At 38.6% G+C, this 57,577-nt stretch overlaps 1 protein-coding gene across 1 annotated transcript; it reads right to left on the bottom strand.

Moving 5' to 3' along the window:
• Nucleotides 1-7,708: 7,708 nt before the first annotated feature.
• LOC139728490 (mitogen-activated protein kinase kinase kinase 5-like) lies at nt 7,709-53,493 on the bottom strand. Its single transcript, XM_071639428.1, has 37 exons — nt 53,433-53,493; nt 50,952-51,088; nt 49,620-49,823; nt 47,516-47,715; nt 46,690-46,765; nt 46,136-46,228; nt 43,971-44,077; nt 43,519-43,567; nt 42,886-43,007; nt 42,556-42,668; nt 40,347-40,506; nt 39,284-39,437; nt 38,662-38,781; nt 37,663-37,709; nt 37,064-37,159; nt 35,557-35,644; nt 34,863-34,996; nt 32,918-33,045; nt 31,855-31,958; nt 31,226-31,364; nt 30,846-30,907; nt 27,558-27,623; nt 25,304-25,404; nt 22,980-23,110; nt 21,890-21,983; nt 20,757-20,801; nt 17,442-17,571; nt 16,886-16,951; nt 15,536-15,614; nt 13,906-13,985; nt 13,294-13,405; nt 12,460-12,736; nt 11,800-11,892; nt 10,823-10,875; nt 9,364-9,440; nt 8,513-8,589; nt 7,709-7,775 (listed from the first exon to the last, which is right to left on the bottom strand). Exons 2-37 carry the CDS (start codon nt 51,078-51,080, stop codon nt 7,709-7,711), a joined length of 3,873 nt encoding a protein of 1,290 aa, XP_071495529.1. The 5' UTR covers nt 51,081-51,088; nt 53,433-53,493.
• Nucleotides 53,494-57,577: the final 4,084 nt, after the last annotated feature.

Genomic DNA, 57,577 nt, shown 5'->3' on the forward strand with positions numbered 1-57,577 from the left:
CACACACACACACACACACACACATGTATACATTTTAATCATCATTATTGTCAGCCGTTGCGGAAATGACATCATTTCCGTAACCATTGTAATGACCGTCTGTGGGTAGGCGCCTTATAGTAAGGTCATAGAGGTTGAATACTAAAATTACAATCACTATAGGGTCAAGTTTCCCTCTCAAAAGTGGGACAAGTTCAGGCACATCGTAGCATCACGTGACTCAGGAGTGACCTGTATATGCGCACTCGCGTATTTTTGTGAATAATAGTTTCTCTGCAGCCCCCCCCCCCCCCCTACACACACATGCACTTTTTTACGACATAAACAATGCTGTATCATTGTGGGCCTGTTTAGCGGAGAAAATTAGGCAATTGTTATGAAACAAAATCGTTATTGTCCGACAATGTCGTTTGCTCGTTTGTTAGGAATATCACCAGGGAATATTACTCAACAACAACAACAACAACAACAAAAACACTCCAGTTATAGGATAGGACCGTAAGGGTGAAAGGAAGAGGTAATTATTTTAAAAGGGTGCGTGCATGCAGAGTTTTTGTTTGTTTGTTTGTTTGTCTGTCTGTTTGTCTGTTTGTCTGTTTGTGACCCTATGGCGATGGCGAAGGCTTGGGATCTTCGAGCGCTTGTAGTTATTGTGTTGTTGTTGTTGTTGTTGTTGTCGTCGTCGTCGTCGTCGTTGTAGCTGAAATAAAAAGGACCAGCATTATCATAATCCTATGAATAACATGCTATTTTTCAAAATGTTATTGCAATCTACAGTGCCACTTTCTTTGTTCATTTACTCAAATTATGATTTTCGAATCATCAATACACTGTACACATACAACTGTATCTTAACAATCTAGAGGGTTACCCGGGACCACACATTTTGCACACGACGATATTTCTCAAACATTACAAAATGCATTTTACAAATACTCCTACCATTTCTAAATTCACCGTCACATATCTGGAGTACATTCTCCTATAACCGACACTCAAGATCACAACCACGTTGTCCAAGTAACAAGATAAACTCCCCGGACAAACACATGGATACGACTAATTCCGTGATGTTCGAGGTAAACGATATTGAAAGATGAATGGACCACGGGTAGCGGAACGTTTGTTAATGAGAAGAATGTTGATGTGGGACCCATGAAAAGTCATGTTGTTTGTATTTCAATATTTCATTTACTTATCTATTTGTAAGAGCCATAAGTGTGTTTGTGTGTGTGTGTGTGTGTGTTGGGGGGGGGGGGGGGGGGGGGGCAGGGGGCTGGACCAGCAACTCACAAAGTTCAAAAATGCACAAATGTATTACATAAAGAGTCTTGGCTGCAGTTACACAAAGAGAGAATGAAATACGAGGAAGACAGACCGAGTGAAAAGTTCCAGATTCGTTGATTTTTATTGATGACTTTACCAGAGCCTCTCCTCTCACTGCTCTGGAGGGTACCCGCTTGTAAACACAGTTAGTAAATTAGTACCTATAGAACATAGAATAATCATACATTTAGGTCTGACATTAGTACATGACAGAGATATGAAGAGTTGGGAGGAGCATATATGTAAAATAATATTTTTAAGCAATGGAGACAATAAGCATTGATTGATAGTATTCCATATTTCTTTTTCATTTTAGGAATACTTCAGATATGTTGTCCGTTTATCAAAAAGAAAAAAAAAGGCTTGTTCAGGTGTAGCTTACAAGAATCATGTACATGACATGAACGAGACCGTTTTACCAGTACAATTGTATATTCAAATCTGATACATATCTCTATGACCAATGGTTGCTCCTAACAACATGAAAGCTGAGCGGGGGCTTGCCCAACATAGCAACACCAATTGCATGCAAAACTGTACTTGAATGCTTTCAGTGATTACACATGTTGAAGAGCTCGTTTCCAGATTTGTGGGAGGGGATTCATGCATAAATTTGAATACATGCTGATATAAGAGATTGGTAATGTTCGGTAATATCATGAACTACAATGTATTTATATGTCAATTGCGTCATTTCTTCAGTTATAGTGACAAAGATGCAAGAATCGGTTTACTGACATATTCAAAGCTTTACTGCACATTAACAAAAAGGGGGCCTTCAATTTGTTGACTGTTGTTTTGTTTTGGCAGCCATTTAGGAAGAAATAAAACAATCATAGGCAAGTAACCATGGCAACAATGATGATATAAGTCCCTTTCTGAGGCTAGGACTGGTCACATGGACAAAATGCCTTGCCCATAGGCCATCCCACTACCAACTGTAATCTTGGACAGGGAACCTACTGATTGAGAGCCCTTGGCCTTACCAACGAGCCATGTAACAACTCCAGACCTTTACAATCAATAAAAAACAAAACTAAAGTGTCAAAGACTTGCCTGATAAAGCTAGGGGACTTGAATATTGGATGTATTGTACATATACTAGCATCTAGTAGGAACAGTTCAATCGAAAAGGTCGTTACTAAACCCTTGGAAGAGAAAAGTATCCTTAAATTTGAACATGTCAGTAAACTGACCCATTAGTCCAATGTATGATAGCACATTGTCAATTCTTCAAACACAAAGAAAATCAGTTGCTAAACACGATCAAATCTGCAAAGCAGAATTTCAAACAAAAAAGGTGCTCATTATGAAATACATCACGGTAGTAGCACAGACAGCTGGTATAGAAAGACATAATTGAAAATGAGCAGAATATCTCGATCTGTGACAAAAGGTAACACGGGTTTCCATGAAGCAGGTTGGTAATCAGCCTTTGTGAAGATTGTACTGAATATGTTTGCTAGAACGAACAAGCAAAAATAACAGCAGAGCAAAAAAAATAAACAAATCAACAAATGAATCATGTGGTTATACTTATAACCTTGCAGCACATTTGAATACATGCGTCTTCATTTTTTTCTAGTCTACACGATGATTCGGAGTTCATTTCTTCATCTGTAAGTACCTGAACATCTGAGAAAACCCTTGTATATGGAGTAATGGAGTACATGAAAGTACATGCAAGTACAGAAATATGTCAGATGGTGGATTCATATTCCTGAAATAATTCATCAATTCATTTTATCAATTTACACAGGACATTACATTGTTTTCAAACCGGTTTTCTGAAAGATTTGTATCAAAAGAAGCACCTTTTTTGTTGTTGTAGTTTAAATAGTTACTTAAACATTATTATCACCAAGTGTAAAACATCAAATTTAAGTGCTGGTCATGAACATGCTAAAAAAAGGGAGATCTGGCAGAATTTAACAGATACAGTACACAGATGCTGAAACATTTGCTTGGGCAGGGTTCTTAGAGAAATCTAGTAGTAGTACAACATGATGCGTAAGTATGTGGAGATACTTGAAAGGCAGCCCTGAACATTTTGTGGTACTGAGGGTTTCTCTCGCAGGGTGTAGAAATATTACAATGTTTGGAGGTATCCGTGTTCGGTATATCATTTCACATCGTTCTATCATGTCTTGCTACGACCATCTCACAATTCAGCAGTGTGTAAAGTTAACTGGTTTGCAAACCATATCTGAAAACTGGAAGAAAAGCTGGCGAGCAGTTTTGACTTACACTGATTTAAACAAAAATATTTTTGATGGTTTATTATTGTCCAATTTGTAGTAGCAGCCATTTTTCATGTGCTGGGAATATCATTTATAAACTGACAGATTTTTTTTTGTGCTCTCATACAGCAGCTGCTGTGGTCACGTTCAATTCCGGTCGATTCGTTACAGGCCACCTAATGTTTGAATCACATTCATGAATATGGAATGGGCAGGGGGTGAGTATAATGGCAGGGTTTGTAGCTATTCTACATCATACATACATTGTGAAATAATTAATATCTGCCTTGTCCAAATCGACATGAATGACATTTAGCACATGAATACTGTACAGCTGAGCTCAGCTATGCTTAACAAGTCTGGGGCTTTCGTTGAACTCTAAGTACTACTTGTTACCCTGTTTGTCTTCGATGATCTTTCATGATATGATTTCCTCAACTAGTCACTGTTTAAAGACCTCTCGCACAATCTTATTAAAATCATGATTTTAAATGTTAAAATGATGGCAATATGACTTTATACTATGAACACACCATAAAATGTGGCATGATTATTTTACACAAAAGTGGCAAGTAAAATGGGAAATATGTTACAATTTTACTCAAATACATGTCGAATTACACAAATCAGTAATATCTGTATAATGCCAATATAACTCCTCTTCAATGTTAGTAGTCTCAGATTGGGTATATCAAACAAACAACACACATACTAACAGACCTTCATGGAGTATTACACAAAATTCATTATATAAACTTCAACTGTTGGTTATGCAAGGGTGATTGTATTGTAATTATTTGAGGCATACATGTGTGAATTACAGGACTTTTAAATATTCGCAGACATAGTCATCATGTAAGTCATTGTCAGTTTGACAAGACATCCTATACATAATCCGGGATAGATCAGATTGCTCGCAGTGTTTAAGCATACCACATACAATGTAGGTCTTATCTGAATGTAGCAGTTCATTAATACTTCAGTCATTGTACAATTGAGTACTGATTGCTCTGTCCATAATCACAGGGAAAAATTCCAACATTGTGATATTCACCACCATATGAGCAGCTAGCGCTGCTTATTACATCTTAAATGGGATAAAGAAAAAGCAACAACACACAAACAATAACAAATACCACAGCAGGACCAACCCACTATTTACGCTGCTCCCAAACACCTGCAAATACAAAAATGTAATGCATGGAGAAGATGCTGCACAGAGGAGGCCAGCGAATCACTATAACACACTGTCCACTGCCTCCTCAACCTTTTTCCATAAATTTGTGCGTATCAAGTGCGGCGACATGACATTTGCTACTGCGACAATTGCTCCGGTCTTATTTTCTCCAAGGATTTAGGGTTAGAGCTAGGGTTGTGAAAGGGTTTTAGGTTCATTTTGATGTGAGGATTAGGATTAAGTATAGGGTAGTATGTTTCTTGGTAGAATTTATGTTTGGGTTTATAGTGTACACATATATTTCACGGGAGCAATTGTCGCAGGAGCAAATATCATGGAACCATCAAGTACAACAAGCTCAACAGCTTCACTCTCAATCTATTGCATCTGATTGTCCAGTGAGAGCAATTAACACAGGGATGAATGGAAGTCATTTTAACCACTTAAAGGGAATTAGTCTGCTCTTATGACAAGAAACACAGGTAAAAATCAAAGTAAAAAAATTCTCGGATACTTCCAATGTACAATGTACATACTGTACAGGGTATTGAGATCTTGGGTGTTGTTCCCCCCTCGCATATAAAAGGTAAATACGGATAAAAAAAGGAGATATTGACAAAGAGCAATTTGGGAGTAAGTGTTTCTTTTCTCTTGTTTTTTTTTTCCTCCTCATGTGCCTTGATGGGTGCTTGGATGGGTGGGACAGACGTGGTGGATGAGTAAAATTTCACAGAAATAGAATATCTACAAGTTTAAAAAAAAAAAAAGAATTATGAAAGACCTCATCCAGACTCAGTTTATACATTTATACAACCCGAGATTTGCTCGTAGGTTAAAAGAAAAGAAGAACAACAAAAAGAGAAAACTATAAACTTTTGTCAAAAATGTTTGGAATGTACTAACTCATACACTGTAGGCATGTGGGACATCTTTGACAGGGTATGAAGCCTGCGGGAATTCTAGTCATGTTTGAGCAAAGAGTGTGTTTCCTTTTTGTTGACCAGAATAGCCAGGTGTTGGCTAATGAACTTGCCCTTCCATTCAAAATATCTTTCCTTTATTTTTCCCATTTTTGAAGAACCCTTACTTCACGGAACACAACCAATCCACACTTTCTACACTTGCAAGTCTGTGTTATGAACAACCCTTCAAAAACAAAGGTTTCCCGGCTGTACGACAACCACTTCTAGCACTTGTTCTTCAACCACCGCAGTCGACAGCCCCAAAATACATTTTAACACACTTTAAGACCTGTCCTTTAAGACACTAGCTTCAAGAAGCAGCTAAAAACTTAGGTGAAGAGTACTCAAGGGATTAGTAAAAGGAGAAATGGATCATACACGGCCATAGCAAACACACCGAATTGGAAGTTTTATATAGTTATATGAAGACAGCACCCTACACTCTAACACTGAGTTCTCATCTACATGTATGTGTGTGCATTCAACAGACCACTGGCAAGCTTGTGTGTAATAGACTCCTACTTCTCTACACGAGCCACACTAGTGCATACACTATACATACACAGAGCCAGACGGTGCAAGGCCTACGGGGAAATGTGCGCTTCTCTCTCTATTCACATCATTGCAATGCTATCATGTACATGTCGCATAAACAGCGCCCTCAACCGAGAAAGAAACTTTAAAGAGTCATTGGCATATCAGCTGTGTCAACTATAACCGTCACGGCTAACATGCTTGTTAGAGCAGCACATCCACCAAACATGAGCCATGTGGCTGAGGAAGAACTACACAGCCTTATCTCTGCTATTTACTTACTTATTTATTATCTTTTTTTTTAGTCCTGTTGTTTTTACCTTTGGCACAGTGAGTAATGTTCCTAGACTATTGCTTTATTTTGCTTTTGGTTCTACTTTGACCAGATGCATGTGGCGAAAAAAAAATTTGCGATTAGTGACGCATTTCACGCATGACTTGTTGGTCATGCCATCTGTGTTGAAGTACTAGAGTACACTTACATGTATGATGTTTTCACATCTGTGCCCCATCCCCCCCCCAAAAAAAAAATAAATAAATAAATAAAATACCGAAAAGTGTAAAAGTTTGGCGTTCCCAGAAGTACTACATCCAAACAGCACTGCTGATCAGGCTTTTATTTCAAGCTGCAGCAAGACTTTTGATTGTCATCCAAGACCTTCATGAGCTATGGTCACCTTTACACTTGAAGACGGGTAATGCATGACTGTATAGCACACTTCAGGCACACATCCTACACCACAGTACATGCTTTCGCAATTTGTCTATAACAATGCAGTTTGTTTTAGTGACCAGACATTTGAGCACTTTGTAATTCAGCTCCCTGGATGCTAGTGCTGGAAATCGCCGTATACTTTTAGATGCAGATATCGAGCACACATAATACAGCCTTTCACAATCAGTGCATCAAATCCTTATCCCTACCCACCTTATTCTTTTATATTACCATTTAATCGTAGCAATGGCATTATGGCTTCACTTTGTAGTAGCACGTAACTCTCACAAGTATGTTTTGTATTCTTGGGGTTTTTTTTTTTTTTTTTGGTTTTTGGGGGGGTTTTTTGCTGAAGGGTGGGGATGTACCAGGTACACCAGTTGTACTGCTTTTTACATTGATCCTAGCAAATTTCAAAATCCCTTTTCTCACAATTCACATGCTGCACTGCAACACTCCGCTGCACACTGCTCACAAATGCAGTTTCAAACACCCAAATATATCGAGTGCCCCTCACGTTTCTGCTACATCTCGGAACTTTGTGGGAGGCGCATCTACGCTACAACGTCCTAACACTACTGGGGTGTTGTCCACGACAGTTTCAGTCATGGTACACGATTGCACTTACAAAAAATTTTTACATGTATAAGATAATACAGTAGTACAGAGTGGCAATACGCTTGTTAGTAACGCACTAGAGTTGGAGGAAGGGGTTGATATCAGAGAGACGGAGAGAAGACCACTTTTTGTTTTTTCACCTCTCCTGGTTTGGCATTCGGTACCTCATGATGGCGTCCCACACACGGCACTGGGCGCCCACCCTGGAAGGACGGGAAAAGTGACAACGAAGAACGGAAAATTCGTGAGAAATCTACAGCACAGTTATGAATACCTGAATATAAAAACGACCCAAGTCCATTCCAGAAAATTTAGAAAAAAAAATAGAAATCATTAAATAATTTTCTAATGTTTTCAATTTTTTTCAGTTAGAGGAATGTTATTTATTCAAATTTCAATATAAAATATTAATTTGACTGATTATCTACCTTTGCATGACTTTGTAAAAGGTCTCAAAAGACGATAGCCAAATTTGGACTTGGGACTTCTTATATTCAGGTATTTGTTTCTCTGCAGGCTTTACATTGAGTATGCCATATATTTTGTAGGGTTTTTATTTTTGCAAATCTTGAGAGTTGGGTGCTCTTTACAAATTTAACAACACATGAAAATATCAAGTCTAATCCTGACATGAATGCTACGTGCACACATACATTTCTACATGTACAGTACGTGCATTACCGTACTCCACTATCACGAGGTTGAGATGTTGATTGATGATTTGAAATATGAGATGTTAATTGACGCTCACACACAATAGATATGAAGCCACCCAAGCCGAATGTCTGTAAATCATGGTATGATATGGAACAACATTGCGATGATTCCGATGAATAGCCTCAACACAAAGTAGCTTCTTCTTCCAAACAAATAATGTTAGAAAACGGAGAAACAAAGAAATCACATTTTTGACAGAAAATGACCTCAGAATTTCACCCACCTGATTCTAAGGTCCCTAAGGTCATCCCGGGTCATGACATTCAGGACAAGCGGCAGGGTGAAGTCCTCCTCGATAAACTGGACACAGATGTAAGAATGACCAAAAAAGACGCAAGTCACTTGTCGTTGACCGGTGCAATGTAAACACATTTCTGTCATCATCATCACGGATGCTTCGTCTTTTATTTTTAATGAACATTATTATAGCTTCATACCATTATAAACAACTGTATTTCTGTCCAACATTATAGATGGCAATAGTAATTCACTAGTGCTTCCAATTACTCATCAATGACCTTTTAATACTCTAAAGACAATAACTATTATTAGCATCATCACTTATTGTGAGTGATACAAATTGATAATGCATGTACAGTAATAAGATGCGCTTATAGAAATCAAAAGCTGCCTTACTACAAAGAAAATATTAACAATTTAGAGCATTAAAACAAGTTTAAACGTTGATGAATTCAGAGAGCATTGAATTTTCTGGCTGTAAAATCAGAGTCTCTGGACTCTAAGCTTGCCAAGACTACATGATTTCTCGAGTTATATTTCCAATATTTCAATATGGTAATTTTTTTTCCCCCTCATTGAATCGTAGAAAGGACGTACTGGCAGTTACAATTTCAAACTTTCATTTCAGAGCAGAAAACCATTTCAGATTATTTCAACAGAAAATTTTGTTTTTTTGATCTTCACAGCAAGAATTCTAGCACACATTGTGGACCTTGGTCACAAATGTCTTGCTACTATAGGAAGTGCTCATTTGGTGGAAATACAGCTCACTAATATTCACATCAGTGACTCTAAGCTCATGGAAGATAACAATCAATAGAGGGCACCACTCACCCTCTGGATGCTGTCCTCATCAACTCCTTGTCTTCTGAGCCACTTTTCCAACTCCCCTCGGTCATTTTCAACTGAACCTGACAAGAAAAAAAAATGAAAATGACATCAATAATAACAAGTAATTAGAATGATGATAGAAATAATACATTGCAGTAGTAATAACATGATAATTAAAATAAACTAATATTATCATTAATCAACTAGAGAAGCACTCTGAGAGCGCAGACCTCCGCCAAGCATGCAGCTCATATCCACCCGCACTGATCTTGTTCTTCCACACAGATCAGTGATTTCCACCCATACGTACTGCATTGTGTGCTGAAAGCCGGCCAATTTCCCAATATAGAAGCCTTTGTTACGTCATAAACCCTCAGCTGCATCGCGCGCCTCACCCTGGCAGAAACTAGAGCACGCACTTTAGTGCAAGCATGCAAACCTCAAATACGCGCAGCCTAAACTCCCAAGTTCATTGACCCTACCTGCCAAAATATCAAAAATCCTTCATAAATTCCCCCAAAATTCTTGGATCACTGCCAAAAGTTAATCGTTTGTTACTTGTGTCATTCTAAACCTTTCCTGCAAGTTTCATCTCAATCCGTTCACTACTTTTTGAGTTATTTTGCACACGGACAAACAAACGAACGATCGAACTAACTAACTAACTAACAAACAAACCAACGGTAACGAAAACATAACCTCCCCCCTTGGCGGAGGTAATAATGTCATAACTGGGATTTCCATATGCAAGGCACAAGTAAATCTTATCTGTTCAAAAGTTAAGTAAATATGCTCTTCATCTAATTAGCAACACTTTGATGATTGTGCATTTCCCTTTGTTGATTCTTAATTTTGTTGAATTTCGTCCAGTATAGAATTCATTTTGAATTTCACGTAGCCTCATTCAACTTTTTTTAAAAAGTATTGTTTACAGTATATGATATCGGCAAAAATGAGAAACTTATATGATACAGAAGTGCATGCATTAGTACAATAGAAAGCAAACACAACAAAATACACCAATAATCACAAGTTATGATGATTTCCTGATCGAAAAGATGGTGAAACATTCAAATGAAAACTACTACTGTAAAAGTGGATATTTTCGCGTGACTAATTTTTCAGGCTTGGCTGGGTGAGAAGAGTTTCGCATGTTTTTAATTCCGCGGAATCAAGACATCAACAGTAAACATATGGCAAGCAAAAATATTCGCGTGCTTTTATTTTCACGCTAGTTTCTGGTTGCGCGAAATGCGCAAAAATTTCAACACCGCGAAAATTTCCACTTTTACAGTACTCATGACATTGCAAGTCTCCCAAATAAAACACTGTAAACAGAGATGCAATGGTCATGCACATGTTTTGGAGACATTATTAACTATGCAATATGAATGACATTTGTTTGTATGTGTAGGTTATATATTTTCTCAACACTTCAGACTAAATTCCACGTTTGTCTCACCTCTGTCCTGTACTCCAGAGTCCACTGATCTTGCACCATTTGAAGCAGAACTTCTGAAGGTGATAAGTAGAAGAATACTTTGATTTACACAGACAAGGCATCACTCAAAAAAAAAACTAACTAAATAGATAAAAAATGAGGGCATCCTGTTATTTCTTCCTAACTAGAAGAGCAACAGGGCTGAAATAACTGTACTCTTTCTTCCTTATTGCTCTAACTTTTAATCATCACTAGTTTTTTGTTGTTGTTTTTTTTGGGGGGGGGTTTCAATTTGTAGCATTGAGAAACAATGTATGTGATAAGTTGGTAGAAAATCATTCTTTCATCATAGGCAAGATAACATTAACAAAATAGGTACAAGCTTGTAGTGGTAGATATAAAGGCAACGTAATGCTGCTGCTTTTGGCAATACACCTAATTTTTCTATAATTGACGTAAACGTTTGACAAATTCACATACGTGACAATTTTTGATAATTACCTATTTTAACGACGCACAAACAAAACAGGAAATCAAAAATGTGATGACTTTGGAGTCCTGAAGTCAAAATCAAAATCATTATCATTACAATGCTTATTATCATCATGAGTAGCAAACTTAAGTATGACAATTATTACGAAACATACCACATGATTACCTCAAATTTTGTTGTGGATTTTTCGATAACAATTTTGTTTCATGATTATGTTCAAGGGAAGGTGTAAATTCATAGCCTACTTATTCTGGGTGGCACACTAATGACATGAAGATAAATTTTGTTGCCCATGTATTACGATCAAATTGTTGTGCATGTGACTTTATTTCTGACTTCTTTACACCACATACTTCCTGTTAAATAAGACAAGGCTTTTACTCCGAAGTCCTCATATTCAAGTCATGGTGACTGCAGAGAATTGTAACAGTTGCACCACACACACTCACACACACACACACACACACACACACACATACAAAGATATTGATAATAGGAGACTCACCCAATGTTGTCCACCACTGACTGGCTGACACACAACTGAGTCTGAAGGACACTGTTTAAGGCTCTCTGGACATCCACCAGCTCCTGGAGTAACCTGATACACGACAATGAGGGCAGCATTAGCATTTCCTTCCTTCATATAAAACTTGAACAAACATTTCACTATTAGAATGAAGGGAATGGAGAAAGAGGAACAAGAGAAGGAGGAAGAGAAGCAAGAAGAGGAGGAGAGGATAACAAGATGGCTGAAGAGGAGGAAGAGGGGGTGATGAAGGAGGGGGTGATGAAGGAGGGTGTGAAGAACTAGAAGGAGGAGGAGGAGGGGATAAAGGGGAGGTAGAAGATGATGAAAATGTGGAGAAGGATTAGGAAGAGAAGGAGAAGGAAGAGGAGCATGAGGAGAGGATGAAGAGGAGGTGGAAAACGATGAAAAAAGAGAGGAGATGAAGAAGGAGAAAGAGGTGGTGGAGGAGGAAGAAGAAGATATGGAGAAGGAGGAAGAGAAGGAGGAGGAAGAGGATGGAGAGGGAGGGAAGATGAAGGAGGACAAGCAGAATGAGGAGGAGGAGGAGGAGTTGGAGGTTGAGGAGGAGGATGAGAAGGAGGAGGGATGAGGAGGGATGAGGAAGAAGGGGAAGGAAGAAATAGGGAACCAACCCACCTGCCCTGCTCCTGGACCAGTCTCTGATGGTCCCCCTGCAGCTGTGCCATGGTGCTGCGGTCCAGGGCGTAGCCCTCGTTGGATTTACTGGAGCTGTCGAAGGTGGACACGCCCGACGTGTTGCCCGCCTCCTCTTCCAGTCGGGCGGGGATGGGGAGGAAGTGATGGGAGGTGGTCAGTCCCCCCGGTGGGTGGGTGTCCATGCCATGGGAGTGGGCGGGGCCGGGGCCATGGTCATCCTGGTCTTTGCTGCCCGGAGCGATGTTCTCACCAAGATCTGTCAAGAGAATAGAAATGCAATAACAACAGTTGCAACCAGCTTCTTTTATTTTTTAGTATTTATCAGGTATGAAACAGAACAATGCATCTTTCATCCCTAAATACATACTATGATGTATAAAAAATTCAACACAAATTCTTCTCTTTTTTTATGTAAGGTACACTTTCCCTCAACTTTTTACTAAAATATGTAAAGGGTAGTATTAATCCTCTTGCCTTCTGAAGGAGTTAAATTGAGTGCAATTTAATTATGTAGAAATATAAAAATATGTCAAATTTGCTTCATATTAAATGCTATTTTACACTCCTGTGACATAACAAATTGCTGTTGCTTTCTTATCCAGCAATGACCACACATGGTTTCAAACAAAACTTCTGTCCAATGCCCTAAACTTCACTGAATGCATGTACATGCATAATTATTATGCGCATATTTATTTAGGGGTACATTTCCCTTTGAGACCATACAATTTTTGCCTTCTATGAATACTGTGCATCACTGCTCTGACTGAGCGCATGATGTGACCCTCAAAGTGTTCCTCCTCTTAAACTCACCGGGGCTGAGGATGGTGATGGTGACCTGCACGGCATCCCGAATCAGGTTGTCAAGGGCAAACATCCAGTGGGGCTTGATGTTGTGCATGTGTTGCCGCAACACCTGGTTCACCTGCAACATGCACACATGAAAACAATTTCTTAAATTTTTCTGTTTCCACCTCATACATGTACAGTATTTCATGCCACATTGTTACAATTGCAATAAAAATCAATTTTCTCCACATTAGCATCATGTACTAATGATACACAAACTGATACAATATTATTATAATATAGAATCTAATTATCATTATGTATTCTGATACGTACACAAAATGACATATCTTCTTCCAAATGTGGGACTTTGTTTTATTTGGGTTTTTTTTTTTTTTTTGGGGGGGGGGGGGTTGGTTTTTGTTTGTTTGTTTGTATGTTTTTGTTTTTTTGTTGTTGTTTTTTTTGGGGGGAGGTATTTTCTTTACTGCAGCGCATACTTTTAATAAAAGTACCAGGTAATGTAATGATGACAGTAATTTATGTTTCTGAATATGGATTAAAAAAGCACTGTCTCTCGTGTTGTTTTGCCCTTTAAGTCTAAAAGTCATCACACACTCATTCAGTTTGACTCACTGAGTCTTGAAAGACGTAGAGGGCCGTCTGGAGTTCACTTAGTGCTCCAGGGTCGTAGTCCAACTCATCTCGCAGCCTTTCTGTGATTGGATGGAATGTAGGAAAGGAAAACAAAATCATATTCGTTACAGAGCACAGACCAAATCGCACCAAAATAATTCACATGAAGAGTAAAGTTCACACTGCCAGCAACATTCAATAAACTGCTGATTATCTAAATCGCTCGTGCTTAATTAAAACATTTGAAGAATTTATCTTTGTCCTGGTTCTGTAGCTGGGCAAACTTAACCAGTTGAGGACGATCTGATTTTGATACAACACACATTTCCCATAGACATTTGCCCGAGTATACTCAGGACTAGTACTCAATGGGTTAAAGATCGAGAAGTGTGAGGATGCCATTGAGTGGGAAGGCTGGCTTGGTTCGGATACTGTATACGCTACAATTTTCGCGTACATAAATTTTCGCGAATTGCTGCTGTCACACATTTTCGCGAGTGGTTAAATTCGCGATTGGGGGACCAGATAAAATATGAAGTGGCAAAGAAAGTTTGAATTTTCAACTTACTAGCAAATAAGAATGATACTAGTTATACACTGCATGAAAAAAACTTACCAAATTCTGCGAACTAGTAAGTTAGAATTCAACATTTTTGAAGTGGTTAAGTCTATCGCGCTAGATTTCTGAGAAGTGGTCCCTTTGCGATAATGGATTGGCCCTCTGCAGTATTCGTAAGTAGACGTGGACGTGCTATATGTACGTACACAAGCTTAGCCAGTATGGTCTGTTCGGTAAGCCGTGACATTATAAACTGGTACTGAAATGTTCATATCATCAAGGCAAGGGATTCACTTTGGAAGGTAATATTTTCGCGTGTTGTTAATTTCGCGAATAGCTCCCGACTCGCGAAATTCGCGAAAATAAAACCCCCGCGAAATATATAGCGTATACAGTATATTCCAGAATACCTGTAATGAATTGTGTACACCTTTACCACTGATCTCTATGTAAGCACACACACAGCCATAGAGTATTGACTAGAGTCAACTTGACTGGTACCGATGAGCACATGGCTTCAATGCCCATATTCGCTGATGGGCACTATTCCTAGTTTTTATTTTCAATATATGTACCCTGGTGGGCAGCGAATGAATAAAGATTGATTCAGCTGGACAACTCATGTTTCTCCACGCTACCAGGGGCCCCGTTTCATAAAACTTATTATCAGTGACAACTGCCACATTTCTATGACAAATTTTCTTTCAGCCAATCAGATGCAGGGATTTCAGTAGCTTGTCACATCTATGACAACTTGTCACTGATGACAAGTTTTATGAAACGGGCCCCAGGTCTTTACACTTTTTAACCCGTTGAGGACGAGCTGATTTTGCTACAACACGCATTTCCCATAGACACTTGCCCGAGTATACTCGGGACTCGTCATCAACGGGTAAAAGCATGGACTGCACCAGGCTAAGATGAGCCCATATAGATTTTGACAAATAATCATTTCACCAACATGGCACATAAGAGTTTATGCTACACTCGGACATCATGGGATTTGTTTTTCTTACATGACACACACCCCATGTGGACGACATGCGAACAAAGGTTGGGCTTGGGACTTACCTATGGTACCAGCCAGAGATTTCCGCTCCCTCTGCTTAATGAACAGCGCTATCCCGTGGTTCAGCTCAGTCAGGTGTTCCTGATTGAAAAAAAAAAAGAAAGAAATAATAATCATAATCAATTTTTTTTTTATTTGTACAAAAATAACCCAAGAGGTGCGCCTAAAATTTCTATAATAGGAAATACTTATCAGATTTTTAGTAGTAATTCGTTGATAGGAACATTGTGTATAATGTACACATACAGTGAACATCAACTATTCATGACTCTGTATTAAGAAATATGGTTTGTTTCAAACCAATACCAATATTAACTCTGTTTCATCTTCACCACAGGTTTACCAATAACTCGGTTTACAAAGTTTGTGCAGCACGCTACAATTAATACTTTAAAACATCAGTTATCACTTCGGTAAGATGATCATGAACACTGATTTTTTTTTCTCCCATAAACAATATCACAAATACTCACTAGACCTCACAGAATTCAAACTTATCACAAAATGTGTGTGACATAAAACTGCTGCTTATTTCATCAGATTGCAAATCTGCAGTAATCTTTCTGCGATTTTCCTGCGATTTCAGTATTTACATGAGACCACACACATGTGATGTAGTTGATCGGCAATGATTTTCTTCAAAACTCTTTAAAGATTCACTGATTTTGAGGCTGACATGTGCCTTCCAAATACCAGAGACTCCAACTCTCCCATTTTCGACGGGAGATCTCCCGCCAAAAACCAACTTTTGCAAAATATCCCATTCTCCCGTTTGAGATTTAATTCCTCCCGCCCTGGCTCAATGTCTCCCGTTGGAAAGGATTTCTTACTTATTGCTATCGTATGTTGCAAAAATAAGCCTTAGATAGCACCCAGAGAGCACCTATAACCTAGGAACTTCGCGCTTCGCACACATAAACTTGGAGTCTCCAGTTTGCTAGGGGTTTCAGGCGGGAGAATCTCCAGATCAGAAGGTGCTTGGGGTTGGAGTCTCTGAAATACACTACATAAAGCAAGGCTTATGAAAGCTTTCAAAGTAGAATGGAGACACACACATACACGGTTGTATATATGGGGAACTCTCACTGACAATAAAAAAACAGAAAAGTGAATTAATTATGACTAATTAATTATGAATTTTGACAGGGATTTAATTTCATTCTCACAAAACTCGGATGTAAAGTTCCTGGCTGAACATTACACAAGAGCAAAATTAAATTCACAAACTGCTGGACAGCTCCACAGATTTCAAGTGACCTCCCCCCCCCCCCCCCCAAAAAAAAAAAAAGAAGAAGAAGAAGAAAGAAAGAAAGAAAGAAAGACACTTCAAAAAGAACATCTAGTATTCATACCTTGCTAATCTTCATTGGTGGTGTGTCAGAACTCAGCTGTAGTTTTCTCATCCAGGCATTCACAATCTGCGTAGAAAAACAAAGAAACACACTCAATGGAGAACATGTTAAGATGCTGTAACAACATGCCCTATAAAAACCTATTAGCATAATTTGACACAAAAATCTTTAATCATTGTCCACAGGGCTGTCACATTCATACATTCATACTAAGTAAACCATGAACAGATAGATGAACAAATAAATGAATAACTACATATCAAACTTGCTTTGTAATTAGCTTAACAAAAAAATAAATGAATATTTACAGTTACAACTTAAAGAATATCTTTAAAAAAGCATTTCAAAATGAGTTTGAGAAGATAACATTAGACAACTATTTCCCTGTTCTTTTACCACTACAGAGTTAGGGGTCACAGGTCGTCTGACATTTGCTCGACAGAAAGTAGACATATCTAATCTAACCCGCTGCATTTTGGATTTCATAAGACTCCACAGATTACAAATTTGGCACAACTGATTCCAGTAAGTGATGATGTTAATAGTTCCTTCCCACCTTGTCACAGTCGCCCTCGATGATGGTGAGCAGTGTCTGTCTCCTCTCGCTGTCCTTGCGCAGCATGTAGAAGCCGCCCAGATCCCTGGGGTCAGGGGTTATGGGTGTCTCCAGTCCATCCTCACTGGAGCTAGAAATATTTCAGACCCCCCAGGAAGAACACACACACACACACACAAAAGGAAGAAGAAGAAGAACTTGATAATACTAAGTTCACAAGAGGCTGACATCTTAGATGCTTGTTAACCCGCTGAGGACAAGTCCCGAGTATACTCGGGAAGGTGTCTATGGGAAATGCGTGTTGTAGCAAAATCAGTCGGTCCTCAACGGGTTAAAATAACAAACACTTGAACACAGACTACCCTCTTCGCACATGCACATGTAAAAGCCAGATTAGCCAGGCTAACATGAAGTTAGTAAATGGAGCCTCTGCTCATGGCTTATGGCTCTAAAGAAAGCACCCAAAAAATAAACAACAAGGCAGCTTAAAGGGAACGTACAGTTTTGGTCGAGATGAGAATTAGGCTTTTAAAATGTTGCAAGATACCAAGAAAACACTTATGATATTGTACAGAGCCTACCATTTCAAGAGGAATTCAAAGTTTATTTGATGAAAATCGGGTTTGGAATAACTGAAACATCCAAAAACAAAGTAAGACATAGTGATCGTTACAAAGTGTGGGTCCCACACTTTACTAAAATTGTTCTTTTTTGGATATCTCAGCCATTTCAAAACCAATTTTTATCAAATAAACGTTGAATTCCTCATAAAATGCCATGCTCTTTCATATTTCATATGAGATTTCTCATTATCTCAGCTAAAAATGTTAGAAACCTGAAATTAGGTCTCAATCAGAACTGTACGATCCCTTTAAAGTGAGGCTAGCACTGATCACGGCAAGCAAAGCTGAAGCCGAACATTGAAGTATCCTGAAATATGCTATGTCCACTTCAAGGTTGAGTCTGTACATATGACAGTGGACCAACAGTGATGAACAAGCAGCCTCAGCATAGAAAATACAGTTGAACCTCTTGTATCCGGACAAGTCAGGACCGGGGCTCATCCGGATAAGGGATTTGGCCGGATACGGGAGACTCAATGCTTTATACATGTACATATATACATACACATGTACTGATGTAGCCCATTGTAGTACCACATGTAGTAATGTGTATACTGCAACCTTTTCATTGTTACACTCAGTAACAGACCCCAAAATAGAGGTTCGTGTTTGCAAGAATGAAATCATTTTCTTTTATGAATTCTTGGGATGATTTACCTAAATAATACATTAAGAAATGTATCAAGTATATGTAATTCATGTGTGTTTGTGTAGGAGATCTCAAGGAGTTGGGAATCCCCCTTTCCTCCCATAATTATTTAAAAAAAATCATGGCGAGATTGCGTCCGTATAATAGAGAGATCCGGATAAAGGGAGGCCGGATAAGAGAGGTTCAACTGTACTGTAAAGTCGCTTATCTGACACTTTCCAGCAGTCATTCTGTCAAACACAGTTTATAAAGAGTGAAAGGTTCTGACAACAATGGTAACGTACATGTATTTCTGACTTAAAGGGACTGTACAGTACTGGTTGAGGTAGGGATTCATGTTTTGAACATTCCTAAGTGAGATAATGAAAAGCCTCTTATGAAATATGAAAGAGCACGTAATTTTAAGAAGGATTCAACATTTATTTGATGAAAATTGGTTTTCAAATGGCTGAGATATCCAAAAAAAAAGTGCTAATAATAAAAGGCAACATGCCCCAACTTTATTAGTGTCTCTTTGTTTCATCTTGATTTTGGATATCTCAGCCATTTCAAAACCGATTTTCATCAAATAAACTTTTGATACCCTTTAGAATTGCATGCTCTTTGACATCTCATAGAGTGGATTCTGAATATCTCACAAAACGTTAAAAGCTAAATCTTCACCTTGACCAGAACTGTACACATCCTTTAACAAGGATTGTTACGGAAAAGAATGAAAACTTTGCAAAGACATGCTTGTTTGAAGACTATTATGACTGTACAGTCAAGGAGACTCTGCATTTTTTGTCCGAATGTTACCTCAACCACACTCCACAATATCAGGAAAACGAGGAAAACTTGTAAACTCTTAATAATCGTAATATTTAGTAGAATCTCTATTCAATAAAATGAATGGAAGTTATTCACAGCTTGGCCAGTACTCATTAAACAAGATCCAATCCACAACCATCTGCAAAACACACAAGTGCACTCTGGGGTAAGTTTGAAGAGCGGTGCTGCAGGGGTGGTTTTTGTGGTATCAGCAAAACTCATTTAACTACAATGCTGTCAGCACACAGACAAAAATGTATCAATAGCTAGGTTCATGCACTAACTTATGTAATTGCATTAACAATATCCACAAGTATAAGCCACCGAAACCTGTGATTACCCCTCATACTGTAATTCTCCCTATCGCATTTTTTTTAAATGTAAAAAATCGTCGCTGATTGTTGGGTAGGTACACTGGCAGTACGCTATATGCAAATGAACGAGGTGATCTTAGGTACCGTGTGCAACACGCAGAGCCAGGTCTAGTGGGGTCACACTTTTGGGATTGACTTGTGCGCTTCCGGGGTAATGCAGAGTTACTGTGCAGCAGTCAGGTGCACAGCGTATATGCGATAATCACATCTAATTTTTCCCCTATCATGACTAAAACAATGTCACTTCAAAACAGAAGGAATTTTCAGAGTTCACAATTCGATATTTCTTTTCCCAACACATAACAATTGCTGAGAAAAATCCTCCAAAGTAGCTTGGAGATAGAGATAGTGGTCCATGTTTTTTTTTGTGTGTGTGTGTGCCATCAAATAGAGCCCGCACTGTGTACCAGCACAGCGCTGTCAACACATTGTTGCAGAAATCAGATACAGCCACTGTTGTTTTGAGTTTTTACAATTATATGTGACAGGGAGAATTATGATACTTAACAAACACTTTTGGCTCTTAAATGTGCATCTTCAATCACACTTTTTTTGACAGCAGGATGGTGATGAAGTGTGAGTGTGAAGCATCAACCATCTTATTCATTAGCACAACATCACACACATAAAGAAAATCAGGTTTAAGAAAAAAGAGGGAGTCCCTCTCCTGCACACAACTTTACACCTTTTTTGTGTGTGTTTTCAAAATAACAGCCCTAGCAGGATAGAATGACTTTGCAGAATTCCAAGTGTTTGAAAGATGCCTTCGTGTTTTTGGAAGTATTTCATTGGATGATTCAAATATCAAGAAAATAATAATGGTAATAATATGTCACCCCCTTCTAAAAAATGGACTCACCCAGGTGACATAAGCTCTAGGGACCTCCTCTTGCTGAAGCGAATGCTGCAAGACAAGGGCAACGACATGGCGGTCAGACAACTAATAACGACAGCAAGAAATCATATCACAAAAAGCAAATTAAAGTACACGTGTACAACAACATGCACAGAAGAAAATGAAGATTTTTGACTGGCAAAGAATAAATCATACTGCCAAATAATCAAAACTGCTGAAATTGAAGGAAATTGCAGGAAGTAAGGATGCTGTGTAGAACAATACAAAATGTATATATTAGATGTTTGATGATATCAATGGAAATAAGGAATTGTAAAGCAATGTCATTCAGAGAATAGATAAATCAAATCAAATAAGAAATTTAACTCAAACTTGAGTTAGAAATATCGCTTCAGATATTGCAATGCATTTTGACAGCATCAAAACAACAGTGTTTGGTAGAAGCACACTGTGATTTTATAGCCTACTGCCACAACGCTTTTGTGACAATATTATATATCTAAATTTGTGCACATAGCATTGCATCTACACTTAATATTTCAATCAGCTGCTGGTGGTTTCCCATAACTCATTTGAAGAAAAAATAAAAAGAATATCTATGTTCTAATCCATGGATTCAATACCAATTCAAATTGCTGCTTGGTTGGGTGAAAGCAAAGCATAACATTTCGCAAACCATAAATCAAGAAAGCAAAAGAAACTGAACAAGTGTGAATCATTGAACAACTGATAAGAAATTAAAAGCACAAATGGAATAAACAAAGAGTGGAGAAAAGCAATTAAATTTCATGTCTCTTTGTGTAAATGCAATTGCTGTTATGAAAGGTTCGCACATAAATACATTCAGCAAACATTCCATTTTACATTCAAGTACTGGTGTATGTGTGAATCTGCTGTGATAGCAAGTTTCAAGGAAAGGGATTCTTCTTTTCTCTGACACTTACATTTACTGTGTCGCTGACTTCAAATTCAATCTTCTCTCTTGAATTCCTGTAAATGGGAACCACATTTCTGCTCCCGTAACACTGATATCTCTAATATCCATAAGCAAACTGAGGTGTCTTTTGGGGGGAAGTAAAATTTTGCTCAGTGCTAGTTGGGTGGGTGGGGGGAACTGTACAGCAGAGGGAATTTACCTGGAGGATGCGTCCAGCTCGCTGAGACTGCTGACGGAGGCGGTTGCCACGGTGATGGGGGACTCCGGCCTGCTGTCAGGACCAAGCTGTGGCACTGGGTGAGGAAAGGAAATTGTGAGATCGTGGGAAAGGGCCATTCGTACAGCTCGAGCAAAAATCTGTTACAAGCCACACAAAAATATCCCGGATAAAACAACTCACAAAACAGATTGTACATGGATTTCTGGGAGAAAGGTCCACAAATCCCCATTTCTATGTCATATCAACCCAGACTCTCAGTGAATAGGAATAAGAGGGAGAACTATTGCAAAAATACCAATTTTCACTCATTTCCCTCATCACACTATCTGCAGGTGAAATATTAATATCGCTATTATCTAAACAGGAATAGTTTGCAGGTATGCTATGTGTATATGTATCTCGTAAGTACGACATTTTCTTGGACAATTCACATTTAAAGTCAGCAAAAGCTCCTTGTTATGTGTGCTAAAGCCCACCGCACACTTTACAATCAGACCTGTCGCACAACTCTTGGGCATGCGACAAGTCGCATGACTTGACACCGCACACTATACGATCAGACTACACAACTAGGCTTAACGACCCTTCTTGCTTCAGTGCATCCATACCAAAGAGCCGTCGGCTCCAATTCGCGAAAATTTCATGGCGCAAAAATATTGCGTTTTACAATATAGAAGCGCACACATTGCGCACTGTGTGTGCTTGCATCTTACTGTACCATGATTGGCTGAAAGCCCACGACTGGTCGTGGAAATTCAACATGTCAAATCTCTATGACTGGCACTAAGACTCAGTCGCACAACTGAAAACTGGCAAGGCTGGTGACGTCACACTTCCAGTCTAAGGTCGTACAACCGGTCTGATCATATAGTGTGCGGCAGGCTTAACCCATTGAGGACGAGTCCCGCATATACTCGGGCAAGCGTCAAAGGGAAATGCGCGTTGTTGCAAAATCAATCTGACCTCAACGGGTTAAGATACCTAATCACTTTTTCCATGCCTGATCATTCATATGACATCCCTCCCTGCACTGAAACATTAAAAAAGCATCAAGTGAATGATGACTCACATGAGATACTCCGGTCCGCCCTGTAGTCTGACGACATCGCCTTCTTGATCGACTTCTTCTTCTTGTTGAGGAACGGGTCTTGGAGCAGCTCGTGGGCGGTGGCTCTTCTCTCAGGGTCAGGTTCAAAGCACCTGGTCAAACACCATTAATATACATACAGTCAAACCTGTCTTAGTGGCCACCTGTTTATAGCGGCCACCTGCTCATGGCGGCCACTGAAAAATCCCCCGCACAAAATTGCTGTATTATAGATCCTTTACTTAGCTGTCACCTGCCTAAGGCAGCCAGCAGCCACTCATTTTGTATCCCGTGGTGAATATCTAACTGCGTATGGCACCACAAAAATTTAGCTGAACTGATAATTTAGCTATGATCACACGTTGGCTTTTACATTCATTGTGTAAATTCTACCAAGTCCTATCATGAGGACAGAAGTAGGCTCAATGAAAATTTAAAACAAAGTAAACTGTATTTTTTAGCGGTCACTCATTTTGTATCCCGTGGTGAATATCTAACTGCGTATGGCACCACAAAAATTTAGCTGAATTGATAATTCAGCTATGAATACGTTGGCTTTTACATTCACTGTGTAAATTCTACCAAGTCCTATCATGAGAACAGAAGTACAACCTTAGCTCAATGAAAATTTAAAACAAAGTAAACTGTATTATTAAAAAATCCCCATATTATAGCTGCTCATGCAAACTTATTTGTTGGGGTTTTTTTTTAAAGAATAACATAACAGTATTTTATGCTATTATACAATGCAAATGTTGATATTCAAAATGACCACCGAGCTGTCTACAGTGGCCACCTGTCTATACTGGTCACTTTTGTCATTTCCCCTGGGTGACCGCTTCAGACAGGTTTGACTGTATAACATACACAGTAAGTGGTTCAGATTCTGTTGGCGGTGCAACCTGATCTCACCAACTACTCCAAGCAGGTGTAATAGCAACTAGTTATAGGACTTCATTCAAGCAGCAATTATCAGAGGATTAATATTTGATCAGCATACTGTAAGGAGAAAGATTTTGTATTGAGTCTTCAACCTGCAATATTGTTGCACTTCTGTAAAAACAACTTATCAATGTGATATCATCCCATTTCATCACTTTCGACGGTGTCAGCAACATTTGGGCATGGGCCATTTTGACATCTTATTCCATCTGTTGAATACAGTTGAATATTTCTACATTCTAACACAAATTTTGTCTTTTCCTCACATGAAATTGATTGCTCGGACTTAAAGGACAAGTTCACCTTCATAAACATAAGGATTGAGAGAATGTAGCAATATTAGTATAACACATCATTGAAAGTTTGAGGAAAATCGGACAATCCGTTCAAAAGTTATGAATTTTTGAAGTTTTTGTGCAGTAACCGCTGGATGAGAAGACTACAGCAGTGTATGAATAACTTAGATGTCACATGCGTACAACAATATAAGGAAAATATAAAGAGAATTTCACAAAATTTCATCTTTTGAAAAAAGTACACATTCCCTTGACTCGTTACCGACATATGTTATGGGTAATATTATTTCCCCTGCCTTTAGAAAGAGGCAAGTCAAGTGCTCTTTTATTATGCGAAAAAAGTGAAAATATGTTGAATTTTCTTTACATTTTCTTTATACTGTTGTACGCATAATTACTCACAAGCTGTAGTAGTCTCCTCATCCAGCGATTCCAACACAAAAATTTTAAAAATTCATAACTTTTGCATCGATTGTCCAATTTTCCTCAAACTTTCACTGATGCGTTCTACTAATATTGCTGCATTCTCTCAATCCTTATGTTTATGAAGGTGAACTTGTCCTTTAAGTATGGTGTAATGATGTCCAAGGAGCAAATGTTAATTTCTAACTGCAAAGCCTGACCATCGCTGGAGTAATTCAACAAAACGGCTTACACGTGAGCAAAAGTGCTCCGTAACGAGCGCAGCATGTGTGTTTAAAGTGTCACACAAATCTTGTACTGCTGCATGGCAGATTGCGTGACCTTTTAAAGAGCAGCATGATAACCCTTCCGGGTCACTTCAGCCTTCACTAAGAGGTCACCACGATGAGAAAAGTGATCTACAGTGTGCATAAGAAGCAATAAATCTTTGTTTTCGTAAAGCTGTATTAAAATTATGTGTGTCAATGTCGATAACGCCGATGTGTAGCTAAAATGATCAAGATTAAATTTATGTCGGTTTGAGGTACCAAACATAATGTAATCCATTCCAAATCTGTACTGAGTAGGCAGGTGTTTTGACCGGGAGTGCTACAGCCCTGTCCCGACTTGCTGTGCAGCGACAGGGCTGTGTATAGTTACTCTTACCTGAGGATGAAGTCTTTGGCATTCTTGGAGAGGGAAGCTGGGATCTCGGGATGAGCCTTGTAGAAGCCCACCTTGAACATGGCAGCTTGTGGGGACCCCAGCTGGACGAGGAGAAAAAAAAACTTGGGTCACTTACAAGTTGCTAAATGACAGTCTCAAGGTACGATAGAGTCACAAACTAGTTACTGTGTATTACAACACTTGATTACACCTCATCATGCTTGATGCAAGCATGACCCCCAAATTAGCACACTCGGGCATGGACCAAAAATTTATTATGAAGCTTGTTGGCTGAATCGTCAAAAAAAAACAGGTTTTCCTACAATACTTGTATCAAGCATCTGGGATGCTGAATCAAACACACATTACACTAGCCACTCTCAATGGGCAAGTGAATTTGTAACATCCCAATTCAAAGGTACATTGTATGCCACGATGTATACACAAGCGGCCAGCCATTATGGAATATTTTGTCAATGATGTCTATGAAGCGCAATATAAGATTTTATCATCTATACCGGGTGTCCCAAAAAAAGCGGAATGGTGGATTTTAAGTACCTTGCGGTCTAAAAGTTATATATCTTTTGACATCATTAGAAAGAGCATCTTCCGCAGAAGACTATGATACCAAAATCATTAAATTTGGTTCAGTTATTTTTATTCTACGCCAATTTCTGAAAATGCAGTCATTGTCAAATTTCGCCGGATTTTTGCGACTTATGAGATAATAATTTGAGCGCGACACGCGATCCATACGGTGAACATTGTGTAAGCTCGGTGATCCATGTCAACAAAAGATACAGCTTTCACATTGGGCACGGGCCAGGAAAAAACAGTGTGTGTGTGTGTGTGCGTGTGTGTGCGCGCCCAATATGAAAGCGTTATCTTTTGTTGACATGGATCAACGAGCTTACACAATTCACCGTATGGAACGCGTTTCGCACCCAAATTATTATCTCATAAGTCGCAAAAAATTGAAAATGACTGCCTTTACAGAAATTGGCGTAGAATAAAAAGTACTTAACCAAATTTAATGATTTTGGTATCATGGTCTTCTGCGGAAGATGCTCTTTCAAATGATGTCAAAAAATATATCACTTTTAGAACGCAAGGTACTGAAAATCCACCGTTCCGCTTTTTTTGGGACACCCGGTATAGGACGTTTTAGCGGCGCATTAAAAACGCGTATTGTAGTCCGCTCAATTTTTACCGTTCAATGTCAGAGCATATTGAACGAAACGCATAGGCCAACGTATTAATTCGCCATAGGCTACCGTTGTTACTTGCCGTTCAAGATCACACCATATTCAATTCTGTCTCGTCTATTGCGCGAGCGCTTGCTGAATGCGCAAACGCTTGCTACTAGTGCGCGTCATTTTGTTACAATTCACAAGCGCGCAAACATCTTGCTAGTTGTTTGTTTCATACGCAGTTTTAGGGGCTTCCCCTTTTCAGCGCTGGGATGTGACTGCCGAGTCAACTTCCAAGACAAGTTGAAGCCGGGTAATTTTGTGCTTGCTCTGCTTGATTATATAGATGATAATGATTATATTGGATGGCCTTGATTCATGGAATACCAGGGAATATTGCACTCGTTAGGGTCAATATTGCACTCATCTTCGATTCGTGCGATATTGGCCCTAACTCGTGCAATATTCCCTGGTATCCCATTCATAGCCATCCAATATGATATAGATATTGCATGTTCATGCTGTATTGATTAGGTATTCCAAGTTATTCCTGAAATTATTTTTACAGCAGCCACATAGAATGTGTTTTGTAATCCACTCAACGAGTGTAATATACAATACTGGTATGTTTCGATTGTTTTAATACTGAAGTGATTTGGTATTCAAAGTTATTCCACAAAAAATATACATATATTGTAGTACATGGCAGCAACACAAAACATGTTTTCAATTCACTCCAGAAAGTGTAATGTACTCTGCAAACCTACATTAACAAGATCTTACATACGGCAATGCATAATTATGTAAATGTCTGCTGGTACACAGTTGAGAGCTTGAAAGAGCTGGATTCCTTTGACATACATGTATTATCATTGATATAACAGTAATTGTCTTAGCCTGCTTTCAATCTATTCAAAAAGTGTAATTCAGCTCGATACAAAACACAGATAGTGGTGTAGACAGCACAGTCAACTTTCAATAGTTATCAGAAGTTCTTTTGTTGTAATCGTCACGGCAACCTGAGTTGAACCACACATGTATACATGTTTATTGTACTCTCTCACCTCTATGAAAGGGGGCTTTCCTGTAGCCATTTCCACAACGGTGCAGCCAAGTGACCATATGTCCGCCTGGAAAATACACACACATACAGGAAAAAAAACAAGAAAAATATGGGACCAAAGGTCAACACACTGACGATGTCCAGATTGAACAACAACAAAAAATGGTTTGAGGCAAAAGATGTCTCGGACACACTGGGATAGAAGTTGATGTATTAAAGGACTTAGAACACACACAATCACATTTGCGACCGTGCATCACAAAACGAACAAAAAGTCGCACCCCTTGATTTCATGTGAGGACTCAAAAAAGGTAAAATGGGCCAACCGAGTCAATCTTCAGTTTTCCATATTTTCTGACAGAGCTGTCCTTCTCCTACATTAATCTTTAGTTTGGGATCACAACGTGAATGGGAAAGTGTGTTTTCAGCAGTTTTTCTACAACCCTTTTTGGGGGTAGAATAGAATGATCAGGTATGTCTTAGTGTAGCCTTTTCACTTCTTGAAATCCTTTACACACTCTTCACTTTCAAGTCTAATAACTTTTGAAAGGATAACTCTACTGCTTTGAAAGTTGGCATTAATCATGGGTAGAATGTGTTGATAGAGCATGCTCAATTTCAGTTTAATCTGATAATATCTTCATTGTTGTTGCTTCGGTGGTTTACATCCTGTGTTTTGTCCCTTTCGTTGTGCAGCTAGCACGACTGGGTAAAGATTAAGCGCTTGAATAGACCCTGTACTTCAGAGCCTCTTTTCTCAGTTCACACTTTCCCAGAGTGTGCACATTCTTTCTATTATTAAGATAGGTTAGGAGAGTCCATTCCATTATATGAGTTACACATCATTCTAAAGTTTAGAGTCTGCTCTTTCCAAGAATCTGTCCTCAACTAAAAATCCATGTCTAGCGACTTTTTCTTTGTTTTGTGATGCAGGGTCACGTATGGTCTCTCATGTCACGGTGATACATAAAGCAAGAAGAGAAAACACAAAATGATTCATGTACTGTCTTACTAGCACTACACTCTGGTCCCGTGTTTCCATTTCTCCATTGTGATTACAGTCAAACCTGTCTATAGCGGCCACCCAAGGGATACGAAAAAAGTGGCCGTTATAGACAGGTGGCCGCTATAGACAGGTTATCCAACTTTGTGTGCATTGCCTACATGTACATGTTTCATCGTTGTATACATCTATAAATACAAAATGTACTTACATGTACATGTATGTGTGTACGAATGCACACGTGTGTATCATGCACAAAACAATACCGGTGTTTATGAAATTGTTGCACAGTACACTGTACATGTAGCATGTGCACAATCGTGAAGAAAGCTTAACACTAGTGCATTATTGCGACTGAATAAGTGATGAATGCAGCGGTAGCGATCACTGAACGTTGCCCAGGAATGACTGGCACGGCTAAAAAGCAGAAAAACACGCCGAATTATTGGCTCGGCTATGGCTCCATCGGGTTTTTGGCCGCTATAGACAGGTTAAATCTACTACGGGAAACAAAATTTGTGGCCGCTGGCCACATTAGACAGGTGGCCGTTATACACAGGGTCTTTAACATGGCTTTTCTCAAGGGGGGATTTTTCAGTGGCCGCTATAGAGAGGTGGCCGCTAAGGCAGGTTTGACTGTATATTGTTATTCTGCATGGTTATTCTGACGACAGCAGCAAGAAGGAGCAAAACCATCAGCATTGTTCAAATTAATGTTATCTCACAAAGAGACTGAGTATGGAGTGTTTGATTTCATTGTGCTTCTGTGCTGGCTGAAATCCTGGTAAATTTGTTCGGAAACTAAGTCATGATTGCTTAATAGAGTAATAAGTGACTTGACTTCATGGGTCTTGATCACGGGCAGGGCTTAACACTGACCCATTTTTTCTACTGGTCCAACCTGGTGTGTTGGACAAGTAAGTACCAAGTTTTTGTCCCCGCCGAACGAGTTCGAGCAGGGGACTATGAAACGGGCTCCGTACGTGTGTGTGTCTGTGCGTCCGTCCGTCCGTGCGTCCGTGCGTCCGTCCGTCCGTGTGTGCATCCGTGTGTGATCAAAATGTTCAATTTGCTACTTCTCTGTCATTTATGAGCCAATTTTGATTCTGTTTGCTTTATATGATAGCACTACATTGGAGCTTTAAAACTTCTACACAGAATTTCAGTTATGACCTTTGACCTTGACCTTTGACCTATATTGTACATTTTGCTACAAAATGCTACTCCTTCGCCATTTCTAACCCAATTTCGATTCCGTTCGCTTTATGTGATGGCACTAGGTGAGGGCTTCAAAACTTCTACACAGAATTTTGACCTTTGACTTCTTTGACCTTTGACCTTGATTTTTGACCTATATTGTACATTTTGCTACAAAATGCTACTCCTTCGCCATTTCTAACCCGATTTCGATTCCGTTTGCTTTATATGATGGCAATAGTTGAGGGCTTCAAAACTTCTACACAGAATTTTGACCTTTGACTTCTTTGACCTTAGACCTCGATTTTTGACCTATATTGTGCATTTTGCTACAAAATGCTACTCCTTCGCCATTTCTAACCCGATTTCGATTCCGTTTGCTTTATGTGATGGCACTAGGTGAGGGCTTCAAAACTTCTACACAGAATTTTGACCTTTGACTTCTTTGACCTTTGACCTTGATTTTTTACCTATATTGCACATTTTGTTACAAAATGCTACTTCCGGCGGGGACATATATTACGCTCCGCGTAATTTCTACTTTTTCTTGTTCGATTTTTTACTGGTCCATTCCTGAAAAAATTGCTGGTCCGACAGCGATTTTTACTGGGCAAGGACCATCGGACCAGTGCCAGTGTGCAGCGTTGTCATAGGGATAGTACACATTTTCAACTTATGATCGAGTATTCACATCAAGTTGATTACAGTTAATATCCTTGGAGCAAGGCAGTGCCACAGGCTGAGACCTGGCTGCTCTGAGGCCCTTTGAAGGAAATTGCAGTAAAAAGTAAACAATTAGATTAATTACTACCATGAGGAAAAGATGTATAGAGTAATGTCTATAATGTCCATTTAGCTCCCATTGACTGATTAACCCATTGAGGACCAGTCCCGAGTAGACTTGGGCAAATGTCTTTGGGAAATGCGTGTTGTAGCAAAATCAGCCCATTCTCAATGGGCTAATGACCAGGCAGATAAACAGCAAGTACTCCAAGTACCATTAGTGTGTGATTAGACAAAATATCTTTGAGAAAAAGAAAAAAAGGAAACCTAAGGTCATCTACATGTATAGGTGAAAGGTCAACTTACCGGAGCACCATGACCTCTGATGCCCTTGTCAATCACCTCTGGAGCCATGTACTGTAGAGTGCCTAGGAAACAATAGGAGAGATATAAATGTTTATCACATCATTAATCACTCCATATAGCTATTAACTGGTGTATCACACAGTATGATGTCGTAAGAAAGATCGGATTGCAACAGATTGACAAATTGCCCTAAATTAATCTAAATACATTGTAAGCACCAATTATTCAATATTCTAGTAGTGGCCATGAAAAAAAAACATATCATGGGCATACATGCTTGGCCTAGACTTGAACCAACGATTTTGTATCCAAAAGACCATTGAGCTTCCGCTGTCATTACAAGCATTGGCTACAGTGCTACAAGGTGGACATTCACTGACCTTTGAAAGAGCTGGCAGCTGGATTGAGACCAGCCAGGCGCTTAGAAGTCCCAAAGTCCGAGATCTTGACCACTCCACTGTAGGTGTTGACCAGCACATTGTCTCCCTTGATATCACGGTGGACAATCTTTTGATCATGCTGAATAAAGAACAAATTTAATCAACAATATGAAACATAATTAATTATTTTCTTCTCTTTTTTTGTAGGGGTGGAGAGATGGGCTATTAAGAATGTAAGGATACACAATTACAAATGGGTTTCATATGTGAGGCAGATATACGACAAAAATGCAGGCACACTAAAATAGACAAATAAACACATATCCTCACATACAATCAAATTGCTAGAGCTCAATATGCAATATAATGATTCCACATTTTCAACGTACACCTTTGTAATCTTCAACCCCAGCCTCTTGAAATATGCATGCGCCGATCAGTTTTAGATGTTTAATTTACTAAAAAAAAGGAAGAGTTAAGGGAAAATCAAAAATAATCAAATCACTCTTTTGTCAAATAATTTGGAGTAACTAAAAAAAAATGGTATGTACATAGCTACAATTGTATTTCATATCTTCAGAACAATGGCTAACGTGTAACACATGATAGTTCAGAATCTGCCCCCTTACCAGATATTTGAGGCCTTCGAGGATCTGCTTGGTGTAGTAAGCAATAGTGTCTTCATGGTCCTTCAGCGGCCCCCACTTTGATCTCAGAAGAGCTGAAAGGCTTCCTGAAACAGAAGAGAATACCAACAAGAATGTACTTCGACTAGTTCGTCATGTGAAAATTTTATACCAACAGTGAATGGTCATGAGTGTAATGGTACAAGATTGCATACACAAGGGTGAGAAAGATGAGAGGGTACGATATACGGCACTAATTTTTCAGCAAATGGTAAATAATGTTCCATTGCACCAATACATCCCATGTCAAACTGGAAGCATTCGAGGGCTCTGTGGAGACAAAAAGGTCACAAGTTTTGTAGCAACGGAGTCATTCGCTTGTGCGCTTATCGTCGCTGGGGTGACAAGACCTTGTATCTGCAATTTTGGTAAAAATGACTTTTTTAGATTAATAGTCAAATAATGGGTTAAGTGATGTCCTGTCTAAATCCCTACTGTCTTACTCCAAAAATGAAGCCACCACGGCATGTCAAAGGAAAGGCTATCCCATTCGCTATAGTGCTTTGGCGCCATGCTTTTTGGCTCTCCTGAACATTTGACATTTTGTAGATACGAGGTCTTGTCACCCCAGCGATATTATGCTACATACAGGTGTTTTAATACAGAAAATGAAATCTTTGAATCATGACGTAGTGTGTGATACTGCTGTACGTGCACTGTCCTTATGTCAACTTCTAAAACAGTACACCTTTACACCAGTTCGCACTGTGGTTTGAGTGCCTTCTCACACGGTATGGTACGGTACAGTGTGGAACAACATGCTTTTGGACCACATCAGAAAGTGGTCAACTTTTGCACTGGTACAGTACAGTATGTTTTGGGGGTGTTCGAGCACTCCTCTGGCACAGGCACCATATCAAACGGTATGCTTGAAGAAATCACTCAAACACACACAAAGAGAGAGTAGACGGGGTAGGAAAAGAGGAAGAGTAAAAAGGGAGAGAGGGAGAGGGAGAAAAGAGAAGTAGACAGACAGATAGATAGATAGAAGGACTTGTGTGCTCACCTCCAGGCACCTGCTCCATAAAGATCTTGAAGATGCTGCCCTCCGCCTCAGAGCCGAGGTACTTGACGATGTTCTTGTGGCTCAGCCGGGAGTGGAGGAGGATCTCCTCATGGAGTGGTTGTACTTCTCTGCAATGAACGGAGGAACATACAAAAGAAAGAACATGAGAATTTTTTCCCACCATACTCCAGTAGATGAGCAGGGTTTAAGGTGACCATTTGGATGCCAGCGATGTTTGGAATAGTTGTAACATTAGTGGCAGCAGCAACAATAGTACGTAGATGATGGCATCTACATCTGACAAATAAGTTCTGAGTTAAATTACCCAAGATTGACACAATTTGACTACACCTCACTCCACAAGTATGAGGTAGAAGAAAAATTCCCCTCAGACAGGAAAGTTCTACCTACAGTGTAATGTTACTGTTTAGAAAACACACAGTTTGTGCATATCAGAGACCACATCACTTCTAGCCACAGCCATGGTCAATTTCCAGTAAACAAGGGACAGATAAAGATACATCCTGAGGGCAACACAACATGTATGATATATCAACTCCCTGTCGATTATCCAAGCTTCATCCTAGAACTGAGAGATGACTCCTGTAACTCAAGGTCACCTCACAGAGTTAAACAAGTCTCATTCCATCAAACAGATGAGTGGGGAGGGGGTGAAAGGGGCAAATTAGCACCAATCATACACATACAAGCAATGTCAAATGACTAATGATATTTGACATGTCCAGAACATTTGGTAAAAAGTTCACTTGAATCAAAATTAGTAACATGAGAAGACTCTTGGGACCATCCTTCCGATCATAACCATCTCACATGGAATGCACTGAGAGGATGTTTCCTACAAAGTGGCAATTTATGAAATCACAAAGTGATAATGGAGATGACAACAAATTGAATGTCTGTAAAGCTCACAAATCCAACCCACTGAACACTCATAACCTCAATACCTTCAAATCTGAATTGAAGACACATTTTTTCCAGCAACTTTTGTGTATGATGTGCGACACATTGTGGTAGCCAGGCACCTTTGCATGTTTCTACAGATAAATGACGCTATATAAATGCTGTTTCATCATTATCATCATCATCGTATTCTGCCCTCTCTCCCCTCCCCCCCCCCCCCATCTCTTAATTGTTACTCCCTCTTATTTCGTAATCTGGAGGGGATGACATATTAAAGGACAAGTCCACCTTCATATACATAAGGATTGAGAGAATGCAGCAATATTAGAACACATCAGTGAAAGTTTGAGGAAAATCGGACAATCCGTTCAAAAGTTACGAATATTTTAAGTATCTGCGCAGTCACTGCTGGAAGAGAAGACTACGACAGTGTATGATGTCACATGCGTACAACTATATAAGGAAAATAAAAAGAGAATTTCACAAAACTTTACTTTTTGAATAAAGTGCACAATTCTTCGACTTGCTACTGACATATGTTAAGGGTAATATTATTTCCCCCTGCCTTCTGAAAGAGAGAAGTTGAGTGTTCTTTTGTTATGCCAGAAAAATGGAAATATGTTGAATTTTCTTTATTCTTTCTTTATATCATTGTACTCATGTGACATCACAAGCTATAGTAGTCTTTTCATCCAGACGTGACTGAGCAGAAACTTCAAAAAAAACTTTTTAACAGATTGTCCGATTTTGCTCAAACTCTCACTGATGTGTTCTACTAATATTGTGGCATTCACTCAACCCACATGTCTATGAAGGTGAACTTGTCCTTTAAATGTGATCTCTGTTGTTACAAATAATATCTCAAACCAGAGCTATTTTTTTTTTTTATATATTGCGCAAGCAAATGATGTTTTAGGGAAGGTTTAACTCTCTTGGGCCCAATGATCTTGACCACCACTGATCCTGTATGCAGTAAAGTCATCATCGGTTCTCAGGGACTTCAAGGGGAGAAACACCACCTCACCTCATGTCTTTTATGGGAATCTCCTTGACCGCTACAGTGACCTGCGTCCGGCAGTCCCTGGCCGCATACACCACGCCGTACGTCCCGCGACCCAGGATCACTCGCTCGCGATTTTCCGTCAGCTCGTACTCCGTCTGAAACGTCACAGTGACGGAAACAGTTCTTTTGTAACAATTATATTTTCTAAATTCCTTATTCTATTCTCTTTTTCTTTTCTTTCCCTTTAAACTGTATCCCTGATTTCTTACCATCCTTCATTTAACTTCGTTTATTCTCATGTGTGCATTATGTATAGAAGTCAGTTTATCAGCAGACAACAAAGTTAAACAGAGTTAAATTCTCAAATAATCTCAGTCAATCTGATCTAGGGATATCTTCAGGAATTGGTTCATTTTCTTTCCCATTGTTACAAGGTGTCATTCTACTGATACATCATTTCATGAAAATCACATTATTTGGGCAGATGACAAAGCAAAAGTGAACCCCGTCAGGAGATGCAAAATATTAAATTCTCCAACCACACTCTCACTGACAATGCTATTTTCATGAAATCTCCCTTTGCCTTTCATAGATCACAATGCAGCATTCTTTTTTTTTTAAAGATATATTGCTACACTGGGTGACAAGTGTAATGTGGTAATGTTTATCACTGAATGATCATGGCAAAGAAAACACGTTCTAAGTTAGGTCTCACCTGTATCGGCTCGTCGTTCAAATCGGAGTCAACCTCAGCACCGATCACGGCCCTCCCTCCCAGCATATTCATGATCAGTTCATGGAATCTTTGGGGAGGAAAGGGAACAGAGGTTATACACTACAGTCCATAATATGCTTGTGAGAATGCAAATCTCATAGACCAGCACATGGCCTGCATTACTCATAAGAGCGCAAATTTCTTGCAAGATCACAGCGTACATGCAGAGCATAACATAAGACCCTTTAACCCTTGATATTTTCACTTTCTGGAGCAGGATCAAACAGATTACTTGCTAATGGCACAAATACCTGTATCCCTCCCAGTTAAGCCCCAATCTAATCTGCACAACAATTTACTTACACATGGCAACTTGCTCCAGAATTTCATTTGCCAAATAGAACATGATATTTAGCAAGGGGAAAAAAAGAGGAACAAACCTTCCTAGAATGTCCATCACTTTTTTTTTTTCTTTTTCTCTTTTCTCTTTTTTTTTTTTGCCAAATGCTCAAAATATCTTCTGGTCACCTTGGAGAGAAAAAAGGTCAAATTCCAGACAGATAAATGTGCCACTTATGACTAGATATTCCTGCTTATCAAAATGCCATCCTGCTTATAAAAAATTCCACCACAACATCCATTAACCCATCGAGGATGGACTGATTTTGGTATAACACTCATTTCCCATAGACACCTGCCCAAGTATTCTCGGGACTCATCCTCAACAGGATAAAGGAGAGAAATTCCCCTTAAACCCATGTAGTGGTGGGTTGAAAAGAAAAAAAAGAACGGTAGCATTTCAAAGTACGCAAACTTAAAGACATAAATGTATATCATCAATCACATTCAAATATGACATTCCTTAAAATGAGTCCATGAAGGATATTTGGATTATCTACCACATAATTAATTGTAAAAAGAGACAGAATTTTATTTGATTTAATCTAATATTTCACTGTCCACAAATGAGGAGTTTATTTGCAAAAGGGGTTAGATCCACTTTTAGTACTTAAGAGAAAAACTGTTTTGTTTGTGAGAATTTGTACACAAGTGTATGGAAAATCAAAATCTAATTTTGCTATAATTTCTACTCAAATGTTTGTCTGGATTTGAAATTTTCACTGTAACTAACTCAAGTGGAATTCTGTGCAGTGATGCTAATAACTCAATTTTCGTCAAAAATGAATCTAACACCTTTTGTAAATGAGCTCTTCAAATATGGAAATATGCCTTCCATCGTTTTACATACAAGAGATATACACAAATTACAGAAAAAGATGAGATAATGAAACTGACAGACAGACGGACAGACAGAAAGATGGAAGGTATGTGAAAATACCTTAAGTTTCAAACAAGAGTTGGAGGAGGAGCAAAATGATGAAAAGACGGAAAGAGTTTGTGTATTCTAGTTTTCACATCATTATGGGATGTACGAAGAAGACAGATGTATAGTACAAGGTTGAACTGCTACAGGGTATCTGTGCAGTCCCACCATCACTCTCCTTACCTTTGTCTGAGATGTGAGGATGGGAAGTACAGCTGGAAATCATCGGCATTTTGCTGGACATACAGGAAGAGGCATCTGTCATCCCTCTTGTAAGTACTGGTAAAGTAAAGATAAGATTTAAAACACTCTATTCATTATATGTTTCATATCTATCAATTGAGTGTGTTTTCTCTATCTACTAATCAAAGTGGAAAATATCTTTAAAAATCTATTCATCAAGAATGTATTTCCCAATCTCTTCTAATAGAGCACAGCAAAGCCCCAAAGGTATTATTTCCACTCCAACATACACAGATCGACTGGATAGAAAGATTTCTAAAAAATTTTGGTTTCTAATGTAAGTCCCTAGTAATTTACGTAGCATCATAACAGTTTTGGCATGGAACGAAATAATAAAGTCATAAAACAATTTATCCACTTCATGATACATGATGCTCTCACACTTGAATAGTGATGTGATTTTCTTCATCATCATGGCAGCATAAAATTAGTGGTGATACTTTATCTAAATGTGTTGATCCTGCTGAGATTGAGCAGTGAGGTGTAACACATGAAACTTTGAAACTGCAGTCACACTAGATTCTTTTCTTTCTCCTTACCTGATTCCTTTAATGGACGACACATTGAAGAGCCATTCACTGATTTCCTGCCAAAAGATAGATCAGAAAGTGTTCAAGGACTTGTCCAATATGATCTCGTACCTTGGCCACATGGAAGGTCATTGATAAAAATATTTTTTTTTTACATGCCATATCTGATACGAGCCAAGGGTAGGCCCGTGTATGACTGACAGAGCTTATACTCTTTCGAGACTGTGAATTGAATGTACAGTGTACAAACATGCTCTCAATAGCAGCAAGCATCCTACAGGAACAATCTACCACACACAAGACAGTCAAGCTTTCACATCAGAATGCTCAAAGAGGCCATACAAGGCTTATGGGTACACTGTACACCATGAATATGTCACATGCGTTGCAAAAAAAAAAAAAAAAAAAAAAAAAATCTAATTAAAGATTTATTGATTTTCAAGGTTATCCAGAGCATGACTGAAAATTACTTGTGGTTTTGACCCAACTTCAATGAACACTTCACGCCATTGCCACTTATTCATAACACTTCATACACTAACAGAGGCATCAAGAAATTACATAACATTAAGCACAGACATTTGGCAGCAAGTGTATTAGAGGAACAATCCAAAGTACACAACAGATTCTGTTGTCAACCTTAAAAGCCATACAAGAATTTCCCCAAACTTCCTTGACTTTCATGTTTGATGAAAGACAAACTCTATGTTTTCTCAATCTCTTAAAAGTGACACTAGAAAACTATAAGTGAAAGTAAACGTCCCAACATGGTATAGTTCTTTCTCAGTTCGCTGTATCTCTAAGTATTGAGAGCTCTGTACACATCTCCACCAATGAATCCTTCCCTTTGGGGTTTACATAAAACCAGGACACATGCTTTCTTAACCTTTTAACATTGTCATCACCATAATCTGTGATCATAGGCACACTTCTTAAGAAAACAAAAGGCAGAAGTTATACATCAGACTGGGTCTAGACCTGAGAATTACATACAACTAGAACACCTACCCTGCAATCCTTCTCAATAGCAACGTGCCAGAGGCGGACGGACTGTTCGATCTCATCGTCGCCATCATTGATGGTGATGTAGCTAGGCTTGTAGACTTTGCTTGGCTCCTGGACCAGTACCTATTAGCAAGAAATGAAACCACATGGAAACAAAAAATACAAAACAAAACAATAAAACAAAACAGTACTAAAGCACTGCAATATAGCACTACACAATTGCTGAAATATATGACTACAGTTACTTTGGCCATTGACAGGAAAGGAACAAAAATAGATAAAGAAAAAAAAAGACTGTCAGCATTTTAACTGTTGCCGTGGTAACTGCAAATAATTCCATCTTACAAACACTGAAATTAGCTCATGATCCCACAGTAGTCATCGTTTACACAGTAATAGGCAAATAATGGCTAGTCAGGATCTGCTAACCAAGTGATAATACAGTCATTTGCTTTGGGTCGTGGTGAGCTCAAACCAGTTAGTCTGGGAAGCTTTGTGAATCAAAAGAATGAGACTGCAGGTACAGTTATATATCTTTACTTGTGGAAAGTTTTGAGCCTGATCTCTAGGTAAGTATGTTTCATGCTCATTTCTCAAATAAACTCTAACTGTGGTCATCGCTCACCGGAAAGCGGACGTCGGTGACCGACTCCTTCGTGGCCTCGACGAAGAAGTCCAGCCAGAAGTTGAAGAGCTGCTGGTCGATGGTCGGGTCCTCGTCGGGCGTCGGACGCACCCTGCAGATCATCTGGATGTTGCCCAGGGTGGACTTGAGGTACCTTGAGGGGAAAAATGGCAAGAAGATCCAGAAGATTATTACGTGTATCACAGGGGGTCACAGGGGCAGATCCAGGAATTCCTTAAAGGGTTGGCGCCTTTGCAAAATTAAAGGGGGGCGCACACACCACCCCCTCGATTTTTTTTCTCTTTATTTCTTTTGTTTTAGGAAAAATAAAGAGGGGGCGCGCGCCCGGTACGCCCCCCTTTGGATCCGCCACTGGGTCAGAGCTTTGTACAATTCAATGATGGGAAAGTTTTATGCGCACCAGGGACAGCTTAGCTGGGAGCTGTTCAATTTCTCTGCGCATGGTCTTAGCATAGTTGCACAATCCTTTCAACTACTGTCAAGGGTAAAATATTAAATGAAATAAATAATAACTTGCTACTACAATTGATAATTTTATCTGCCTTGGAGTAACTGTCATCTCCGCATTCAAAGACTGCACCATGGTACACAATATTGTGACAAGGAAGGAAAGAGAGGTTTGTTGTTTTCTCATCATAAAGGGATGAACCAACAAAATTTATGAGAGAATTGTGATGCCCTTTTTAGTGCAGTCCCACCTATTCATGTCTGATGCACTCTATTTTTTCACTATAAGAGAAGGGGATTGTAGTAACTGCACTAAAGCCAGCCTCACACTGAGCGACTTTGTTTTACGATAACTCTGAAGCATTTCAATGCAACTCAACGCCATATTGTATCACAGGCCTCCTTCACAGACTGCACGCCATCTGACAATCTTCTGCCATGTGACATCACACTGTGAAGCAGACTTTCAAGAATGATCACATGACTTAAGATTGGGAAGTGATATCCCAAGTGACTAATGGACTAATCATTTAACCAAATGACTTTTGAACAATGAGGAAAACATGAAAACTTAAAGATGATCATCATCTCTCACCAGATGGGCGGCTTCAGCTTGAACATGCATTCGGCAGCCTGCGAAGCCTTGCTGAAGTCGCCGGCCAGCACACTTATCTCGAAGAAGGTAGCCACATCCCAGTAGTCCTCCAATGAGACCAGACTGCCTTTCTTGCCCAACAGGTTGTTCAGCGTCATACCTGATGGGACAAACACAAACAAACAAACAAACAAATAAACAAAGAGACATCAACTTATCAAACATTTAATGTTTACAACACATCACCTGATTGAGTGATACCACTAACCACCTCCAAAGTGATACCGGGGAATGAATTCTGTACATTTTTGCTTTACTCTGGTAGCCCAGTAGGTTGTTCAGCATCATGCCTGATGGAACAAAGACAAACACACAAACAAACAGACAAATACAACACCCTTTGATTCAGTGATAATGCTGACCACCTGAGAAATGAAATCTGAATCACTGTAAACTATACCTGCTTGCCAAGCAGATTTTTTTTTTTGGCATCACCATAACTTATGGGACAAAAACAAACAAATGAAAGGAGCAATAGTTGCTCATCACACCATTACTATTCTAATTCAAAACCAGCTGACTCACTGATACAACCAATCATCTAAGATATTAGAATATGAATCAATGCAAACTATATTCTGTCTGCCCAGGAGATGTCATGCATGCTGGGACAAAGATAAACAAATCAATAAATAAACAAATGAACAAAGAGACCCCCAGCTGACCAGATGATCACTCTCTACAATCCAACACCATCTGACTTTAGTGAAATTGCTAAAGATGTGATACTAATAATAACTTTGGTAAACTTTTTTTCTTTACTTTGCTTGCTCGCCACAATGTTCAGCATCACGCCTTGATCGGACAAAAAGGAAACACACATAAATAAATAAATGCACATAGATGCCAGCGAGCAACCAAACACTAATTTTTTTTTTTTTTTCAAATCAACATCGACTGATTTGGTAATATGGCTAAATTGTATACATGACAGACTCCAACCACTTAACTTTTTCTCTAGTATAAAATTTTAGCACTTGCCCGGTGGGATGGAAATGCATTTTGAACGATGAAATCGGAAAAAAAAAACAGGAATTACGGATAAACAACAATCACTGAGACATTATTACGAATCACATTCATTGTGTAAATTCAACACCATTGCATTGTGGGTAATGCACCACCTCTACTTTCCAGTCATACTTCTAATCAAATCAGAAACGATAAGACTTCGGTTCATCACAATAACTTTCTCTCTGACGTGAATGCAACTGTGCGCCCAGCTTATTGTCCATCATTGTGCTGGATGGGACCAAGCACACAGACAGACAAACAAACAAACAAACAAACAAACAAACACAGAGACAGTAACTTACAACACTGGGTGAATGGCTTAATGGGAAAATCCAACACCCACTGCAATGTGGATAAAAGATTTGGTTCTCACTGACTTTGTTACACTGCTAATCAAATCATTACTGATGTGCTGTAGATCACTTGTGTAAACATCTTTTACCCCTCTGAGTATTACTAAGTCTAAACAAAAGGTGACTTTAACAAAAAAAATAAGGATCACCGATGAAAACTTGCAATCGTGAACACAAACATAATTTGTGCAACATACTATGATCTGAACTCTGGTAACACAAGACACAGCTGCTCATCTATTTTAATGTGCAAGAATATTGATAATGTTAATTAATTCTGTCCTTCCTGTTCTCTGTACAATGACAATGAACATAACTTTATGACAGACAATATCTTAATACAGATGATTTCAGAGTCAGAATAAGGATCTTATTCTTCAACACACTTTTGTGATAACTAGTCATTTGGAAAAAAAAAAAAAATGTGACAAGCATGGTGTATAATATGGCAAATGAGTGTAGTGTTTCCAGAATTTAAATCATCAACATTAACTTAATGATCCTTTTGCAGATTGGCTACACTGCCCCACTAAATTAACATAGTCGCTTCTCTAGCCACTTGTAAAAATACTGTACGTAGTCAACTACAAAAAGCAGGATGTTACTCCGTTGAGTCATCTGCAAGACACTTAGTTACTAGACAGACTTTTGGAAAATACTTGCTGGTTTACTCAAAACCTCTTGGTGCACTCCTATGAACGCTGCATGCCAAGGAATACCATGGAAATGGCACCTGTTAGAAACAGAGCGCCTAATAAGAGAAAGGAGAATATAATATGTACCTATTTTCTGCAACTCTGGGCACTTGGTGAACTCTTGACCTGAGAGGACCAGGAGGGTGGCCAGGTTGATGCCTGCATACTCGTTGGGCTGAACCTCGAAGCCCTTTCTGTACCTACAGGGAAAAAAAACAGAAACGTGCATACAAATGTAATCCTTACAGCTGAATGACAAATTGCCCTTCATCGATGTAAATTAGCACTAATTATATTCAGTGCTTTAGTCATAGTCATGCTAAAAATCATGAGCATAAATACTATGGAAAAGGTACGGATAAGATCCAGCACTGGCTGTCAGGCTGATGCTTGGTGGTCTAGCGGATAGGCACTCACCAGTGGATAGCATGGTCCCTACTCTCAGCATCCAAATAGTTGGATTCGGTGTAGATGTCCTTGTAAATCCTGCCGCACAGGCAAAACATGTCCGGCACCTGATTTTCCTCGCTTTCCAGACCCTGCAATGGACAGGACGTAAGAAATCACAGTGTCTTTTATATGGAGAAGAGCTGCTTTTTAGTTTGCATTATGCAACAGGAATGCGGGTACAGTGCACATGTTCTAGCAACATTCACAGACTTCTGTTATTTATTGACTTACAAATCTTCATGTGGAAAAAAAAATCAACAAAGACACATGTAGCAGATGAAAATTTTTGTCCAAGATAAGACTAAAATGATGCAAGTGTGACATATATATAACACTTTGAGTTGGCATAAACAGGATTTCATTTCGTGTTACATTGGGGGTAACTGGAACCATAACTACATGTATCATTATAATTACGATCATAATCATTATGATTAGATTTGCATCCTGCTTCACATAACACATATTTTGTTCATAGTGCTCTCATACAGAACAACGACACAGTATGATGGTAATGTTTGAATCCACAAGCACACAGATATCAAATCGCAAGTACTGAGCTTAAAGAAAGAATTCCACTGAGAAGAGTGGCTGTATTACCTTTGTGATGACAGTTACGGCTTTTTCTCTGTCACCAGGCTTTCTCCTCCTGTAAGATTTATGAGACAGCAAGGAAAATGAAAATGGTCCCAGAATACATTTATTACATACTAGTATATTTCAAAATTATCACATTTGTGAAAATCATGCATACTATTACGGCTTATTCATTGACATTGGATGGCAGCAAGTTCTACATTCTAAAAATACCCACAAAATCTATTAAAACAAAAGTGTGACAAAATAATCAACTGCAATATTTGAAACAAGGGTGCATTGTAATGTACTTGAGGTCAGTAAAGTTGTCAATTACATGAGACACTTACAAACTTTTGACTCTGATGCATATCAAATGGTGAAAGGGTACGCACTGCAATGTCAAGAGCAACATCTTCAAATCTTTTCACCCTGATGCTGGCGGAAAAAAAAAAAGGTAAATGGTCTGAACTAACCTGTTGAGGGCAAAGGCGTAGAGATGTAAGATGGCGGGCTTGTCGGTCACATGATCATTGGGAAGCTGTTTGATGTCTTCGACCAGCGACACCATGGCATTGTAATCCTGTCAAGGGTAGAATAAAGAGTACAGAAGCTCATTTTGAAGTTGAAGTTGAAGTTGAAGTTTGAAGTTTTTATTAGCAACAACATTTTGAACATGTACATGTACATATAAGAATCATCACACAATTGTCTCTACATAAATATGTGAAAAAATATACTTATCTGTTACTCCTTTACAATAACATGATTAAATGATGAAATTTGAGAGTCAAATATGATACATGTAGCATAATTCTACAAAGTTGCTGTTGTTAACAAGGAAACCAAAAGTTAGCACAAGTGCTAGTCGAGATTGGTCACCTTGATCTTCATACTAAAAGCTAAATACAAAAGAAATATTATTACATGGTTAGTTGAAATGACTGTGAATATTTATACATCATTCATTTTCTAACATAGAAAACTTATAATACCTGATACAGTATAATATCTATTAGAGTAGGATATCTGCAAAGGCATTTACGAAATGTAGATCTTTTGCTTTGTTCATGCATTCTCGAGGAAATGTGTTCCAAAGTTTTGGTCTTAAGTAAGAAATCGAAAATTGTCCCTGTGTGGTTCTAAGTTTTGGTAAGTACAACATTCTTTTTTCATTTGTTCTTGTCCTGTAATATGATGCACAATTTGGCAATAGTCATACAGAGGGTGCGGAATAGTTCCATTGCAGAGATCGTACATAAATGTAAGAACTGAGAACTTATGTTACCTAACAACATCTAGAAGTTTGAATCGTTGGAACAATGGTTCTGAATGTGTTCGTAACGACGAAAATGTTATAGCTCTCAGAGCCATTTTTGAGAAAATATGTATACAATTTAAGTGAGATTTATAAGTAGTGCCCCATACCTCAATACTATATAATATATTCATATTTTAGTACAGTACGTCAAATTAAAATACAGATTTGATTAAATTGCACAATTTCACACTAAATTCAACTTAGGATTCATGCACACGGTAAAATCACACAGCACAGTGGAAGAGGTCTTATCAAGATAGGCTCTAAAATAAGAAAATCATTCAATTTCAAAGTTTCTGATGCTTTTTTGGAACAGTGTTCAAAGCAAAAATACTGATTTGATTAAAGTGTAATTCCACACTATTTTCAAGTTAGCTTTACTACACACAGTAAAATCAGATGAACGCAATGTGAGAGGTTTCATTGAAAATGGACTCAAAATAACTAAGTTATTGAATTTTAAAGCCTCATATCCTTTCAAAAATCAGTGATAATTAGCCACAACCACATTTTCAAATTGGCAAAGGTGTTGATATGTGTTGACCTCACATGTACCCCACTGAACTAGAAACTTCACCAATTTCCTTTGTTCACATGAAGGACCTCATCAAAAGGACCTCATTCCATGGTAAATCCTACCAATCATGTTTCGCTTCAACATAAACTACTATGGCAGGTATGCTTTCAGCATGATATCCAAAGCTATCATTACTTTACGAGTTGTGCATTACATTGCTGGCAACCTTTTGATGAAAAAAAAAAAAAAAAGAAGTATATTTGTATGGTACTTATCTAAAGGTTTGAGTTTATAACATGTTTAGGCTTTTATGACATGCAAAACAAATTGACAGAGCAAATATTTGCTTCAATTGAATAGAAAACATATTTTAGGTAGTAGAGAGTATAACAAATTTGAGCAGAGGATTTATTGATGAAAAACGGTCTGGCAAAGTACACTAATAACTGTGTACAACATCCTATTCCCTTTGATGCAAATATCATAAATGAAAGAGCAATGCAATGTAAACACCAGAACAGTGCAGAGACGGAAATATGCAACTCTTGGCAATCTTTGGTTGTATACCAGTGAAGACACACACAAACAGACACATACATGTAAACACACTGTACAGTATTATATATGAACTTACACGATTCCTCATATACATGAATGAACAAACAAATTAAAAACAAAACAGTGCAAAGCAGAAGAAGGAATCAGTTTTAGTTTCACACCCTCTGTACAGCAAACACAACAAAGGCGATGTTGTTTCCAGGGCTCTGGGATCAGATATAGACTGTGAAAATAGTATCTTTTACCTGAATTTCTCTGTATGAGAGAAGAAACTGGTGCACGATGTCCCCACTCAGTAACAGCTGCTCATCCATCCTGGATTTGAGGTTGCCAAGTTCCTGTCCAAAAAAAAAAGCCATGACATAACGGTATGAAAACCCCATTTATCAAAACTGACTTTCCACAATAGACAGTGGCCCAAGCACACAAATGTATGTGCATGTTAAATTTCATGTGCAAGAGAACCTTTAGGTGTTTCAGTAGCATTTGTGGTTCACCATGTGTGCGGACCTGACATTGTCTGTTTGGGTAGAGAAGAATATGGAATTTAATAATTTCATTTAATGAGAGAAAACATTAAGAAATTCTTAGATTCTCATTTTCTCTCACCTTCCTAATCATCTCAAGACTCTTTACTGCTCAAACAGATCTTTTTAGGAGAAATGTACATGTGCACATGACATTCCTGTCAGGATCAGTATCAATACATTTGTGTGTGGTAAAATTTGAGAATAGCACACGACTCAAGAAATTTGCACAAATTAAGTACTGCATAATACATGGCATACACAGAACTCACCTTCTCTAGCTTCTCTCCCTTCAGTTTCATACGAGCTTTACGAATGTCATTCAGCAGAACTTCTCTGGCATTGCTCCTGGAAAGAACGAAATCGGTGATGAAAATGTGAACATTCCTGTCTGTATACCAAGACAGCATTCAAGCTTTCATTTCTTTTGTCCTTATGAAAGGCATTGCCTTTGTTTCCAAATTAGATATTTACATACTACTAATATGATATATTAAGGTAATTGTCAGGGCTTGGTTGCAATTACGTAACTAACAAGTTGGAACATCTGAACTACCTGTACATGAGAATAGAAATGTGATTTCTGTGCTATACTGTACACACTGACATTTGTAAGTACAGATATTTTTCGGGAATGGCAGTTGATTAGACATTTTCTCAAGTTGTAAATCTCATGCTTTGTGTTCTTCTGAGTATCACTGAAATTAAAATAAAGCATAGCACAAGCATTTCAAAGAACTGTGACTTCTCAAAACAAACAGTTCAGCCAACAAGCTCAAACCAGGGAGGGTTCTCAAAACCAAAATGTCTGCAATCTCATCCACAAGTCCAAAACAGCGCAAGTCTGACTCCGCATCATCTGGCAGGTGACGCGACATTTGCTCCTGTGACAATTGCTCCGGTCTTATTTTCTCCAAGGACGTAGGGTTGGAGTTGTGATGGGGCTTTAGGTTTAGTTTGATGTGAAGATTAGGATTAGGGTTAGGGTTATGTTTTTGGGTAGGTTTTACATTTGAATTGACATGCAAATATTCAATGAGAGCAACTGTCGCGGGAGCAAGTGTCATGGAACGCATCGAGCCATCTAGGCCAGCTCACCTGTTACTGATGTGGACTTCGTCGATGGTCTCTTTCAGCCGGTCAGTGAGGGAAGGGCAGAGTTTGGCCATGGCTTCGTCATTCTCCCTGTCCGCCGCCTTACCGGCTCTGAAAACACACGCCATGTCGCAGACGTAGCAGTGGTTCTTACTGTCCAGCTTGTACGGGATGAACGTGTATCCTGATCCATGGCAAGATTGCTGGGGGAGTTCGGGGGGAGGGGAGTTCGGGGGGGGGGGGAGGTTGGTGGTAAACGAGGGGACAGAAGGGGTTGCAAAAATTATGTAAAAATGAATATATTTTATAACTGAATCCATAAATTAATGAATAAACTAATCAATAGGTTCATACATTTAGATTATGTCACTACATTTGTGCATGCATATGTACTTTCATTTACCAGTACATGTTCTCACATACATATACACATACACTGTACATAGGATATGTACATGTAAACATACAAACTGGGCATGGATGCATGGAAACATTAATCTTACCAAGGAGGTTTAATACATTGGAGTTCCAACTGGCTGCAATTATTCAAACAGTTGTCAGATTTCTATTGATGTACAAAAGAATTCCACAGGTGCACTTGTGCCTTTGATGATCGATGTTCCAAGCCGCCGTCTTGCTGAGCAATCTGAAGATTCATTTTGAACGTTATCATAATGTTGGCCATATTTTGCTTATCTATTTATTACATGAAATGAAATTTTACGTAATGATAAAGCATGTAAAACAAAAGTCAATTCCGTCCAGAAATTTGCGCAAAAGTGTAAATCAGAGCTGTATCACGTGAAAATGTTTAAAACTGTACCATCCTGGAAAGCTGCTTTTATCACTTTTCCGCTTCATTTCCACAAATGAAACTAATATGGAATAATTTTCAAGTATAATTCTTTATTGATAGATATATCAGATTAGTGCCCGGGTATGTCCAGTCGAGTAATTTTCATTTTCATTTCAGCATTTTTTCCTCAATTTCTCTTCGTGCATCCTCGTGTCTGTACCACCTAGCTTTTATAAGAAGGGATAGCGAGAAGTAATTACCATCACAAAGACATATCTTCCTTTGAAAGTGGCTGGTGATTATGCAATGAGACACAAGTCAATTGTCTTCCTATCTGAGCGGCAGATCCAGTTTGCCACATGCTTCAAATATTTTTGAGCGGCGGCTTCGAACGTCTAGCAAAGGAAATAAGACGGCTGTGACTCCATTCTCTAGAACCTCCTTGATCATACATTATGGGGTATGTACAGTACACACAAACACATGCATACACATACATGAACAGTGGATACATACACAAGTTACACTGTATACAATTTAGGCTTATGCATACACATACATGTATCAAATGCATCCAAACAAACAAAAAATAAAAAATATATGATGTTTCAGTTTCTGTTTTGCACATGTGTTGTAATACAGCATAAGAAGAGGTTTTCATCACTTGCTATGACTGATTTGATTCCTAAGTTGCATGTAAATACATGTACCAAAGTTTTATATTTATGCAACAAGTTATTGACCTGTAAGTAACAGTACCTGTGAATCATTAAAGTCTCAAATCACTATCATTTTTTCATTTATTCTTTTCAGTCGAAATCATTATCATCATAATTTTCTCATGTGCCATGTTATGAGCAGGATAATTATTCTCTCACATGTATATAACAGATTTATGTTTATACACAGCATATTACTTTTTTAAAGACATAGGTAATACTGTAAAACGACAATATTTTTGCAAGCTAAATTTTTGTTGCTGAGCGACTCAAAAACAAATTTGCGGGTTCCTGAATTGGGGCTGCACAATTGCTTTAATATACTTGTATGTTTGAACAGAAATATAACTACTGCCTGCACACACATGCTCACACACACACACACACACACACACACACACACACACCAGGGAGGCACCACTGACAAAGCCCACAATTCAACCCATACAAAATGTGCAAAAAAAAAAATGCAGAGATATTTTCTTGGGTTCTAGAAGTCGCGTTAGCCTGAAGAAATGTGAAATACACGAAAAATTAATGAACGACAAAAAATTCTGCATTCAAAGCATATAAAAGAAGGAAAGGTCCTTACTGCCAGTGACCCTGAAATGTCGGGATCGACGGAGTCATTGAAGAGGACAATGTTCTTCTCTTTGCCGAAGCTTTCCCGCACCCCCATGTGATAGAAGAGCGTCCTCTGCTGGACCATGACGGAGACATCGACGACTACCACGTCGGCGGCATAGAAGCGGTCGAGGACTCCTGTCTCGCCGAAATCAAGCTTCTCAAAGTTTACCTTTGTGTTTGAGATGAGCACACAATATATTGCATCACTTAACACTGTATATCTGGTATCAGGGCTGCACACCAACCCACTTTTTTTACTGGTCCGACCTGTCTGTTGGACCAGTAAGTTAACCCAGTTTTTCCATTTTTTAGTGGCCCACTCCTGAAAAAAATACTGGTCCAACAGTGATTTTCACTGGTCTTGGACCATTGGACCAGTGTGCAGCGTTGCCTGGTATTTGTTACAAGGTTGCTAATTGATATTGAAATTGTTAATTAATTGCTTTATTCCCATCCCATCGATGTGAATTCCACCACTCGCAACACTGTTCTGTAAGTCCCAATCAAGAAATATCATACTAACAAAATATATTGCCCATACAGTATACATGTAATACCACACAAATACTTGCATGACTGACATTATGGAAATCACAATTGCGAGCAGTGAGAAGCAAGTGTGCTATGCTACTCTTTCTCCAAATGCTTGAAACTTATGTGATCTACACAGGAGCATTATTATCTTATACATACTGTATTTGTATAAAGGACAAGTTCACCCAAATATATTCATAGATTGAATGAATGCAGCAATATCAGTAAAACATGGAAGTGAGAGTATGAGGAAAATCACATACTCAGTTCAAAAGTTAAGGATTTTTTCAGTTTCAATGCCACCACAATTGCTGCATGAGAAGACTACATCCAGAGAACTCCGAATTCTGTACTCAATATGTAAAAATAACTGCAAAAGTTATCATTAATGTGACTGAATTAAATTGAGTACAATAGACAAAGCACAAGGTTACAATAACAGCCTTTGATTGGGGCATAAGATATGTGACAACATATGAAAAGCTTGCTTCCAAAAGGCGCTAAATTCATCATTTTAAAATCAATGGATTTTAGCGCTTTTTGGTTGAAAGCTCTTCTAAGGTAATGGCTATGGTGGTCATTAACAACCAAAAACAAAGGAAAAAAGACACATGCTTAGACAATTTCTTGAGCTCTTCACATTCCTGTGTCATGTTACACAAGTTTATAGCAAATTTTATTAAGCAAACATGGGCAAACAGCAGATGTGCACTTTTAGGTCTGGAGGAGAACTGAAGAAAGCGTCAAGTTTTACGTCTCCTACCTTGAAGAGTGTCACATTCTTGACCTGTTGACATGCTGCCTTCAGACACTCCTCTGCATTCTGAGTGCCCAGGCTTGGGTCACTGAAGACGTAAGCGATGCGGAGTTGAGAGGTACCGAGGGTGGACATGTTGCCAACTGTGGATAAAATAACGTGAAATGCAGTCATACAGATGTGCAGTTACACACAAATGTCCACCTACATGTAAAGAAATAGGCACCCTGCTGCAAACAGAGTTGAGTACCGTACTCAATAGACATAATAAACACAAATTTAATGGCTCTGGTCACAAAATATTTTGCAAAATATGGATAAGACTGCACTGTGAAAAAATAGACCTCGAAGTTACTGGAAAATACTAACTGCTTTATCGAAAAGAGTGGTCTTTTGAAGATCAAGTTTTTTTTTACATACTTCTTCTTTTTTTTGGGGGGGGGGGACAAGTTTAATTCTAATAAATTTACACTGTAACTGTATTGAGGAGCTGTTTTGGCCAAATGGATATTAAAGACAACAAACTTTCAATAACAATGTTCCTGTTTCAATTGCCCTGGCTGCAGCGATCTTGTCCCTAGGCAAGGCACTTTATTCTCATTGCTCAGTTTAATATATTCCTGTGATTGAGTGCTTGCTTACTTTTTCCTAGAAGTCAAATTTAAAGCAAACCATTGATCATTTCAAATTCAAAATTGCAACAGTCTGAGCGAAGTTGCACATTTTCTCCACACATTGTCTTCTGAGGAGCTTTAGATTACGTCCGAGGGAATTTTGGAACAAGCCCCATCTGCACGCACAACATTTCTGGAAGGAAGAAGCAGCATGTTAATCAGAAGCTTTCATGCACGTCATGCCACACTCAGTCTACCAGGAGAGATGTTTTCAAAACCTACACAATGTACTTATTGTACCATACACTACCACAGTACCAGGTTCAATGTATGCAGCATCCACATGAAGTGTGTAATAATGGTAGCATTGAATTACATTATGTAAGGTTACCCAGCCACAGGCCACATCTGTCACAGAGATTTCAGTTTCAATGATAAACATGACGAAAATGTTTAATTCCATATCAACATCACGCGCTCTTCAATCATCCTGCAAGTGACTGAAACAGTCCACACATGTGCACAGCTTTTGCTGATTTTGTGAATCTAGAAAGTTTTTCACTAGATAATCCAAATTCAGATCTGATCTCTAACACTGTTCAGTTCGGGAAACCCACTCACAAGGGGGGCCCCTCCTTATAAGTAACCCGTCCCCCTTATAAGTAACCCCGTCCCCCTTATAAGTAACCCCCGGGGCACCCCTTATAAGGAGTCTCCACGCTTTTTTGCAATGCAACGCGAAAATGAAAGGACTGCGGCAATTCGCTTGATTATGTCCATAAAGCTTCACAAGTTTCCTACTTACTCACGAAATTTGAGCAAAATCGGTTTGAGGCATCATATCTAAAATCAGGGATTTAAATGCGATGTCAAACGACCCATGCGAATGCTGAAATGCGACTGGTATGTGCTGGATGCGTGATGTGATGCGACGTACGTCGCGTCGCGGGATGATTCCAGAGAAAGCGCCCAAACGGTAAGCGGGCGGCGGAATCGTGGGCGGAATTGACGAAGAAAGTGAACTCGTCATACCTACAAAGTGATGATTTTGCTAACAAACTGGAGTATGTCATCTACCCACCTACTCTATCAGTGTGGAATAGTAATTTGGAATATATGGACAAGATCAGGTTAATAGTACTGATTTAATTTTTCTCGTTACGAATTTGTGTAAAAAGATGTCAGACTTCAGTTTCACGAGGCTGATTCGTGCGCGGAGAGGTGAGAGCCATAGAAAAAAGCATCGAAAATATTTAGTCGGATCAGGCCGCTAGGTGCGGCAGTCTTGCATTGTGCGAACGCGCTGGCGCCCGTGTTTTGATGGGCGCTCTGCATCGGTTGATTAAAACTCAATTTTTGAAAAAAAAAACAGACAGGATTTTTTCTTCTTTTCATCATGGATAGTGGACATGTGTGTGTAACAAAAAATCACCGTGCAAAGTTGCGACAATTTATACGTCAGATGTGAGATGAATAAGAAGTGAATGGGGGGCCCCATGAGGCGTTCCCCGGGGGGCCTCATGAGGAGGGACCATCCTCGTACGCGGGGGCGGTCCTCATGAGCGGGTTTCCCGGGGTGCACTAGTAGTGCAAGTGTAGCATGTACATGGATCTTGCTGGGAACCCTTTTGATAGATCTAGCAATTGGCATTAGGTTCTACACTAAATGTAGATTCTAATTTGTTACACCAGACTTTTTTGCTACTGCCATTCATTCAAGTCCATCATAACACGATATGCCATAGATGGGACTGGGCGACGAACGACATTAGGCGTTACACCATCGCATCGGAAGCGGCCGCGGTCGGCCTTAAAGAACGGTATCGGTCACAATCAATGAATTTACTATGATACCAGAAATTTCAAATCTTACTCAGTTTTCACGTAATCCTCTCCGTTCAAGCACTAAGAGGCTAAACATTGTGGAATTACGGTCATCAACACTGGTTTCGGTGTCGGCAGTACACCTGCGTCAGTTTCCAGCTTTCCAGAAAGTCACTCTGAAAAATAAACACACGCCCTCATAGTAGGCCAGCCAAGACGATTTTTTCTACTTTGGACGGCAAAATTTGTTAATGCTAAGTTTTCCAGCTGAAAGTCTTGCAAAAATACTCAAGTTTAGCGTACGGCCGGATGTCAAGCGCGTTTTTGCCGAAAAATGCCTTTTTTAGCACAAAATTTGAAGGAATGTCAAAAATCACGATTTTTATTTTTTTACCGAAATAAGTAATGGTTGATAAGTACCTTTCAAACTAGAAATGTGTTATCTTCCATTTCAAGTTTAGAACCTGACTAATATGCATTTGAATGTAGAATTTTTACACGTACATATATGGCGCAATGAAACATATAAACTTCATTTACTCAAAATTGTACTTTGTAAAATCTACCAATATTTCAAAGTTTTTTTAAACTACCTAAATCAATCTATTCAAAAGTTTTTATTTTTCCGAAATATAATATATATTCTGATATCTTATGCAGCAAAGAAATTACAAGATAAGGCGAAAGATAACTCGTTTTATGTTATCCTAAATGGGACGATGTATTTTTACCGGACGCGCATTTTGAATGAAAAATCGAATGTATAGCATAAGCCCATATATATTGTACATAGTATAGTGCGTGTAGGTATTTACATAATTGGCGAAGTCAATGGACAGGTTGGATATCTGACTGCAAAACCCTTTGTGGCACCTTGATATGGCTGAAATGTGCTTCTCCCCCCCCCCCCCCCCCCCCGCAAAAAATAAATAATAAAATCAGCAGTGTTGTTACCATGGCAACTGATCATCATTAGGTCACTCCCTGAAAATTTCAAATATTCATGATTGTAAAACGTACGAAATTGTTGAAACATTTTTTTTTGTGAAAAATGTATCAATCTAACTAATCTATGTTTAACAATGAAACCTAAGAGTTATATATAAATTGCTTACTATGTTCGGAAATGGTTGTCATGGAAACCGTAATAACAAATCACGTGTTACTGGGAATAATTACGATACCAAATCTCCCATCCTGCATACTCACCCCTTCCACCGAGAATGCTTTGGAATTCATAATGCTACATGTATATAGTTTGCATTCTCAGGCCCTGAAACGGAGCCCTGCAAGGGATAGGCACGAAATCACTTTTACTTTTGTAATGTTCTAAGGCGAGGTGTTTGCATTTTATTTTGATTTATTCTCCCGCAGAAGACTTATACTAAATGTTTCTTTTATGATGGTTGATTGTTTACATGAACGTTGTTTGGAACGCACACTTATTTGGCGACATAAGATTATATATGTATCCCGGATTTGTGTGAAAAAGTAAGGCAAATATCACCCTCAAAAGAGAAAACAAGAAGTAGAAAGGAAGTAGAAGTGAAATGCGTACAATGCAGTAACAGCCTCATTTCCCCTTCCCATCATTAAGTCGGTTATATCATCGAGTCTATATTGCAGATTATATTAATCCTTGGCCAAGTTCTATGTCCTTGGAGCAGACATGTAACAACTTGTTGGTTTGCAATTCGATTTTTTTGTCTACATTATCACAAATTTGTGAAAAAAAAAATCATTTCAGTTATCACCAACACTCTAAATTCCCAGTCAACCAACAAAACGTACTACACAATGTGCACACGCTCGCAACCACCGTCTCAAACAGCGTTCACGAATGAAATACAGTAAACAGTATATCTAAAACGAGGCAATTTCTCTTTTTTAAAACAATGATTTGCCATTAGCGTACATTTACTAGAATAGCAGCACTTGACATCTATGTTGCTGGTTACCAAAATGCTGATTAGAATACCATACACAGTAAGAACATGCTTAAATCCTGCAAAAAATTATTTCTCTTCAACAGTATTTCGTTTTGAAAGGTAAAGAACCTCAGTCTCCATTTGTGGACATCTAAAAACAAACAAAAAAATCCATCTGAAAGCAATCTTTTTAAATGACTAAAAGCATTAGAAAAGAATGAGTCCTCAGTAAAAATGTCTTTCATGAACAAATCTCTGTGACATACATCCAAAGAGTTTGAAAAACAATACAAATTGCACTGACTACATTAACTGCATTGATAGCCTCAATTTTTTTTTAATGTGACATATACTATAATGTGTCCAGCATCACAAACGTTAGACCAGTTAGAAAAACAAAATTTTCTCTTTAAGCAGTATTTCAATATCTCTATCTTTTTAACAATTTGTGGTAACATATCCTAGCTAATTATGACTGTACGCTGTTGCATTGAACTTTCGTCAATGTACAACTAAATTAGAATGGTGACTGCCAAATTTTTAAAAATCTACTTTTAGTCTGATATTATTTTTGTGTTCTGCAGACCATTGTGATAAGATATCTGTACTGAATACTCGTCTCTCAGTGAAGAAAAAAAAATCACCTCTCCAAAATGCATGGGTAGTGTTTCCCTCTAATACTTTCCCTTATTCCAAGTACCAGAATACATTGCTGGGGCCCTGAATAGCTAACATATATTACAGTATTACCAACATCATGACAATTATGGCACATGTGAAAGAAACTTGGCAAAACATACATCTTGAACAGTACATTTTCTTTTCACTACTTCTTGTACTTGGCGTTTGGATTGAAACCTTTTACTTATGTTCATTCCTTTAAGCTACATACTATTCTTTTATATCTTAAACTTGAAAAGAAAAAACATGCTCTATGCTATTTCCCTTCAGATTCACCAACTGTTACTTTGTGAAATTTTCTCTTTTTAAGCACTTCAACGTGCAGTTTTCTTTTTTTTTTCTGACTAACATGTCAAATATTTTCCTCCATCTGATGAAGAAAGGCAAAGTTCACTTCCCTTTTGTTGCCCCCCCCCCCCATAAAAACAAAAACAAAAGACATTCCTATCTGACAGGATTAAAATGTTGGCGTTTGGGCTTCAAAGGAAATAACAGGATCAATTTCCATGAACTACTAGTATGCGGCTTGTAACTGAGTCTCAAAGGCATGGTATAGTTTTGGTTGAGATGGAGATTCAGACTTTAACTTTTTGCAAGCAAATGAAAACAACTTATGAAATATGAAAGGGCATCAAATTCTTAGAGTAATTTGAAGTTTGTTTGATTAAAGTTCTTGGTTTTGAAACGGCCGAGAAATGTTTTAAAAAGTGACACAGAATGATAATAATTAGAAGTGGGTGCCACCTTTTATTAGGACCTCTTTGTTTTTGTACATCTCAGCCTTTTCAAAACCAATTTTTAACAAATAGATTTGGAATTCCTCTTGGTATTGTTTACTCTTTAATATTTCATAACAGGGTTCCCATTATTTTACAAAATCTCCATCTCAGCCCCCCATCTCAACCAAAAGTAGACCATCCCTCATCCCTTTAATGCTGCCGTCAAAATTGGAAGTAGATCTATATCAAATCATATTGTAAATGCTCTTTGCCAAGTAGTGTTGTGCCCTTTTTGATATCAGGCCTTGTTTTACTTCATCACTAAGGGGGAAAAAAAGATTAAAAAAAAGATTAGAAAAGAAGCATTTAATCTGGATTAGTAGAAATTTCTAATATATACACATGTCTTTTATATATTCAACTTCTATAATAGTCCTGAAAGCACATTGTGATTATATTTGAGAAGTTTAAATGGATGCATTCCACATGTAAGTTCAGGTTCTGATGACATCCTTCATACGGAATCTGGATGCGGACCGGATAGCCTGGCAGGGTTGTTTCTGGAGAGAGACAGAGAGAGAGAGAGAGAGAAAGAATGGTGTATCTGTCTGTACTTGATGAGGAATGTGACATGGGCGTTTTAATCTTTGGTGAAGACACAGTGACATAATACGCTAATAAAGACATACGGTTACTTGATTTCCTCTATATGTAGTGTTTCCTTGAAACTGTAAAGTATATTATTTTATAGAGTAGACCCTAATTGTAGCAATTTAACCGTGAGTACACGACGAAATATAAAATGTAGGAAACTTTCATGATCCAAATATCCAATTCTTTCCATGAAGCTTTTTATTCCATTCAGA

The sequence above is a fragment of the Diadema antillarum genome, unplaced genomic scaffold, assembly GCF_040938485.1.
Source record: "Diadema antillarum isolate AM-2024a unplaced genomic scaffold, OU_Dant_1.0 seq00000182_RagTag, whole genome shotgun sequence".
NCBI lineage: Eukaryota > Metazoa > Echinodermata > Echinoidea > Diadematoida > Diadematidae > Diadema > Diadema antillarum.

Coding starts and splice junctions, on each gene's coding strand:
- LOC139728490 (XM_071639428.1), bottom strand. CDS start 51,080: ATGTCCACCCTCGGTACCTCTCAACTCCGCATCGCTTACGTCTTCAGT. Junction 46,766..47,515: donor GAAGTCCACATCAGTAACAG/GTGAGCTGGCCT, acceptor CGTTCTTTCCAG/GAGCAATGCCAGAGAAGTTC. Junction 33,046..34,862: donor ATTCCCATAAAAGACATGAG/GTGAGGTGGTGT, acceptor CGTTCATTGCAG/AGAAGTACAACCACTCCATG.